Genomic DNA, 72,089 nt, shown 5'->3' on the forward strand with positions numbered 1-72,089 from the left:
TGTAGAGAACTGTCTTCTCTTTCTTGATAGTGCTCTTTGCCTCCCTCAAAATATTGAGGAGCTTCGGGAGAGTCACCTTAAGCTTGTTTATATTAAAATTTATTATGAATTACGAAAAGGAATCTGGTAGGGACTGAAGCATAAGATCCACACACAGGTTATCCTCTAGGATCATTCCTAGACTTATGAGTTTCTCTATCCACTCAATCATCTTTAGGACATGGTTCTGAACTAGTGTCCCCTTAGTCATCCTAGTGCAGAAGAGGCTCTTGGAAATCTTATATCGTTGAATCCTTCCCTGTTCCTCAAATAGTTTATGGACATATAGGAGAATAGATCTGGCATCTATCTTTTCATGTTGTCTCTATAACTCAGGAGTCATGGAGCCCAAAATGTAACAATAAGTAAGAGTAGAGTCATCAATGTACTTCATGTAGCGACCGATCTGTTAGAACCCTTGCAGATTCTAAACTTGGGGTTGATCTCTTGAGGGGATCGGCCTCCTTGGAACTTTATAGGGGTTCCTCCCTCCAAGTTGCTGCTCAAAGGCTGTAGAAAAGATTCATCTATTTCTTATGAAAAGAGGAGGAATACATGGCTATTTATAGGGCTTCTAAACCCTAACTCCTAATAGGACTCCTACTCAGGACTCCTACTTCTAACTAACTCCTAATAGGACTCCTACTCAAGACTCCTATTCTTTTACAACTCCTAATTTTTCTCTAAGAAACAACCTCCTAACCCTAGCTGGCCTCTTCACCTCTTTAATAGGGGTTGGCTTAAGTAGGTTTTACATGAATGTCCCTCTCAATTAGGACTCTCCTAGCTAGAGTCCTAACAGACCCGCCCTCTTCAAATCAGCCTTGTCCTCGAGACTGACGATTCATGAATTCTTAGAATTTGATCTTCAAGTCGTCATAGTTCTCCCAAGTGGCATCTTCAGTTGGTAGGTTTGCTCACTATATTAGCACTTCAGTAGTGGGTCGTCGTCGTCGAGTCATAATCTGTCGATCAATAATGGCACTTGGCTAGGTCTGGAGTTCTCCTTGGGTAGTCATATTTTGTGGGTGGCTTTAGGCTATCTCTAAGCACGAATTTATAACTTTTGTCTGGCCATCGATTTGTGGGTGATATGCTATACTCCTTTTTAATTTAGTACCCTATATATGGAAAAATTTGTCTAAAATCTACTTATGAAGATGCAAGTAGAATTTGTCACAAGCATAATACGTCCCTTATAGTGTAATTCTTTTGATTTCTAATTGTAATGAACCACGGAGCTTGATACTTCCTCTAATTTTTTTATGATCTTACTAGTCTCCAAGTCTTCCTGCCATTCCCTCTTTATATCCTTAAGGAAGTCACTAGTCGAAATTGAAATGGCCAAAAATTTAGCTTGCTTAGATAGCCATGAAAGCGCATCTGCAACAACATTCTCTTTCCACTTTTTATAAGTTATTTCATAATCATATCTAAGAAGATTTGTTATCCATTTTTGCTGCTGGGGGGAAGATATCTTCTGCTTCAAGAAATATTTTAGGCTTTTATGGTCGGTCTTGATTTGAAAGCATCGCCCGATCAAGTACGATCTCCACCTCGTTGCTGCATGCACAATGGCAAGCATCTACTTATCATATGTTGACATGTTTTGATGGGAGGGAGACAATGCCTTGCTAGTGTATGTGAGTGGTCGATCATCTTGCATGAGAACGTCTCTAATTCTGACTCCAGATGTATTGGCCTCAATGATAAAGGGTCGGTTGGAATCTGGTAGCACTGGCACCGGCATTGTCGTCATGGCTGCCTTAAGTTTGTCGAAGGCAGCAAAGGCTTTGTCCAACCATTGGAAGGTATCATTTTTTAGTAGAAAAGTGAGTGGTGCACTGATCTTTCCATAGTTTTTCATGAACTTGCGGTTGTAGCCTATTAAACCGAGAAAGCTACGTAGCAATTTTATGTTCTTCGGGGTTAGCTAGTTCTTCATTACTTCTATTTTGGAGGGGTCCACCGTTACACCTTCCTTTGATATGATATGCTCAAGACATTCCACCTTTTGTTGAAGAAAGCAAAAATTCATAGTGGTCGTTGTGTGTTCGAAAGATGGTTTTCGGTATGTCTTCTTCGCACACTCGTATTTGATGATACCCGGCTCGAAAATCAGCTTTATGAAGATTTGTGCTTCCTTTTATCTAGCAATTCATCTACTACTGGAATAGGGTATTTATCCTTGATGGTTATGCCATTGAGACTTGGTAATCAACATATATTTGCCATGTTCCGTCCTTCTTATGTACAAGTAGCACCGGTGAAGAGTAGAGGCGCTGCAACTTGGCCGAATAACTCCTGTTTCGAGCATCTCTTTTATAATCCTTTATATTTCATCCTTCTAGAGATGTAGATACTGATATGGCTGAGTATTTACAAGAGGTTTGCCTGGAAGAATCATTATATAATGATCATGCCGATGGGTAATAGGTAGATTATACGATTCATCAAATATATCTGAAAATTCAGCAAGCAAAGGAAGTAGGTTTGGATCTTCAAATTCTATTGGCTCTCTCTTAGTTTGCTGCTCAAGTTGTACTAAAAAGCCGCTATATACTTTATGCAAAACCTTCTCCATTTGTTGTGTGTAAATCGTCATTACGTCGCCCCCACGTTTCCCGTGTAGTATCACTTGTTTCTCCTTATTATAAAATTTCATAATTAGTTTAATAAAATTCTAAGAAACATCACCTAATGTCATCAACCATTTAATTTTGAGCATGGCCTCATGATCATCAAGAGGGAGGAGGAAGAAATATGCAATTATCTCGTGGTCCTGCAGTAATAGTTTCACTCGCGGGTGCCTACGATTATACTTCAAAATCCATCTGTTGGTGACCTTAATGTCAAACCTACTACAATTCTTGATAGGTAAGGCCATCCGTATAGCAACCTTATTGTTTAGGAAGTTATTAGTGCTGCCTATGTCGATAAGAATAGTGATTGGTTGTTGTTTGAGAAGGCCTCCAACTTTCATCGTTTGCAGGTTTGAGTAGCCGACTAGTGCATGTACCATAACTTCGGTTGGTTGTGGCTCTTCTTCTGCATCTTCTTCTTCATGTTCAAGGCTCTTTTTTGGATATTCAATGACCACTTCTTCTACTAGTTTAATCATAAGAAGTCTCCCTTTACTACGGCGATGCTCACGGCTCCACGGCTCGTCGCAATGCCAACATAACCCCTTCGTAGATCGCTCCCGAAGTTCTTCTCTTTTCAAACTTTTTTGTGTAGGAACTCGGATCATAGTAGGGGGGCTGAGGGCTTCAGTATTACTGGTTGGGGAGCAACCCTAGTCCTTCAGGCTTCATGGTTCAATCGCTCCTCTTGAAATCGTGCGAAAGAGATGGCTATCATAAGCGTGTACGGTTGTCGCGCTTTAACTTCTCCCCGGATCTCCAGCTTCATGCCCTCAATGAAGTTCCCCAATTGCTATTTTTGAGACCAATCATATGTTTGATTAGATAACATTTTAAACCTGGTTTGGAACTCTTGAATGGTGGTGGTTTGTCGGATCTTTTCTAGTTGTCCATTAATATTCTCGTAATCGGTTGGTCTGAAGCGGATCAGTAGTCATTCTTTGAATTATCACCATGAGAGGACTCTATGAGTATATTCAAACTAGTCAAACCACTATATGGCATCCCCTTCAAGATGTATAACTGTAATTTTTACCATAGATGCGTCCGCGGTTTTGTGGTACCGAAAATATCGCTCTGCGTGTGAGATCCAACCAATCGGGTCTCCTTCTTCCCATCTAGGGAAGTCCACCCTCATGCGTGGATAGTTGGGGTCAGTCATAGAGCCTCCCCTTCCCTAGAAGTCATCTCTTCAGGCTTGGTGTGATTGGTTAGAGCTCTCTCCTTGATATGATTTCTTCGGGGTTAGTGGTCGGCCAAAATTGAGTTCGGTTAAGAGAGTCTGAATCTTATCCTCTATTCATGCCTCTAAGGCTTTGAATTTAGCATTGATTGCCTACTTAGATGTCATAGTATATGTCTCCAAATCTGTGATGTTAAGATCCCTCTTTTGTTATTGAGTTAAAGGCATGTATAGGTTGAGAGAAGTGATGGTCGTAAGGGTTGGCAGATTTGTGGATTTAGGTTGCTGTTTAGGCTTGTTTTGTTGCTATTTTGGGTGTAGTTTGAGAGTGTGGTTTAGTAGAGTTTTAGGGCTATGGATGAAAGTTTTAGATCTATGGTAGATGGCAGCAAAGGTTTGATAGAAATAAGTGGAAGTTTGCTGCAGAATTGTGTTGTCTTGTAAGAGCAGAATTGTCATCGAAGAAACAGTGATTTCTCGATGAAATTTCCACCAAAAATTTGAGAGATTTGAGCAGGGAATTTATAGCAATATCTTAGTTTATATGACAGTAAGGATATCCAATTTAATCAAGAAAATTTTAGTAGTAATAGCAAGAAAATTGGTGCAAGTTGTGATAGCAGAATTCTCGTTGAAAAAATTTAGCAGTTTACGACGAAAATTTGCAACAACACAAAATCATTTTTAGAGATGAATTCCTTAATAGATCAACCTTAGATGGAAGCTAAGATAATCTATGAAGTGTATAAGAAATTTCATTTAAAAGAGATTGCAATAGATGGGTTAAGGCAACAATATGCGGCCATAATTTTCTGCAGCATAGATTTTCAACTATGGCAGATTGGACGTAAAAGATCATTTATTTATATAAAGAATTTTTTGATGAAGCCAAAGGGAAATCCACTGTTAGGAAGTGTCAAAGCTATCATAAAAAATTCATAGAGATTTGGATAGAAAAAACGTTGTATCAAGATAAAAAAAATAGTGCTATGCGGTTGAAATTTTACAATGTAGATTTTCAAGTATAGTAGATTATATGTAAAAGATCAATAGTTTATATTGAGAATTTTTTGACAAAACTAAAGGGAAATCTGCTATTAGGAAGTGTCAAAGATGTCATAAATATTTCATAGAAATTTGGATAGAAAAAATACAATAGCAAGATCAAACAGATAGTGCTATGCGTTTGGAATTCTGCAATGTATCTTTCATCATAGAGATGAAAACTTTGTAACGAAAAGTTTATGCAGTAATATAGGAATAATTTTTTTTTGGATTTTAGAATAACGATAACTAAATTTGCAGTAGCAGTAAGATAGGAAACCAGAACCTGTTGTAATTCACGGGGAGATCGAAGGATGACCCACGGTGGTGGAGATGATGGCGGAATTTGGCGATGATCTTTTAAGCAATTGTGGGAATTGCTTTGAGCAGCTATGGAGGGCTGATGGATGGCTATAGAAGGGCAGCGAGATGCCAAGAATGTGCTCTGATACCAGGTGTTAGAACCCTTGCAGATTCTAAACTTGGGATTGATCTCTTTAGGGGATCAACCTCCTTTTATCTTGGACACCACATGATGGTTAGTATCTTGAAAATAAAGATACAACATAAATAAATAACATTGTAGATTTTATAATAAATTACAATTAAGATATTGACTTCTATCTTAATATGCTCCCACTATTTTACTAGCAAGTCACGCGACACCCTCAATACATGAAACGGAAGTCTCCGACAGACTTCTAGTGGGGATCGGGATCAAATCAGCAACTTAGTGTAACCTCGAGGGACTCGACCAATCACACTAAGCTTGAAAGGTAGGCAATTCTTGCCGATTACAACTCCTTTTGATTTCCGTCCTATTCAACCTCTGAATTACCATAGTCTAGAGGGACTCGACCAACTATGATGTTCGGTTAAGTCAACACCATCGTTACAAGATGAGTTTGATTTGATGATATACCCTCGAGAGACTCGGCCAAGCATACCATGTCCTCAGGTCACTAGTGACATCTCTATGTCGTAGACAAGATAGCGAATCATAATATAGGTGAGTCTTGAGGGACTCAACCAACTCAACCTACATCGAGAATCGATCCCTACTTATAACGATGGAATGCCACATGAGTTAACCTAATTGTCTTACGTTTACCGACTTAATATTGTTGAGAGAGGGGTTTCTTTGATTTGGTCTCCTAATATAACATGTCACACACATACAAATTTATTATATATTTACATTGCAAGTATATATATATATATATATATATATATATACATATCTAGTAGGTGTATAAACAATCTCACATCACATGAGCAATTACACCAGATGATCATGGACCATAGTCTAATATGATCATGCCCAAGCTAGTGGGCCTAATCACTCACATCAAGATCTATGGGTGCAGCGGTGCATCTTCATACCCTATGATCGTTTATCTCATCCTCATCGGTTCCGTTGACATCTCGATGCATCTCCATGTATCTCGATCGTTTGTCTTATAGGTCCCACTATCGCTTCCACATTCCCACTGCATCTCCTTATATGATTACAACTTAATCATAGGCACGCAGGCCCGACAATAAATACGAACGGTCCATGATCATCTATCCACATATCATACATCACATATATAAATCATCATCATGTAGGGCTACTAGATAATAATAAAAAATAATAATCAATTAAACCTTTTAATTAATTAATATTTTTATGAAATCAGGGACATATAGGAAATTTTTTAAATTTCAAGGGGCAAAACTATCTTTTTCCTAGCAAACCCTAAGCCCCTTTCTCCCTCTACCCTGATGCGGCCATCGCCACCTTGCCGACGATGACCTGTGTGGTGGGGGGGCACGGGGGAGCTGCCCCTGCCTGCGCGTGGCACTGCCCTCGTAGGTGGGCACCCCTACGGATGTCGCCACCTCTGCGGGCGTTTCTAATTGTGGGGCACCGCCCGTAGGCGGTGCTGCCCCGCCGGGAGGATCTGTCCGCGGGCGCAGCGCCCATAGGCATCATTGCCCTGTGATGCCTCACCTTGCGAGCACAACGACCGTTGGCGTCGCTGCCCCATGGCGCTGCTACATGTGGGTGCAGCAGCCATAAGCTCTACTGCCCTACGACACTGCTGCATGCGGGCGTAGCGGCCACAAGTGCTGCTGCACACGGGCGTAGCGTCCACAAGCGCCGCTACACACAGGCGCAATGGCCACAAGCACCATTGCACTTGGGCGCAATGGCCGCAAGCGCCACTGCCCCACGCCACCTCTGCACATAGGCTGCCAATGGCAGCGCCAGTGGCTACAGGCTGCTACAGCAGGCTACCGACCCTCGTAGGCTGCTGGCCGCTGGCAACAAGCTTGCTGCGTGTAAATGGTAGCGAGGGTAGCAATAGTTGCTGCCCTTTCTCACTTTTGTATTAATTATTTTGACGTCAAAAGCTTCTCCAAAACATAACACACATAATTCAAAACCAATTTTCACATGAACAACCTGGCTCTGATACCACTGTTGAGAAATCTTGGTGTGACATCACATGCATAGCAGAAGAACAGAAAACAAAGTCCCTAATTCCCAAAGATATTTTCGTTGTCATGCGAAGATTGGTGTGCAAAAAATCACGTGATAGAAAATCACGTGTGAGATAGATTGTGTTGCCTAGGGAGATCGTATATCCCTAAATCCCTACATATCTCTAGGAGAGGATAAAGGAGGTCAAGCGCCCTCCTCTCTAGTGGTGATCCACATAGTAGGGCTGCAATGACGCTCCTTAAAACTCTATGCCTACTCTGAGGTGGAGAGGGAGAGGAGAATTAGAGAGGAAGCAAAAAGCGCTAGCCTATAAACTATTGAAACCCTCCATTTATAGAGGTCCCCTATCAACTTAACCCTAATGAATCCTCCCCTATTGGGTATTGGATCTTCATCCAACTACCCAAGCCTATTAGATTAGTGGATCTCTATCCAATAATCTCTCATGAGCTCTTATTGGATATCCAGTAAGATAGGGGCTCTGACAAATATCTCAAATTCAAACCTCTACTCATCGCAATGCCTACCATATGTGTGTGACCCTCTAGACCCAATATCAAGTTGGTCATGAGTCATACTTGTCAGAACTCCTTCTGGCTCAGTGAATTATTATCTCCATAATAATTAACTCGACTCATCGACTACGGATGTACTAGGCCATTATGCCATAGTCCCCAGATGATACAGAGGAATCCAATCCATTGGACCTGTTTATCCTCAGTTACCATATACCTATAGTCCCTTATCCATCTAATATCCTAGAGACCGTATACCGGGTATGGTGTTGTCAGACCCATACGGTTTCTACTCGAGTCTCGCTCTAATCGGATTCTCCTAGAGAAATCTCTCTCAATCCGAATTACCTTGGCTAGTGATTTGTCTGAGCAAGAACATATGGGACATTCCTCTCATGACACCGAGAGTGGATGATCCTCTATCGACACTCAATAGCCCTCATAAGGTTGACTACCACTCCCGATGATCGATTGTGTTAGATCTGGGATATCCAAACCTTTAAGTTCATTGTCAAAGAGTGGAGCACTCATACAGGATATCCTTGGTGTCTTAAGTCTAAGGACCCTATACACCACTAGGACTACAGAATCGCTGTTTAACAATAAGATATCATCAACCATTCAGCATTCCGTAAGCAGATCAATCAGTGAACTTATTCTCTAATGAGCACATGTATTGTATCCCTAGTGTCCTCACACGAGCAACTATGAGACTAACTACATCCATCATATGGATATGTATATAACATACTAGTTTGTCTGGTTATCTCGATGTCCTTTTCAAGTAACCTATGACCAAGATTATTTAGCATTTGTGTTTAAAGGCGAATCGGTCTCATTATCGTGATCTCATCACGATCTGATTCCCATTGCACAGGTCCAAGGACATCACAATATATATATATATATATATATATATATATATATATATATATATATATTTATTTATTTATATATATATAATATAATATAAAGTGATAAATGCTAAAATATAATATGTAAAAAGATTGCGTGTCAAGTCATATGTGTCATCACTCACGTGATTGGCTTGCAAGGCACATATGACTAGCACATAAGAGAGATGACTTTTGTTGACAATCATGATGGTTATTCTATCACACGTCCTCCCATGTTCAATGGAATGAATTACACTTATTAGAAAACTAGAATGAGGATTTTCTTGATTTCTATGGATTTCGAGTTATGGAATATCGTCGAAAACAGATTTCAAAAATCTTCTCTTCCAATGAACGATTGGAATGATTTGGAGAAGAAAACTTTCTTTTTGAATGCCAAAGCTATGATTACTTTGTTTTGTGCATTAGATAAAAATAAATTTAATTGAGTTTCTATTTGCGAAATGGCTTATGACATTTGTCATATACTTGAAATCACACACGAAGGCATGAGTAGAGTTAAGGAGTTAAAAATCAATCTTTTAATTCATAGTTATGAATTGTTTCGCATGAAACTAAGTAAGACCATTGGAGACATGTAAACCTGGTTTATAGATGTCATCAATGGTCTAAAAGCACTTGGTAAAAGTTTTTCTAACTTTAAATTTGTTAACAATATATTAAGATAATTTTCAAAGAGTTAGGATCCTAAAGTAACCGCTATTCAAGAAGCCAAGGACTTAAACAACTTTCCACTCGAAGAACTTATCTAGTCTTTGATGACCTATGAAATGACGTGCAATGCATATGAAGAACTTGAGAACAACCTTCCAAAGAATAAGAAAGATTTGTCACTTAGAACTCAAGAAGACCACTTGAAAAAAAACTTAAATGATGATGATGATGATGATGATGACTTGGGCACTTCTATAAGAAAATTTAAAAAATTTATAAAAGGAACAAAACTAAACATGACATTAAAAATAAAAATAAACTTAAAAAGGACCAAATAATTTGCTACGAATGCAAGAAGCCAGGACACTTCAAAAGTGAATGTCCCCAAGTGAAGAAGAAGCAATCGAAGAAGAAGAAAGTACTAAAAGCAACTTGGGATGATTCGAGCGCATCCAAAGACGAGGAGCCAACCAACAAAGAAGTCGCAAATTATGCTCTAATGACACTCAATGATGAGGTCAGTGACCTAAATGAATCTCATTTATCTTATGATGAATTATGTAATGCTTTTAATGATTTATTTGATAAATATAAATTACATAGTAAAAAATATAAATTATTAAAAAATGAGCATGCTTCTCTTGTTAGTAAATTAAATAGATTGAACATTAAGCATGATAATGTAATATTGTCTCCTTGTACAAAATGTGAAGAATTAGAGATGCTTAAAAATGAGAATTTGCTACTATATGAAACTTAAAAAAAAATTGAAATAGGAAACAAATCCTTAAACATGATCCTTGCAAAAAGGGATTATATTTATAGAAGAGATGAAATTGGCTTTGTGAGTAACACTCCCCAAATGCCAACCAGTTTTGTTAAAGGCCCAACTTTGTATATTTCACCTAGAAACAAATGTAACTTTTATTATAAATTTGGATATTATACTCATAAATATTCATTTAAGAGGTATGGTTCACATAAGTTAATTTGAGTCCCTAAAGGAACATTAAATGACTCAATGTAAAATGATAAGTCAGGTAAATCTATTTATGAGGAACCTAAGGTAAAGTGGGTACCTAAAAGAAAACCCTCTTTCTTGCAGATATGTCTACAATCAAAAGCTAGGAGCAAGAATGATATTTTGATAGTGGATGCTCAAGGCTTATGACCGGAGATCCAAAATACTTCATAAAGCTCTCTGGCCAAAACAATAAAGGAAAGAATATTAGAATTAGAACTATTGGTAATAAAATTGAAGATGCTTTATATTCAATGTAATCATGCATGATGATTTAATGATGCAATGATTATTTAAAATCTTATGTTTTGGAATTACGTGTTACATATTTGATCTTGATGATTTTTGTAAAATCTTGATTTTTGATTTTAAATGATGATGCATGTTTTTATTTGGCATAAAAGATAAAGACATGCTTGTATAAAATAAATCACATAAATTGAAACAAATTAAAAAAAAGGGAATGTATTATTCTTACAAATGTCTCTATCCCTAAAATCTCATTGAGTTTTTAAATAAGAGATTAATGAGTCTAATTATGTCACTTTGAATCTCTTGAAAGTGATTTTGATGATTTGATAATTTGATTTTAAGTAAATTTGTATCCTAATTATGATCTAGATTTCTTGACATTTGAAACTTGAGAATTCTTATGCATGAGTTCCTCTCTTATAGTTTCTGGAATTCTCGACCTTTTGAGTCTTCTTTTTCTAGATTGTTTGCTTTTATTCCTTCTCTTTGCAATTCACAAAAGAAGAGATCTGAATCGTAGATCATTGGTATGTTTGATATTTTATGAACTGATCAATTTTATAAGAATCCTTCCTTTTTCTATTTACGAAAGTAGAACCTTGTTTAATTAAATGACTTGATATGATATTTATGCAAATGAGTGCTTGCACCACATAATTATAATTTTGCTTATCTCAAAAGAAAAGAAGGCAAGAGTACTTGCTTGCTGCATCTCAAAAGAAAGGCTATAATGCTAGACAAAGAAAACAAACAATGATAACTTGAGCAAAACAATGTATCGGTGGTGGCAACGTTGGACTAGTGGAAGCACCGCCAGTACACACTAGTTGTAGGTGATAGCACCGCCCATTTGGTGGTACCACTGTCCGCAACCCTCCCCTATAATATCCCTTTTAGGGTCGGTGGTAGAATCGCCCCCAACACTCACTACACCCCTCTAAACTGCTTCACAACCCCTCATTTCTCATACTCTTCCTCTAGAAACTCAAGAAAACCCTCATCCTTTGTAAATCTAAGGATCAATCTCAACTTTCCAAGAGATCACTACAAGGGTAATCCTTAAAACCTTTCTCTCAATTTATTGATAGATCTTGATTCTTATATGTTGTTCTCTCATGGATAATATGCATAGTTTCATGACATCTAGAAAATTCTCAAGGGACAAAGGAAAGAGGAGATTAGATGAAACCTATGATACTATACTCTTTGATTCCCCTCAATATACCCTTAAATTCTCAACCTTTGAGTCTAGAAGTGTTCATAAAGGAAAATATGTAGATCTAGAAGAATTGAGTAATTTAGAACAAATTTAATGGTTTGCTAACTTAGAAGTCCTTCCAATTCTTCAAATAAGTAAACCCATTTATCCTAGACTTGTTCGCTTGTTTTAAAACAACTTGTATGTGGAAAAAAATGATAGGGTATCCACTTATCTCTTACGACATCACATGCCCATTATGGATAGTGTAATTTACAATCTTATAGGAATTCTCGAAAAAAAAGAGGTTGCTACTTTGGAGGACAATGAGACATTGAATCAGTTAGGGTTACATATTTTGAGGCGTTAGGCATTATCTTTGGTAACCCAAATTGTCAATCGTTCTAAAATTTGTAAACATTTGCTACCCTTCATCACAAAATTGCTTCATCACATTATGATATCCTACTTCCAAAACAATACCATTATAATAAAGTTAGTCAAATAGAATTAGGAATAATGTATTAGATTATGGTAGAATACGACAACTGTTTTGGATATCTGATACAATAAAACATGATTGAATTCTCAACAACAGATATGATGCTTTCCTATGATGGTTTAATTACTAGACTAATATGTGCACATGACATAGTTATTCCACCTGATGAAGAAACCTTAAAACTAGATCGATTCAATGTCATCAATAGAAACCTATTAAGGAGATTAAGATGCATAGTAAAAAATAGAATTTGGACTAGATTACCCAAGAGAACTAAACCTCCCTCACCTGAACCAAAACTAGAAACACCTATATATAGGGAAAGTCAATCTCCTCCTACAAGTACTTTTGAGGCAGCACCTCCAACAAAGCTAGCACCCTCCTCATCTACCGATTCCATAGTAAATCGACTAGATTGAATTGAACTATGTCAAGATCAAATCTTAACAAGGATGCAACAAATTCATCAACAACTTGACACTCTATTTAAACATTTAAATTTACCACCACAGGAATAGTTTGTATATTTCTCCTTTCTTCTTGTTGGTGAAGGAGAAAACTCAATAGTACCCTGATAATGTTGTACTCTTACATGTACCTTTCAACGTTAAGTACTTTTCAATATTATGATGCACTTCTTGATGATATTATAATGCATACAATTCTCTAAGAATTAGGCATGTAAAATCTTCTAAATGCATGAATACCTTTTTCGGATTTCTTGGTTCTTCATAACTTGAATTTTCTTTATAAATCGAGATTATCTTTCTATTTGCAAAAGAAGAGCCTTGATTCATGGATTTTTTATTAATAACTTGATCTTTTATCAATTCCTATGAATTCTTCTTCCTTCTATTTATAAGAAAAGGGATTTGATTTATGAAGTTTTATTCATGGATTTTTGATCTGATGCTTCTTTCTTGTGAATTCTCTTTCACTCTTCCCATGAAAGAAGAATTTTTATTCATGGACTTTTAGTATATGATGATCATTTGCAGAAAAGGAATTTGATTTATAAAGTTTTATTCATGGATTTTTGATCCTTTATTTGATGCTCCTTTCCCATGAATTCTTCCTCACTCTTCTTACGAAAGAAGAATTTTATTTATGGACTTTTAGTATGTGATGATCATTTGCAAGAATAGGGATTTGATTTTGTATGGACATCTTGATCCTTTTAATTCATCCTTTCTCTTTGCTAAAATAGAAGCTTGATTCAATGAAACTCATTTATTATGGATTTGACTTGGTTCAAATCCTTTCATGAATTTGGTTCTTGATTTTTTTTTAGGAGAATGAATTACCCCCTTACTCTTCTTCCTCTTTTTCCTCTTTTTCTTATCTTTTTATGACAAAGAAAGAAAGAAACTTGCACATCTTAAGAAGAACCAAAAAGCTCCTAAGCAAAAATGCTAGCTTCTCATTTTTCATGCAAAATTTTTACTTAACTTCTCATTTTTGCTAGCTTCGATAAATTGGTGTAAAACTTACTTGACATGCTTTTAAACACTTGCATTGTTGAATGATTCTCTTTTTTGTTGATGACAAAGGAGGAGAAATGGTATTAGAGCAAAATGATGAATGTTTAGTATCATGATAAAAATGTTGATTTAATACATGAAGTGATAAATGCTTAAAAATTTTAATGTCTTAGCATCATGAATCTTATACCCAAAATGATGTATGCTTGAGTATCATGTATGGTATGCCCATAGTGATGATTGATTTATTTTTGGAATCATGCATGAAGTAAGGATGAAATGTGAGGTTTTAAAATTGTGCATGTTTTAATTTGAAACTATAATGATAAACAAACATATTGAAATAATATTGATACTTTACCTTTATCATGATTTAAAAATTTATGTTAAGGGAAAAGAATTACAATGTTGTATTCTTCCCTTCTATTTGAAAATGACAAAGGGGGAGCAAAACTTGCTAGCTTGCTCATCTCAAAAGAGAAGAAAGAAGTGCTATCTTGCAAATATCAAGAGAAGCAATATTTGCTAAGTTACACATTTCAAGAAGATGCAAAAATAGGCTATCTTGCACATCTCAAGAGAAGCAATGTTTGCTAAGTTTCACATTTCAAGAAGATGCAAAAATTGGCTATCTTGCACATCTCAAAAAATGTAAAATTTTGCTAACTTTCATATGTGTAAAATTTGCTATCTTGCATGCTCTAAAATGATATAAAATTTGCTAGCTTGTATGTTCTAAAATGATGTAAAATTTTGCTAGCTTGCGCTTTACAAAAGAAACAAAAATTGCTAGCTCAAACATTGCAAAGGAAGCAAAAAATTGCTAGCTTGGACTTCTCAAACGAGAAGAAAGAACTCACTAGCTTATATATTCTAAAGTGATGAAAAATTTGTTAAATAGCTAAACTTTTATATTTTTAAAACTTGATAGTTGCACTTCTCCTTTTTGTTGATGACAAAGGGGGAGAGGATATGATGATATGATAATCATACATGGTAGGATGTAATATACTTTGATATTTTGATACCATGATGATTTGAATGATGCATGCAGTACTTAAACTTATGATAATGATGATGCAATGACAAAATATTCATGATGAAATATTGCTTTGACATGAATTCAACATGAATTCAAGGTTTTATCAATATGACATATTGATAGGGGGAGTTAAGGTTAACTCCGTTGTCAATTGGTTATCATCATAAAAAAGGGGGAGATTGTCGAATCTCAAATTTTGATGATGAAACCAATTGATAGTGTTTATGATCTAATATGTATTTTGAGTGACATAGGAAGCTTCGACTAGGGAGAGTCAATTAAAAGCAGAAAGAATCATGTTGGGCCGGAGTGGAACATGTCAGAAGATTGGACGTCGAGCCGGAGGATTGGTCAACATATCGGTAGAAGACTTCGGGCCATGGGTTCGGGCATCAGGCTAAGAAGAGTGAAAATTATGCCAAGGAAATTGGAGTTGCGGATGTCAACTGGCTGATTGGGTAATAGGCCGCAAGAGAGGACGATGCGCTGAAGAATCAGACGAGGCATCAATGAACCAATGACATGCCAAACAACATTTGATTAGTTTTGTAATAATTGTCTAGATCGAAGTAGGTTTTAGGTATAATTGGGTTAGAATTGGACCTGTTAGGATCAAGAGCGGCACTAAGAGGGGGGGTGAATTAGTGCAGCGGAAAACTTTTACGATTTCAGAAAATATTTCGTACATTCGAAGAAAATTGATTTGGAAAGATAGTAACTTTAAAACATAAGAGAGCGTAAGTGTAGTGATAGCAAGATAAGGAGAAGAAGTACTTTGCTATGAAATGATTTGCAATTAAAGAAAATTGCTCAAAATGAAACACAAACCAGATTTATAGTGGTTCGGTCAACGTGACCTACATCCACTTTCAGATTCCTCCTCCGACGAGGTCTCCGGCGTACACTAAAGGCCTTCCTTCAATAGGTGAAGACTAAACACCTATTTACAGCAATTTCTCCTATTCTCGGGTTTTGGAGATGAACCCTTACAAGTCTCACTCCTCTTTCTTAGATGGTTACAAGGCTAAGAGATGAAGGAGGAGAACTCTAACTTTTACAACACTTTAAGACTCAAGAACTCAAGATTATGTTTATAGATTTTGTGCCCTTTTATGTAGAAAAGGGTGGGGTTTTTATAGGCCCCAATGACTTCAAAAATAGAGCCAAAAAGTGTCTAATCTTGAATTTCCAAGGTCCTAGCAATACCACCGCCATTACTGGGTGGTACCACCGCCTGACACCTAACACTAGCTAGTACTACCGCTTAGTCTGGGCTATACTACCGCTCAGTCTAGGTAGTACCACCGCTTGACAGGGGTGGTACCACCGCTGACAGCAATAACTACCGATGGTGCCACTGCCTGACAGGGGCAGTACCACTACCCAAAATTCTTAGGAGACCGAGTTTCCCAAGCGGTGCCACCATCGGCTAGGAATTTAGAGTCCTTGTTGGGCCTTGAATCTAGCCTAAACCAGCCCAACTTAGGGCCGAGTTGGCCCCTAATTAAGTTAGTGGGATTACCTCCCAATTCTAACTTAATTTACGCTCTAACTATGATAATTAAGGCATGATTACTGCACTTCATGTTCCGGTGCTTCAATTGCTCTTCCGACGAGCTTCCGACGTACTTCCGGCGAATATCCGATGAACTCTCAGTAATGCTCCGGCGGACTCCTAGCAAGCTCCTGGACTTTGCGACGATCTTCTTGGCGAGTTCCAATGAGCTTCTATGGCAAGCTCCTAGACTTCTTGATTGGTTCCCGTAGAAATTTCGACGAACGTCCAAACTTCCGTCGAACTCTTGAACTCCCAATGAGATCTCAATCTTGACTCCGGCACAACACCTGCTTTATGTCTTAATGCCATTATAATTAATCCTGCACACTTTTCTCAACATATAGATTAGATGAAACAAATTATAATTGACTTCATCATCAAAATCAGAGATTTAACAATCTCCCCCTTTTTGATGATGACAATCAATTGATGACGGAGTTAACTTTAACTCCCCCTATCTATATGCCATACTTGAGAAAAGACATTCTTGAATTCAAGACCTTTGAATTCAAGAGACATATTGATAAGTTAAGTTCATTTAAACTTATCAATACACACATCTTGATTCCTATCATGATCTAACATTCTCAAAATGATGTTGAGGCATGACATCCATTTTCAAGTATAATATTTCAAATATGAAAGATGACAAAAATAGCAATTCGTCATTCTATGGCAAGATATCAATTTGTAAAATTACAAGTTAAGTTTTAGATATCTTATCATAATGAAGAAAATTTATCAAGCAAACATTTCAAGTATATATGATGAAATACATTGCATACATTTGTTATCAATTTATCATTTTTGGTATTATTTCTCCCCCTTTGTCATCAACAAAAAGGGAAACAGTTCAATAATGTAAGTGTGGTAAAAATTCATGTCATATTTCAAATTGTAAAAAAATTCATACCAATCATACTTTAAGTATTCATGATATGGTATCATTCAAAAGTTCTTAATATTAAAATTTATAATTATTAAAGAGATAGCTTCCATCAACTTCTCCCCCTTTTTTCATCAAAACTTTGCATGAAGAAGGAAAGGAGGAAATCCATTAAGAACCAACTTTGTGAAATGATTTGAATCAAGTAAAAAATGATAAAATAGTTTCATTAAATCATGCTTCAATTTTTATAACTATCAAGATATTCATGTGAAATTAAATCCTCACACATGTAAGTGTTCATCTCATAAAAAAGAATCATAAAAATTCTTCTTTCATTAAGAAAGAATTCATGTGAAAGAATCATCATATGAAGGATAAAAAAAATTTCATGAATCAGCATTCATAATGAGAGGATCATCACATCAAATCCATTTCTCAATAAAAATTCACAGGAGATAAATCCGAGAGATGCATTTGTCAATGCAATCCATGAAATGATTGAGTGTATAAAAAATGATGGAGCAGGGGTATGAGGTAAACTTGATATGGCATAAACTAATGAAAGCTCCATTCAAGAAATACATTAAGTCTAGAAGAGAAATACAATAAATTCATGCATTCGGACAAATTAACATTCCTGACTCCGCAAATGAGCATCAAATAATACATCAAGTCATAGATACCAATAGTTAAATATATCAAGGAATTTATCCATTCAAAAGATATATCAAGTCTAATTCTTAGAGTGATATATTCATTAAAGTAAGCTTAGAATTTAACCATCAAGGTAATTAGCTCAGAATTTTACTATCAAAGTAAGTAGCATAAAAGCACAGCATTGCGATCATCAAAGTGAGTAGCATTTTAAGTTTACAAGATTAAGGTAAACAACATAGGATTACAATATAACAAAGAGGAATTGTGTCCACTTTTCCTAAATATATACACAGCTTGTTCAGGTGGTCGAAAGTTAAAATGTCCAAATAAGGTATTAAACTATCGGTGAATCTACTGCAACTCAGTTAAGATTTAATCTTGGTATTATTCAAGTCGATCTTGTCGTTGTTCAAAATAATCCATCCGAATCCCTATGTCTTCGATAGATGAAGGAGGTGCTTGCTCTATTGGAGGTGATTCATCAAAGGGACCAGTTGGAGGAGATAGATTACCCATAAAAATTGGTATTTCCGATTTTGGATATGGTTGGAGGGGATCAGTCCTTCTAGGTAGTCTAGTCCATATATCATTTCTGAATGTACATCTCATCCGTCGAAGTAGATTTTTATTTATGATACTAAATCTATCTAGTTGTATAACTTCTTCGTCGGGTGGAATGGCAATATCATAAGCATGGAGTATTCTTGTGATTAAGCTACCATATGGAAGCATCATGTCCTTTTTTGATATTTCAATCATGTTTTGTTGGATTAGGCAACGAAAACAATTATTATGTCCATTCATAATCCAATACATGGTACCTAGTCCCATTTGGCTTACTTTATCATGATGATATTGCTTTGGAAGAATGATACTTATCAGGATGTGATGAAGTATTTTGGTGCTTAAGGGTAGTAAATGTTCATTTGGAAGAATCATTAAGTTAGTATTGCCAAAAATTATTCCTAAGGCATCAACATAAGTAGTCCCAATTGTTTCATCAACCCATTGTCCTTTAAAATAACACCCTCTTTCTTTTACCAGAATTCCTATGATGTTGCAAATTAATCTATCCATAATGGGTATTGGATATCCTAATAGATAGGTAGATACCCTTTCTTCTTCATCTACATTGAAATTATTGTAAAATAGCCTAACAAGTCTAGGGTAAATAGGTTCACTAATTTGAAGAATTGGGAGAATGTCTAGATTAGCAAACCATTGAATAGGTTCCAAATCAATTAATTCATCTAAATCAACATATTTATCCTTATGAATATGTCTAAACTCTATGGAAGAAAATTTTAGGGCATGTTGATTAGAATCGAAAAGTAGGGAGTCATAATTTTCATCTAATCTCCTCTTCCCTTTGTCCCTAGAGAATTTTCTAGAAGCCATTGAGACTATAATAATGAAGGCAAATAAGGAGCAAGAACAAGTAATACAAAGGAGAATAAGTTTGGTTTAGAGATTACCTTAGTAGTTCTCCTTTCTAGTGATCTTTCAAAGAATGTCGGAGATTGATCCTTGATCTAGTGGGAAGTGGGGATTTTTGAGTTGCTAGAGGGAAAGCAATCAGTTTGGAGTTGTTTGGAGGAGTGCAGAATGTGTTGGGGTTGGTTCTACCATCGGCCCTAACTTAAGTTTATAAGGGGGCAAGTTGTGGGCGGTGGCACCGCTAGCTTGGTGGTGCTATCACCTGCCACCCGTGACATCTAGCGGTGCTACCGCCAGCTAGGTAGTGCCATCGCCTACAAGCAGTGAGCACTACTCACATAGTTGTGTGGGGGTGTCATGGGTGATTTCAACTTGAAAGAATTTTTTGTTTGTGAAGCACACAACCTTATTTACATCATCATGTAAAAATTCACATCATAAGAGGAGAAGATTCGTACGTTCATGATTGATCATATAAAATGCATACCATACTAACATTATATAGAACTTGTATGTTTACAATAAGTTCATGATTCATCATATAAAATTTATACGCAAGCATCGTAAAAACTTGTATGGAAAAATGTGAGTGATCCAAAGAAGATTCGAACACAGATTCATGATCTTGTTAGATAGAATTCAATCCAAAAAAGAATTTAGGAGGGAATATATCCTGGAAATTTAGGAATCCGGAAGAAGTTAGAAAGGAAACTTTTGTGCATAAGAGTTTTTATGTTTGAGAGATCAAGATCAAGTGTTTAACACACAAGGTTTCAAATAATTATTACATCATGATCTTATAAGTATCATTTTGTAACTAATAGTTTTAATTCTTATGATCTCCTTTTTATTATTTTGGCTAGAGAGCTTTATGAGTTATTTTTGGATCTTTGGTCATATGCCTTGAGTATCCAAAATCAAAGTATCATCTTTTGCTCCTAGCTTATGATGGTACATTTTTCTACAAAAAAAAGATGATTTTTAGGTACCAATTTCACATTGGGTGCCTCAAAAATTGATCTACATAGCTTATCATTTTGCATCGAGTTATTTGAGGTTGTTTTAGAAACCCAAATCAATTTATGTAGACTATATTTCTTGAATGGACATATGTATGCAACATGTCCAGGTTTGCAACAAAAGTTGCATTTGGTGTGAGGTGATACATGCAAGGTAGGGCCTTTAATAAAGGTGGTTGGATTTTGACGAGAGCTACTCACAAATCTGATTCTGCCTTTCCTATGAACGTGACCCTTGTTGGCAAGGATCATGTTCAAAGCATTGCTACCAACCTCAAATTTCTTCAAGGTATCTTTGAGTATCAAGTTTTTCTTTTGAAGTATTTCTAAATCATGACATTTTGTATAGGGAGATAAGCTATTTTTATGCTCAATCTTTACTCTATCAAAATTGCTAATAAGAGAAGCATGTTCCTTTTTTAAAGAATTATTCTTTTTACTCAAAATTCTACTTTCATCAAATAATTCATGAAAAGTACTTGAAAGCTCATCGAAAGTTAAATTTGCGTCTAATGAACTTGTTATCTTATCTCCAAGAGCCATTAGCACATAGTGAGTAACTTGCTCGGTATTGGTTGGCTCCTCTTCTTCGGAAACACTTGAGTCATCCCATGTAGCTTTGAGCGCCTTCTTCTTTGGTTGCCTCCTCTTTGCTTGGGGACATTCATTGTTAAAGTGTCCCAGCTTCTTGCATTCATAGTATATCACTTGTTCTTTCTTTGGTTCAAATTTATTTTTAGTATCATTTTTGAATTTATTTCTTTTTATAATTTTTTTAAATTTTTTTGTTAATAGTGCCAAGTCTTCATCAAAGTCCTTATCACTTGAGTTTTCTTTCAAGTGGTCTTCTTATGTTCTCAGTGCTATATCCTTCTTAGTCTTTGGAAGGGTGTCCTCAAGCTCTTCATGAGCTTTGCATGTCATTTCATAGGTTATTATTAACCCAATTAGTTCTTTAAGAGGAAAATTATTTAGATCTTTGGCCTCTCGAATGACCGTTACTTTAGGGTCCCAACTCTTTGGAAGGGATCTTAAAATTTTCTTAACAAGTTCAAAATCCGAGAAACCTTTACCAAGTCCTTTTAGACCATTGATGACATCCGTAAATCGAGTGTACATGTCTCCAATGGTCTCACCCGGTTTCATTCGAAACAACTCATGAGAATGCATTAAAAGATTAATTTTTGACTCTTTCACTCTACTAGTGCCTTCATGAGTCACTTCAAGTGTGTGCCAAATGTCAAAAGCTATTTTACAAATCGATACTCGATTAAACTCATTTTTATCTAATGCACAAAACAAGGCAATTATAGCCTTTACGTTTAAAGCAAAACTCTTCTTCTCCAACTCATTCCAATCATTCATTGGAAGAAAAGACTTTTAAAATCCATTTTCTACAATATTCCATAGTTCAATTCCATTAAAATTAGGAAGATCCTTATTCTAGTCTTCCAATATATGTAATCCATCCCATTAAACATGGGCAGACGTGTAATTGAATGACCCTCTAGGTTGCCTGCAAATGCCATCTCTCTTAGGTTTAAAACGAAATGAGGGTGAACCTTGCTCTGATACTAGTTGTTAGGATCAAGAGCGGCACTAAGGGGGGGGTGAATTAGTGCAGCAGAAAACTTTTGTGATTTCAGAAAATATTTCGTACGTTCGAAGGAAATCGATTCGGAAAGATAATAACTTTAAAATGTAGGAGAGCGTAAGTGTAGTGAAAGCAAGATGAGGAGAAGAAGCACTTTGCTATGAAATGATTTGCAGTTAAAGAAAATTGCTCAAAATGAAATGCAAACAAGATTTAGAGTGGTTCGGTCAATGTGACCTACATCCACTTTCGGATTCCTCCTTCGATGAGGTCTCTGGCATCCACTAAAGGCATTCCTTTAATAGGTGAAGACCGAACATCTCTTTACAGCACTTTCTCCTTTTCCCGGGTTTAGGAGATGAACCCTTACAAGTCTCACTCCTCTTTCTTGGATGGTTACAAGGCTAAGAGATGAAGGAGGAGAACTCTAACTTTTACAATACTTTAAGACTCAAGAACTCAAGATTATGCGAATAGGTTTCGTGCCCTTTCATGTAGAAAAGGGTAGGGTTTTTATAGGCCCCAATAGCTTCAAAAATGGAGTCAAAAAGTATCTAATCTTGGATTTCTAGGGTCCTGGCGGTACCACCATAATTACTGGGCAGTACCACCACCTGACACTAGGTGGTACTACCGCTCAGTCTGGGCGGTACCTCCGCTTGACAGAGCTTGAAGACCGAGCTTTGGTGGTACCACCGCCTGATAGGGGCGGTACCACCGTTGGCAATAATAACTGTCGATAGTGCCACCGCTTGATAGGGGCTTACCACCGCCTAGAATTCTTGGGAGTCCGAGTCTCTCAAGTCGTGCCACCGCTGGCCGGGAATTCAGGGTCCTGGTTAGGCCTTGAATCTAGCCCAAACCAGCCCAACTAGGGCCCAATTGGCCCCTAATTAAGCTAGTGAGATTACCTCCCAATTTTAACTTAATTTATACTCTAACTATGATAATTAAGACATGATTACTGCACTTCATGATCCGGTGCATCAATTGCTCTTCCGGCAAGCTTCTATCGTACTTTCGACGAACATCCGACGAACTCTCGGCAATGCTTCAGCGGACTCCCGGCGAGCTCCTGGACTTTGTGATGATCTTCTTGGCGAGTTCCGATGATCTTCTATGGCAAACTCCTGGACTTCTCAGTTGGTTCCCGCAGAACTTCCGACGAACATCCAGACTTCCGTCGAACTCTCAAACACCTAATGGGATCTCGATCTTGACTCCGGCACAACACCTACTTTATGTCTTACTATCATCGTAGTTAATCCTGCACACTTTTCTCACTATATAGATTGGATCAAACAAATTACAATTGACTTCATCTTCAAAATTCGAGATTCAACAGGGCCAACTCAATTAGGGGCCAGTTGGGCCTAAGTTTAGGTTGTATTGGGTCAAGTGAAAGGCCCAAATAGTAACCCAAACTAGTAGAACCATCGATGGCATAGTCTCCAAGACTATCAGGAGGTGTTACCACTAGATTGGGCAGTGGTACCACCCAGACACAATCTCCCAAGCGAGGGTACTACCCAGTGTCAGTGCTGCAAGCGGTGGTACCGCCACCATAGGTAGTGGTACTGCCTAGCATAGGTGGTGGTACCACTAGTATCCCGAAAACTAGGGATGAGAAACTTTTAGGTTTCAAGTTTGAATCCACTTGAGGCCTATAAATACCCCTATCATCCTTGGTTAACATACTAAAGCAAAAATAACTTAAAAGTGGGAAAACACTGTAGCAGTCACTTGAGAAATCCCCTCCTTTAGCTCTAAGTTTAGAATTCTGTTTAGGGAGGAGTGAGTGCTTGTAAAAAGTTATCTCCGAAACTTGGGAAAAGGAGAAGAGAGGTGTATAAGGGTAGTTGATCTTCGCCCATTGAAAGTGTCAGGATCGAGAGTCGGCACTAAGAGGGGGGCTGAATTAGTGTAGCGAAAAAATCACGTCTTCAAAAACTTTCATACGATAAAATTTGTTTACGTTAAAAACAATTTTGGAAACTTAACTTGAAAGCGTATGGAAGCGTAGTGACTAAGTAAAGTAGTTTACAGTATGTAAATGGCAACAATAAAAATGCAAACCATATTTTAGAGTGGTTCGGTCAATGTGACTTACATCCACTTTCGACTTCCTCCTCCGACAAGGTCACCAGCATCCATTAGAGGCCTTCCTTCAATAGGCGAAGGCCAACCACCTTTTACAGCTTTTTTTCTTTTGTTGGGTTTAGAAGACAACCCTTAGAAGTACTCACACTCCTCTTACAGAATTCTAAACTTAGAGTGGAGGAGGGAATTTCTAAAGAGATTGCGGTAGCGTTTTCTCACTTTTGAATACTCTGTGCTTGTGTCTTTTAACCAGGGATGAGAAGGGTATTTATAGGCTTCAAATTGATTCAAACTTGAAGCCTAAAAACATCTCATCCCAGGTTTCTCGGGCATGGGCAGTACCACCGCCAGTATTAGTCTGACACTAGGCGGTGCCACCGTCTAGCCTGGGCGGTACCATCGCCTGGGAGGATGTGCTGGGTGGTACCACTACCCAGACTGGTGATACCACCACCTGGCACCCTGCCAAGGGCGGTACAACTACCCAGACTAGCAGTACCACCGCTTGACATAGTCTTGGAGATTGTGCTATGATGGTGTCACCTCTTGGGGCACTGTTTGGGCCTCTCATTAGGCCCAACACAGTCCTTACATGGGCCTAGCTGGCCCCTAATTAGGTTGGCCCAAATCCAAACCCAATTACGTGCTAACTATGATTCCTAAGAAATTTGCTAAGCTAAACAAGTCCCTATGTCTGGTTTTCTTCCGGCGAGCTTCCGGCGATCTTCTGATGAACTTTCGATGATCTCTCGGCAATGTTCCAGCGGACTCCTGATAAGCTCCTGGACTTCACGACGATCTTCTTAGCGAGTTCTGATGAGCTTCTCTAACAAGCTTCGAGACTTCTCGGCTGGTTCCGCAAGAACTTTTGACGAATGTCCGGACTTCCAACGAACTCTCAAACTCCCAACGAAATCACGTCCTTAACTCTGTGACTTCATTTTGCTTCATATCTTGCTGTCTAGTTAATCCTATACATATAAAAATATACTCCGATCTAGACAATTAATAATAAGTATTAATCATGTTGTCCACATGTCATTGGTCTCTCGACGCCTCATCCAATTCTTCGGCGCATCGTCCTCTCTTGCGGCCTATTGCCCAATCGGCCAGTTGACTCCGCAACTCCAATATCCTTGGCACAATATTTGCTGTTCTTGGCCCGATGCCTGAATCCATGGCTTGAAGCTTTCTATCGATACGTCGACCGATCCTCCGACCTGAAGTCCAATCTTCTGACATGTTTGCCTCTAGCACAACATGATTCTTCCTACTTTAATTATCTCATCCTGATCGAAGTATCCTGCATCACTAAAAATACAGATTAAATCATAAACACTTATCAATTGGTTTTATCATCAAAATCCTAGATTCAACAATCTCTCCCTTTTTTATGATGACAACTAATTGATGACGGAGTTAGAACAAACTCCCCCTATCAATATGCCATATTGATAGAACCTTCAATTCAAGCTGAATTCAAGTCATTACAAATTTCATCATGAATATTTGCAATACATCATCATGCATAATATGATCATACTTCTCCCCCTTTGTCATCAACAAAAAGGAGAAGTCCAATTCTCATGTGTTTAGAAGTACAAGTTCAAATCATTGCATATTAAACATAATTTCCAATTTGTTCATTATGCAAGCTAGCAAAAAATTTTGAGATGTTCAAGAAAGTATCCCTTGCTTCTTGAAATATGCAAGTTTGTAAATTTTGCTAGGTGTGCAAGTTTAGCATGTTTTGCTTCATGAGATAAGCAAGATAGCAATGTTGCATCTCTTAAGATTGGAAGCTAGCAAGTTTAGGTGATGTTCAAGATAGCAAGTTTTACATCATGCAAGCTAGCAAAAATTTAGCAAGTGCTATATCATGTTAGAATATGCAAGCTATCAAGTTTTAGATATGTAAGTTTTATAACATACAAGCTAGCAAATTTAAAGATGTGCAAGTTGGCATATTTGCTTTTCTTTACGATGTTCAAACAAGTTTTTTAAATGTACAAGATAGCATCATTTTTGCATTTTCTTGAAATGTGTAACTTAGCAAAATTCACAAGATAGTATCATTCTTTCTTCTCTTTTGAGAAGTGCAAGCTAGCAATTTTCTCTTTAGAGATATGCATACTAGCAATTCTTTCTCCATGCAATTTGTAAGCTAGCAAACTTGGTAAGTATTACATAATTTTGGAACATGCAAGCTAGTAAATTTTATACATATGAAAATTGGTAAAATTTTTGCGTCTTTTGAGATGAGTAAGCCTTTTGCTTCTTCTTGAAGTATGCAAGCTAGCTAGCAAGCTAGCAAAATTTGCTCCCCCTATATCATTGTCAAAAAGATGGGAAGAGTACAATTTTGTATCTCTTTTTTTCTTTACAATAATTTTCAAATTATGACAAAGAAAAATAGCATAGATGAAAATTAAAGTCATGAATGTCAAAACAATTATTTTATCATGAATATTTCATCATTGCATGCATCATTATCACAAGTTAAAGTATTACATGCATAATACCAAATCATCATGTATATAAAATATAAAATCATCATTACATGCATGATTCCAAATCATCATTCTAGAGTATTATTTCATAAAATGATAATTATTGATTTTCACATTATTTCAAAAAATCATAGTGTTGCATGCATTTTTATCTAAGGAAAAAATCATGGTGTTACATGTATCATTCCAAAACATTTCAAGCCATACAAGCCATAAATACAAAGAAATCATGTCATGAACGATAAGACCAATTAAATATCAAAAGATATGATTCATATAGTAAATCTCTTCTTTAAATAAAATACCAAGAAAAAATATAGGAGTACAAAGAAGAGATCTTGAAAAAATATCTCAAGTAATTCCAAGATATTAAGATCATGATTTGAATAAAAACTCATTTAAATTCAAATCGTCAAATCAAAATTATTTTCTAGAGATTCATAAAAAGATGATCAAATAGATTCATCAAAGTCAATAAGATAGAGAAAAAAATTTTCAAGAAAAATGCTTTTCTCTTTTTAGTCAATTCATGTGATTTATTTCATAGAAACATGCCTTTTTCATTTATGTCAAATAAAAAAATGCATCAACATTGAAAACCGAAAAAGCCACTTTCATTACCGTAAAAATTGATAATCCATCAATCACAAGAATCATCATGCATAATTTTGAAATATAAATTTATTAAGCATGATCATAAATTATATTATTTCATCAAGCATGATTTCATATTTTCAATCAGAATCATTTTGTTTGTTTATCATAGAATATACAATTTTCTTTTTAGGTGAATCTAACTTTTCAAGCTTAGTTTTCGATACAAAATCAATGCATCATCATTAAGCATGATATCAAACTTCTTAATATTTTTATTAAGACATTATGCATGGTTTCAATGAAAATTGGAAATCATCAAGATACACATTATTTCTTCTTGAAAAACATTCATAGGATCATCATTAGATTTAAATCTAACATTTTATTCCATTAACATAAAACATATAATTTTTATTATCATTTTTAAAATTATTCTAAACTAAATTAAAAAAAAAAGTAAATGCATCATGAAAAGTATCATGTAATTTCAAAATAAATTAAGTGGGTTTCAATTACCTCATCGTCGAAAGCCGTTAAGGCATAGTTTGCCACCTCGCCTTTGTTGATTTTCTCCTCATCTTCGAAGGAGCTCGATTAATCCCAATTTGTGTTCTTCTTCTTGCATTCAAAGCAAGTAGTTACGTTCTTTTTGTTCTTTAATTTTTGTCTCATGAACATTTTAAATTTCTTAGTGAGTAGTTCATATTCACCATCACTTGAGCTTATGCTCGAGTAGTCTACAAATGTTCTAAGTTCGAAATCCTTCCTGTTCTTTGGAAGGTGGTTCTCAAGTTCTTTATGTGCATTGCACGTCATTACATAGGTCATCAAAGACCCTATTAGTTCTTCGAGAGGGAAATAGTGCCACCGCCGTCCCTGGCGATGCTATCGCCAGTCGTGACTTCAAGTGCTGAATGGGTTGTTTAATCTAGCCCAATTCAGTCCTATTAAGGGTCTAGTTGGCCACTAACTGAGTTAGTGGGATTACCTCCCAATCCTAAGTCAACTTAAAGTCTAACTACAATAATTAAGACATTTAACAAAGCATTCTTGTTCCTATTCGTCAATTGTTCTTCCGACGAGCTTCCGACATTCTTTAGGCAAACTTCTGACAATCTCTTGGCAATGTTCTAGCGGACTTTCGGCAAGCTCTTGGACTTCATGACGATCTTCATAGTAAGTTCTGACGAGCTTCTTTGGCAAGCTCCTAGACTTCTCAATTAATACCGATGGAACTTCCGACAAACTCTCGAACTCCCAACGAAATCTCGATCTTGACTCCGGCACAACATTTGACTTTTGTCTTACCACTATCGTAGTTAATCTTACACACTTTTCTCAATATATAGATTAGATCAAACAATTTACCAATTGATTTTATCATCAAAATCTGAGATTCAACACTCTCATCTTTAGGAATATGAACAGATGCTTTACATCCAAAGACTCTTAAGTGATCAAAAGATACATCTTTTCCTTTACATACTCTCTTTGGAACATCATCACCTTTCAGAGGAACTAATGGAAAAAGGTTTATCAAGTCAACTATAGTTCTCAGAGCCTCTGCCCAAAATGACTTAGGTAACTTGGTGTGGGAAAGCATACACCTAATCATTTCTTCAATGGTTCTGTTCATCCTTTTGTTAGAATCAAGAGCATCACTAAGAGGGGGGATGAATTAGCGTAGTGCAAAATTATTTGATTTTTATATAAAATATTTCGTATGTTCGATGAAAACCGAATCAGAAGATAACAACTTGAAACGTATGAGAGCATAAGAAAGATGAGGAGGAGAAGCTATTTGCTATGAAATGATTTGTAGTTAAAGTAAATTGCACTTATGAAAAGCAAACCAGAATTTAGAGTGGTTCGGTCAACGTAACCTACATCCACTTTCGGATTCCTCCTCTGACGAGGTCTTTGGCGTCCATTAAAAGCCTTCCTTCAATAGGTGAAGACCGAACACCTCTTTACAATACTTTCTCCTTTTCCCGGGGTTAGGAGATGAACCCTTACAAGTCTCACTCCTCTTTCTTGGATGGTTACAAGGCTAAGAGATGAAGGAGGAGAACTCTAACTTTTACAACACTTTAAGACTCAAGAAATCAAGATTAAGCCAATACATTCATGTCCTTTCATGCAGAAAATGGTCGGATTTTTATAGGCCCCAATTGCTTCAAAAATGGAGCTAAAAAGTGTCAAATCCTAAATTTCCAAGGACCTGGCAGTACCAACGCCATTACTGGGAGGTACCACTGCTTGACACCTAACACTAGGTGGTACTACCGCTCAGTCTGGGTAGTACCACCGCTTGATAGAGCTCAGAGATCGAGCTCTAGCAGTACCACCGCCTGATAAGGGCGGAACCACCGCTGACAGCAATAACTACTAGTGGTACCACCTCCCATTCTGGGCAGTACCACCACCAAGATTTCCTAAGGCACTGCTTGCCAAGCAGTGCCACCGTCGACCAAGAATTCAGGGGCTGATTGGGTTGTTCAATCTGGCCCAAATCAACCCTGTTAAGGGCCCAGTTGGCCCCTAATTAAGTTAGTGTGATTACCTCCCAATCCTAACTAAATTTACGCTCTAACTATAATAATTAAGACATGATTACTGCACTTCTTGTTTCGGTGCGTCAATTGCTCTTCTGGCGAGCTTCTAGCGTACATCCGGCGAACATCTGACAAACTCTCGGCAATGCTCCGGTGGACTCCCGGCAAGCTCCTGGACTTTACGATGATCTTCTTGGAGAGTTCTGATGAGCTTCTATGACAAAATCGTGGACTTCTCGGTTGGTTCCCGCAGAACTTCCGATGAACTCTCGAACCCCCAACTTGATCTCGATCTTGACACCGGCACAATACCTACTTTATGTCGTACTGCCAGCATAGTTAATCCTACACACTTTTCTCAACATATAGATTAGATCAAACAAATTACAATTGACTTCATCATCAAAATCCGAGATTCAACAATCTCCCCCTTTTTGATAATGATAATCAATTGATAACGGAGTTAGCCTTAACTTCCCCTATCTATATGCAATACTTGAGAAAAGTCATTCCTGAATTCAAGAGACAAATTGATAAGTTAAGATTATTTAATCTTATTAATATATATATCATGATTCCTATCATGATCTAACATTATCAAAATGATGTCAAGGCATGACATCCATTTTCAAGTCCAATATTTCAAATATGAAAGATAACACAGATAGCAATTCCTCATTCTATGGCAAGATATCAATTTGTAAAATTACAAGTTAAGCTCTCGATATCTTATCATAATGAAGAAAGTTTATTAAGCAAACATTTCAAGTATATATGATGAAATACATTGCATACATTTGTCATTAATTTATCACATTTTAGTGTTATTTCTCCCCCTTTGTCATCAACAAAAAGGAGAACAATTCAACAATGCAAGCGTGGTAAAAATTCATGTCACATTTCAAATTGTAAAGAAATTCATACCAATCATATTTCAAGCATTCATGACATGGTATCGTTCAAAAGTTCTCAAATTAAAAGTTATAAATATTTAAATAGATGATTTTCATCAACTTCTCCCTTTTTATTTTTCATAAAATATTCGCATGAAGAAGGAGAGTAAGGAGGAAAATCATTGAGAACCAACTTTGTGAAATGATTTGAATGAAGTTAAAAACAATAAAAGAGCTTCATTAAATCATGCTTCAATTTTCACAAGGATCAAGATATTAATGTCAAATGAAATCCTCACTCTTGCAACTATTCATCTCGAAAAAAAAATCTTCCTTCATTAAGAAAGAATTTATGTGAAAGAGTCATTATATGAAGGATAAAAGAAATTCCAATAAAAGAAATTTTGTGAATAATCACATCAAATTCATTTCTCATTAAAAATTTTCAAGTGATAAATTCGAGAGAGATGCATTTGTCAATGACTTCTATGTATCAAAAATCATTAAGTGATGGAGCATGGATATGAAATAAACTTGATATGCCATAGACTCATGAAAGCTTCATTCAAGAAATCCATTAAGTGAAAGATAATCCGGAAAAGATATACATTCAATTCATGCATTCGTAAAATGTTTTATCACAGCTTTTTACTTGCATGAGGCAAAATCATTAGTGCTTTATAGTACTCAAAGATTAAGAATTTGATGTATGATTAAAACTTCTAAATATTCAATAGAAATCATAATCATCAAAGTAAACTTCATGCTATTGCATCATTGTATGATAACACGCTCATAATCATAGAAACTTTTAGCATCAAAGCATAAAATTTCCAACTTCAAAGTAAACATGTTATTGAGGCACATAGCCTTATCATCATGTAAAATTTGCATCATAAAATTATCAGTATAGAATTTAAGTGAGTGACCATAAGAATCAAGAAAGTCCTAAAATAAAATATAACAAATTCAGGCAATCGGACATATTAACATACCTAACTCCACAAATGCTCATCAAATAATACATCAAGCCATAGATATCAACAGTTAAATATATCAAGGACTTTATCTATTCAAAAGATATATCAAGTCTAATACTTAGAGTTATATAATCATTAAAGTAAGCTTAGAATTTAACTATCAAGGTAGTTACAATAGAATTTTACTATCAAAGTAAGTAGCAAAGCATTGCGATCATCAAAGTGAGTGACATTTTAGTTTTACAACATTAAGGTAAATAACATAGTATTACAACATAACAAAGAGGAATTATGTCCACTTTTCCCAAATATATACACAGCTTATTCAGGTGGTGGAAAGTTAAAATGTCTAAACAAGGTATCAAACTATTAGTGAATCTGCTGTAACTTAGTTAAGATTTGATCTTGGCGTTGTTCAAGTCGATCTTGTCATTGTTCAAAACAATCCATCTGAACCAACTTCATTAAATCATGCTTCAATTTTCACAAGGATCAAGATATTAATGTGAAATGAAATCCTCACTCTTGCAAGTGTTCATCTCAAAAAAAAATTCTTCCTTCATTAAGAAAGAATTCATGTGAAAGAGTCATCATATGAAGGATAAAAGAATTTCCAATAAAAGAAATTTCATGAATGATCACATCAAATCCATTTCTCATTAAAAATTTTCAAGTGATAAATTCGAGAGAGATGCATTTGTCAATGACTTCTATGTATCAAAAATCATTAAGTGGTGGAGCATGGATATGAAATAAACTTGATATGCCGTAGACTCATGAAAACTCCATTCAAGAAATCCATTAAGTAAAAGATAATCCGGAAAAGATATACATTCAATTCATGCATTCGTAAAATGTTTTATCATAGCTTTTTACTTGCATGAGGCAAAATCATTAGTGCTTTGTAGTACTCAAAGATTAAAAATCCGATGTATGATTAAAACTTATCAATATTCAATAGAAATCATAATCATTAAAGTAAACTTCATGCAATTGCATCATTGTATGATAACATGATCATAATCATAGAAACTTTTAGCATCAAAGCATAAAATTTCCAACTTCAAAGTAAGCATGTTATTGAGACACAACCTTATCATCATGTAAAATTTGCATCATAAAATTATCAGCATAGAATTTAAGTGAGTGATCAAAGAATCAAGAAAGTCCGAAAATGAAATTTAACAAATTCATGCATTCGGACATATTAACATACCTAACTCCGCAAATGCTCATCAAATAATACATCAAGTCGTAGATACCAACAGTTAAATATATCAAGGACTTTATCCATTCAAAAGATATATCAAGTCTAATACTTAGAGTGATATAATCATTAAAGTAAGCTTAGAATTTAACCATCAAGGTAGTTAGCGCAGAATTTTACTATCAAAGTAAATAGCAAAGCATTGCGATCATCAAAGTGAGTAGCATTTTAATTTTATAACATTAAGGTAAACAACATAGTATTACAACATAACAAAGAGGAATTGTGTCCACTTTTTCCAAATACATACACAGCTTATTCAGGTGGTGAAAAGTTAAAATGTCTAAACAAGGTATCAAACTCTCGGTGAATCTGCTGCAACTCAGTTAAGATTTGATCTTGGCGTTGTTCAAGTCGATCTTGTCATTGTTCAAAACAATCCATCTGAATCCCTATGTTTTCAATAGATGAAGGAGTTGCTTGCCCTACTAGAGGTGATTCCTCAAAGGGAACAGTTGGAGGAGATTGATTACCCCTAAATATTGGTGTTTCCGGTTCTGGTTCAGGTTGAAGGGGATCGGTCCTTCTAGGCGGTCTAATCCACATACCATTTCGGAATGTACATCTCATCCGTCGAAGTAGATTTTTATTTATGATACTAAATCTATCTAGTTTTATAACTTCTTCGTTAGGTGGAATGACAATATCGTAAGCATGGAGTATTCTTGTAATTAAGCCACCATTTGGAAGCATCATGTCCTTTTTTGATATTTCAATCATGTTTTGTTGGATTATGTAACCAAAATAATTGTTATATCCCTTCATGATCCAATACATGATACTTAATTCTATTTGGGTTCATCATGAAGATATTGCTTTGGGAGAATGATACTAATCAAGATATGATGAAGAATTTTGGTGCTTAATGGTAGTAAATTTTCATAGCTTTTTGGAAGTATCATTAAGTTAGGATTGCCAAAAATTATTCCTAAGGCATCAACGTAAGTGGTCCTTTCATCATCTCATTATCCTCTAAAATAACAATATCTTTCTTTTACCAGAATTCCTATGATTTCATAAATTGATCTATCCGTAATGGATATATGACGTCCTAATAGATAGTTAGATACCCTTTCTTCTTCATCTACATGTGGATTGTTGTAAAATAACCTAACAAGTCTAGGGTAGATTGGTTCACTTATTTAAAGAATTGGGAGAATGTCTAGATTTGCAAACCATTGAATAGGTTCCAAATCACTTAGTTCATCTAAATTAACATATTTTCCCTAATGAACATGTCTAGATTCTATGGATGCAAATTTTAGGGCATGTTGATTAGAATCGAAAAGTAGGGAGCCATAATTTTTTTCTAATCTCTTCTTCCTTTTGTCCCAAGAGGATCTTCTAGAACCCATAAATACTGCTATAATGAAGATAAATAATGAGCAAGAGTAGATAATACAAAAGAGAAATCAATGCCTTTTAGAGAATACCTTAGTTGTGATCTTCAAGACGATGTAGGATTGATCCTTGATCTAGCAGGAAATAGGGATTTTTGGGCAGCTAGAGGGAGAGAATGGTGTTCAAAGGGGGTTTGGAGCTGTTTGGGGGAGTGGAAAATGAATTGGGGTCAGTTCTACTATCATCCCTAGCTTAGATTTATAAGGGGGCAGGTTGCGGGCGGTGGCATCACTGGCTGGGTGGTGCTACCGCTTACCACCCGTGATAGCTGGCGGTGCTACCGCCAGCTAGGCGGTGCCACCGCCTACTGGCAGTGAGCACTGCTCACAAGGTTGTGTGGGGCTGATGTGGGTGATTTCAATTTGAAGGAAGTTATTTTTTGTGAAGCACACAACCTTATTTAAATCGTCATGTAAAAATTCACATCATAAGAGGAGAAGATTCGTATGTTCATGATTGATCACATAAAATGCATGCCATACCCAAACATTATATAGAACTCATATGTTTACACTAAGTTCATGATTCATCGTATCAAATTTATATGCTAGCATCATAAAACTTGTATGGAAAAATGCATATGGCTTATTGCACACACTATAAGATCATGATTCATTTGAGTGATCCAAAGAATGTCCAAACATAGATTCATGATCTTGTTAGATAGAATTCAATCCGAAAAAAAAGATTAAGGAAGGAATGTACCCGATAAATTTAGAAATCTGGAAGATGTGAGAAGGGGAATTCATGCATAAGAGTTCATAAGTTTCAAAATTTGAGAGATCAATGTTAAGTGTTTATCACACAAGATTGCATTATGAACTTATAATTCTAATAATCCCTTTTTTGTTATTTTAGTTAGAGAGCTTTATGAGTTATTTTGGATCTCTGGTCTTAAACCTTGAGCACCCAAAAATAAAATACCATCTGTTGCTCCTTGCTTGTGATGGTATACGTTTTTACAAAAGAGGATGATTTTTAGGTACCCATTCGACATTGGGTGACTCAAAAACCGATTGGCTTAACTTATCATTTTGCATGGAGTTCTTTACAGTTCCTTAAGGAACCCAAATCAATTTGTGTGGACTACACTTTTTAAATGGATAATGATAAGCTATATGTCCAAGTTTGCAACAAAAGTTGCATTTGTTTTGGGGTAAAATATGCAAGATAGGACCTTTAACTAAGGTGGTTGGATTTTGATGAGAGCTACTACAAATCCGATTCCACTTCTTTTATGAACGTGACCCTTATTGGCAAGGATCATGTTTAAGGACTTACTACCAACCTCAAATTTTTCTAAGGTATCTTTGAGTAGCAAGTTTTCCTTTCTAAGTGTTTCTACTTCATGGCATTTCGTATATGGTGCTAAACTATCATTATGCTTAATTTTTAATTTATTGAAATCATAAATAAGTGAATAATGCTCCTTTTTTAACAATTTATATTTTTTACTAATTATTTTACATTCATCAAATAAATCATGAAAAGCATTTAATAGTTCATCAAATGATAAATTTGCGTCTAATGAACTTGTTACCTCATCTCCAATGGCCATTAGCGCATAGTGAGCAACTTGCTCGATGTTAGTTGGCTCCTCTTCTTTAGATGCACTTGAGTCATCCCATGTTGCTTTGAACGCCTTCTTTTTTGGTATCCTCTTCTTGGCTTGGGGACATTCACTCTTGTAGTGTCCCGGTTTCTTGCATTCGTTACAAATTACTTGATCTTTCTTGGTTTCAAATTTATTTTTGGTGGCATTTTTAAATTTATTCCTTTTAACAAATTTTTTGAATTTCCTTGTTAAAAGTGCCAAGTCATCATCAAAGTCCTCATCACTCGAGTTTTCTTTCAAGTGGTCTTCTTGTGTTCTCAGTGCTATATCCTTCCTGTTCTTTGAAGGGTGTCCTCAAGCTCTTCATAAGCTTTGCATGTCATTTCATAGGTCATTAGTGACCCAATTAGTTCTTCAAGAGGAAAATTATTTAAATCTTTATCCTTTTGAATGGTCGTGACTTTAGGGCCCTAACTTTTTGGAAGGGATCTTAAAACTTTATTAACGAGCTCAAAATTTGAGAAACCTTTACTAAGTCATTTTAGACCATTGATGACATCTATAAATCGGGTGTGCAGGTCTCCAATGGTCTCACTCGGTTTCTTTCGAAATAACTCATAAGAATGTACTAAAAGATTAATTTTTGACTCCTTCACTCTACTAGTGCCTTCATGAGTCACTTCGAGTGTATGCCAAATATCAAAAGTCGTTTCACAAATCGACACTCGATTAAACTCATTTTTATCTAATGCGCAAAACAAGACATTCATAGCCTTGGTATTTAAAGTGAAAGTCTTCTTCTCCAACTCATTCCAATCGTTCATTGGAAGAGAAGACTTTTGAAAATCGTTTTCGACAACATTCCAAAGCTCAAAATCCATTGAAATTAGGAAGATCCTTATTCTAGTCTTCCAATATGTGTAATCCATCCTATTGAACATGGGCGGACATGTAATTGAATGACCCTCTTGGTTGTTAACAAATGCCATCTCTTTTGAATATTAAACTAAACGAGAGTGAACCTTGCTCTGATACCAATTGTTAGGATCAAGAGTGGTACTAAGAGGGGAGGTGAATTAGTGCAGCGGAAAACTTTTTTGATTTCAGAAAATCTTTCATACGTTCAAAGGAAATCGATTCGAAAAGATAGTAACTTTAAAATGTAAGAGAGCGTGAAAGTAAGATGAGGAGAAGAAGCACTTTGCTATGAAATGATTTGCAATTGAAGAATATTGCTCAAAACGAAATGCAAACCATATTTAGAGTAGTTCGGTCAATGTGACCTACATCCACTTTCGGATTCCTCCTCCTGCGAGGTCTCTGACATCCACTAAAGGCCTTCCTTCAATAGGTGAAGACCAACCACCTCTTTTACAACACTTTCTCCTTTTCATGGGTTTAGGAAAGAACCCTTACAAGTCTCACTTCCTCTCTTAAATGAACTCAACACTTAGAAAAGGAGGAGGAGAACTCTAGCACTTTTACAACTCTTTAATAATTCAAAAACTCAAGAATATATCAAGTTTTCATTGCCCATTTATGTAGAATAGGGTGGGGTATTTATAGACCCCAATGACTCTAAAAAATGGGGCCAAGAAGTGTCTTATCCCATATTTTCGGGATACTGGTGGTACCACCGCCATTACTGGGTAGAACTACCGCCTGACACCTGACATTGGGTGGTTCTACCGCTCAGTCTGGGTGGTACCACCGCCTAATAGAGCTCGAAGACTGAGCTTTGGTGGTACCACCACTTAACAAGGGTGGTACCGTCTTTGTCATCAATAACTACCGGTGGTACTACCGCCTGATAGGGGCGGTACCACCGCCCAAAATTCCTCGGAGACAAGTCTTCCAAGTGGTGCCACCGCCAGCCAAGAATTCAGGGGCTGAATGGGCTGCTCCATTCGACCCAATTCAGCCCTAACAAGGGGGCCCAATTGGCCTCTAATTAAGTTAGTGGGATTATCTCCCAATCTTAACTTAATTTACACTCTAACTATAATAATTAAGACATGTTTACTGCACTTCTTATTCCGTTGCGTCAATTGCTCTTCCAGTGAGCTTCGGGCATACTTACGGCGAACATCCGACGAACTCTCGGCAATGCTCCGACGGACTCCCAGCAATCTCCTAGACTTTGCGACGATCTTCTTGGCAAGTTCCGATGAGCTTCTATGGCAAGCTCTTGGACTTCTCGGTTGGTTCCTGTAGAAATTCCGACGAACGTCTGGACTTTCGACGAACTCTCAATCTCCCAACTTGATCTCGATTTGACTTTTGTACAACATCTGCTTTATGTCTTACTTCCATCATTGTTAATCCTGTGCACTTTTTGTACATATAGATTAGATCAAAAAAATTATAATTGACTTCATCATCAAAATCTGAGATTCAACAAAATAATCATTGCATCATCAAGTCATCAAAAATGATCTTATAGAATATAAGTATCATTTTATAACTGATAGTTTTAATTCTAATGATATTTTCTTTGTTATTTTGGCTAGAGAGCTTTATGAGTTATTTTGGATCTCCGATCATAAGCCTTGAGAATCCACTATCAAACTATCATTTTGCTCCTAGCTTATTATGGTAAACATTTCTACAAAAGAGGGTGATTTTTAGGTAGCTATTTGACCTTGGGTACCTCAAAAATCGATCTACTCAAATTAGTGTTTTGCATAGAGTTCTTTATGGTTCCTTTAGGAACCCAAATTAATTTGTGTGGACTATATATTTTAAGTGAACATTTATAGGCAACATGTTCAAGTTTGCAACAAAAGTTGCATTTGGTTTGGGGTGATACATACAAGGTAGGGCCTTTAACAAAGGTGGTTAGATTTTGGTGAGAGCTACTCAGAAATCCGATTTCACATCTTCTATGAACTTGACCCTTATTGGTATGTACCATGTTCAAGGACTTGCTACCAACCATAAACTTTTCTAAGGTTTCTCTGAGTAGCAAGTTTTCCTTCTTATGTACCTCTAAGTGTTTACACTTAGTACATCGAGGCAAAGAAGGATTATCATGCTTAAGTTTTTCAAATTCAACATTTAAAATGGCATGATCATTTTTCAAAAAGCTATACTTTTTACTCAAAGATCTACATTCATCAAACAATTCATAAAAAGCACTTAAAAGCTCGTTGAAAGATAAATTTGCATTTAATGAACTACATACCTCATATCCGATAGTCATTAGTGCGTTGTGAGAAACTTGCTCTGTGTTGGTTGGCTCCTCTTCTTCTGATTCACTTGAGTCATCCTAAGTTACTTTAAGAGCATTCTTCTTCTTTGGTTGCTTCTTCTTTGCTTTGGGATATTCGCTTTTGAAATGTCCCGGCTTCTTGCATTTATAGCATATAACTTGTTCTTTCTTGAGTTCAAATTTACTTTTAGTATCATTTTTAAATTTATTCTTTTTTATAAATTTTTTGAACTTTCTTGGCAAGCGTGCCAAGTCATCATCATAGTCCTCATCATTTGAATTTTCTTTCAAGTGGTCTTCTTGAGTTCTTAGTGTCATATCCTTCTTATTCTTTAGAAGGTTATTCTCAAGCTCTTCATGAGCATTGCAAGTCATCTCATAGGTCATTAGTGATCTGATAAGTTCTTTGAGAGGAAAGTTGATTAAATCCTTAGCCTCTTGAATGGCCGTTACTTTAGGGTCCCAACTCTTTGGAAGGGATCTCAATATTTTATTAACAAGTTCAAAGTTTGAAAAATATTTGCCAAGAGCTTTTAAACTATTGACGACATTTGTAAAATGGGTGAACATATTGACAATAGTCTCGCTTGGCTTTATTCGAAATAATTCATAAGTATGAACTAAAAGATTTATCTTTAACTCCTTTACTCTGCTAGTGACTTCGTGGGTGATTTCGAGTGTGTGCCCAATATCAAAAGTCATTTCACAAATAGACACTCGATTGAACTTGTTTTTATCTAAAGCGTAAAATAAGACATTTATAGCCTTGGCATTTAAAGTGAAAGTCTTCTTCTCAAACTCATTCCAATCGCTCATTGGAAGAGAAGACTTTTGAAAGCAATTTTCTACAAGGTTCCATAACTCAAACTCCGTTTAAATTAGAAAATTTCATATTCTAGTATTCCAATATGTGTAATCCGTCCCATTGAACATGAGTGGACATATAATTGAATGACCCTCTTAGTTGTTGGCAAATGTCATCTCTCTTGGGTTTCAAAACCAAACGAGAGTGACCATACTCTGATAACAATTGTTAGGATCAAGAGTGGCATTAAGGGGGGGGGGGGGGGGGGTGACTTAGTGCAGTAGAAAAATTATATCGATTCGAGAAACTTCGTACGATAAAAACTGGTTTCAACTTAAATCATTTGTTTCACTTTGAATAAGTAGAGAAGAAAATGTTGGGCTGTTGGTAATGTAGTAAAGTTGAATGAAGTAATGAGAATTTGCAAAAAGAAGAGAACACACCAAAATTTATAGTGGTTCGGTCGTTGTGACCTACATCCACTTCTTATTCCTTTTCTATCAAGGTCATCGACGTCTACTAATGGTCCTCCTTTAATAGGCGAAGACCAACCACCTCTTTCTAGTGCTTTCTCATTTTCATGGGTTTAGGAGATAACCTTTACAAGCCTCACACCTCTCTTGAATGATCTCAACTATTAGAAAGGGGGGAGGACTCTTGCAATTTTACAATACTTTAACACCCCAAGAATTCAAGATTATGTTAACACTTTCGTGCCCTTTCATGCAAAAAAGGGTGGGGTATTTATAGGCCCTAATGGCATCAGAATTGGAGCAAAAAAGTTTCATATTCTTGGATTTTGGGTACTAGCAGTACCACCACCATTATTGAACTATATTACCGCCTACAGATTGACCTTGGGTGGTACCACCACCCAGTCTGACCGGTACGATTGCTTGATAGAGCTTGGAGACCGACCTTAGTGGTAACACCGCTTGATAGGGGTGGTACCACTGCCTAGCAGTATTAACTGTCGGTGGTACCATTACCTAGACCACCTAGGGTATTGAGTCACATGGCGATGCCACCGCCGTCCTTGGCGGTGCTACCGTCAGTTATGACTTCAAGTGTTGAATGGGCTATTCAATCTGGCCCAATTTACTCCTGTTAAGGGCCTAGTTGGCCCCAAACTGAATTAATGGGATTACCTCCCTATCCTAACTCAACTTAAAGTCTAACTACAATAATTAAGACATTTAACAAAGCATTCTTGTTCCAATTCATCAATTGTTCTTCCGACGAGCCTCTAACGATCTTTAGGCGAACTGTTGGGAAATCATGGGGGGCGACATCATATGCGCAGCGGAAGAACAAGAAAACAAAAATCCCCGATTCCCAAAAAGATGTTCGTCGTCGTGCGAAGATTGGTGCGCAAAATCCGCAAAACACAAAACTGCGTATAGAGATTGTGTTACCTAGGGAGATCGTATATCCCTGTTTCCTTGCAGATCCTCAGGAGAGGGTGAAGGAGGTCAAGCGTCCTCCTCTCTAGCGGTGATCCACACAGCAGGGTTGCGACGACGCTCCTCAAAACTCCAGGCCTACTCTGAGGTGGAGAGGGAGAGGAGAATAGGAAGGGCAAGCAAAGACTCTAGCCTATGAGGCTGTGAATCCCTCCTATTTATAGAGATCCCGTGTCAAAACCCTAATGGGTCCTTTCCCTAGTGGGTATTGGATCTGCATCCAATAAGACAAGGGCTCCGTCGGATATCTCATATCCGAACCTCTACTCATCGCAATGCCTACCATATGTGTGTGACCCTCTAGGCCCAATATCGAGCTGGCCGTGAGTCATACCTGTCAGAACTCCTTCTAACTAAGTGAATTATTATCTCTGTAATAATTCACTCGACTCATCGACTACGGAAGTACTAGGCCACTACGCCGTAGTCCCCAGACGATACAGGGGAATCCAATCCATTGGACCTGTCTGTCCTCAGTTACCATGTACCTATAGTCCCTCATCCATCTAATATCCCAGAGACCGTATATCGAGCATGGTGCTGTCAGACCCATACGGTTTCTACTTGAGTCTCGCTCTAATCGGATTCTCCCGGAGAACTCTTTCTCTCTCAACCCGAATGACCCTGGCCAGGGATTTGTCTGAGCAAGAACACATGGGATATTCCTCTCATGATACCGAGAGTGGATGATCCTCTATCGACACTCAATAGCCCTCGTAAGGTCGACTACCACTCCCAATGACCAGCTGTACTAGATCTGGGAACAGCCAAACCTATAAGTCTGGTATCAAAGAGTGGAGCACTCATACAGGACATCCTTGGTGTCTCAAGTCTAAGAACCAGATACACCACTAGGACTACGGAATCGTTGTCTGACAATAAGGCATCATCAACCATCCAGCATTCCGTAAGCGGATCAATCAGTGAACTCATTCTCCAATGAGCACCTGTACTGTATCCCTAGTGTCCCTACACGAGCAGCTATGAGACCAGCTGCATCCATCATATGGATGGGTATACAGCACACCAGTCTATCCGGTTATCACGATGTCCCTCTCGAGTAACCTATGACCAGGATTATTTAGGATATGTGTTTAAAGGTGAATCGATCTCATTATCGTGATCTCATCACGATCCGATTCCCATTGCACAAATCCAAGGACATCACAATATATATATGCATTTATGCAATAGTTATAAAGTGATATACGCCAAAATATAATAAGCAAAAAGATTCTTTATCAAGTCACACGTGCCATCACTCACGTGATTGGCTTGTTGGGCACCTATGACTAGCAATCTCCCACTTGACCTAAAGCCAATCACCTATGTGTCTGATCCCCATCAGACCCCTGTGACGCTCAAAGACAATCTGAGACAACGACTTTGTCAGTGGATCTGCAATGTTATCTTCGGATGGAACTCTTTCCACTACTACATCTCCTCGGGTTACGATCTCTCTGATAAGTTGGAACCTCCTCAGAACACTTCTGATGAGACCCGGGTTCCCTTATTTGAGTAATCGCCCCGTAGTTGTCGCAATATAAGGAAGTCGGCTCCTCGTTACTAGGCACGACTCCCAAATCTGTGATGAACTTCTTCATCCAGACTCCCTCCTTTGCTGCATCTAATGCAGCAATGTACTCCGCCTCTGTGGTCAAGTCAGCAGTGATATCTTGCTTGGAACTCTTCCAGCACACTACTCCTCCATTCAAGGTGTACACATACCCTGAATTCGACTTGCTATCATCGACATCAGACTGAAAACTTGAGTCAGTGAAGCCTTCAATCTTAAGGCTATTACCTCCATATACTAGTAAAAGATCCTTAGTCCTTCTCAAGTACTTAAGGATACACTTTACTGCTTTCCAGTGCTCCAAGCCTGGATCCGCCTGATACCTGCTCATGACACTCAGAGCATGCGCTATATCAGGCCTAGTACATAGCATGGCATACATGATAGACCCTATTGCTGAGGCATAAGGTATCATATTCATGTTTGCCCTTTGGAATTTTCCATGCCAAACCTTTTGACAATGGTTTCTATGTACCTTGACTGGGACAAGCCAAGCATCCTCTTAGATCTATCTCTATAGATTCTAATCCCCAAGATATAGGATGCTTCCCCTAAGTCCTTTATGGAGAAGTGTCTAGATAACCAAGTCTTTATAGTGGATAGCATTCCTACGTCATTCCCAATGATGAGGATATCATCCACATATAACACCAAAAAGGTGATAGCGCTCCCACTTACCTTTCTGTATACACAAGGCTCATCTTCGTTCTTAACGAAGTCATAAGATCTGATTGCCTCATCAAATCTTATGTTCCAACTTCGGGAAGCTTGCTTTAGTCCATAAATAGATCTAAGCAACCTACACACCTTATCTGGGCAGTTCTTGGACACGAATCCCTCAGGTTGCATCATATACACCTCCTCATCGAGGTTCCCGTTGAGGAATACGGTTTTCACATCCATCTGCCAGATCTCATAATCATAGTGTGCTGCAATAGCCAATAGAATTCTGATGGATTTTAGCATTGCTACGGGTGAGAAGGTTTCGTCGTAGTCAACACCTTGCCTTTGACGATACCCTTTAGCCACTAGCCTTGCTTTATAGGTCTCTACCTTTCCATCTACTCCGATCTTTTTCTTAAAGATCCATTTGCAACCGATGGGTACAATACCTTCGGGCGCATCAACTAGGTTCCAAACCTTATTGGAGTACATAGAATCCATCTCAGAATTCATTGCTTCTTGCCACTTCCCGGAGTCTATACTCATAATAGCCTCCTCGTAGGTCTGAGGATCAATATCCTCAGCATCCTCTCCTCTAATATGTCCAACATATCTCTCAGGAGGATGAGATACTCTATCAGACCTGCGTAAAGTTGAAACTTGTGTATTAGATACCTGAACAGACTCGGGCTGTAGAGTGGTGCTTGAGCTTGGTTCTCCAACCTCGCTCAATTCTATCATTCTCCCACTGTCTCCGTCAAGAATGTGTTCCTTCTCAAGGAACACTGCTCTCTTAGCTACAAAGACCTTTTGGTCCTCGAGATGATAGAAGTAATACCCACAAGTTTCCTTGGGGTATCCCACAAATTTACATCGCCCTGTCCTTGATTCTAACTTATCGGGGTTGTGTCTTTTAACATGGGCAGAGCAGCCCCAAATCTTAACTACTTTAAGATCAGGCTTCTTCCCTTTCCATATCTCATATGGTGTAGACACCACCGACTTAGTTGGAACTCTGTTCAGAAGGTAAGCTGCGGTTTCTAGGGCATATCCCCAGAATGAGATGGGTAGGTCAGCGAAACTCATCATGGACCGTACCATATCTAATAATGTACGATTTCTCCTTTCAGAGACACCATTGAGCTGAGGTGTATAAGGAGGTGTCCATTGGGATAATATCCCATGGTCCTTGAGGAAGTGAGTAAACTCTGTACTTAAGTACTCACCTCCTCGATCTAATCGAAGAGTTTTGATACTCTTTCCAGTCTGGTTTTCCACCTCATTCTTATACTCTCTGAATTTCTCAAAGGCCTCGGACTTGTACTTCATTAAGTACACATATCCATACCTTGAGAAATCATCAGTAAATGTAATGAAGTAGGAGTAACCTCCAATGGCATGAGTTGACATGGGTCCACATACATCACTATGTATGAGTTCCAACAACTCAGTGGCTCTCTCTCCAGTTCCACTAAATGGAGAGTTGGTCAATTTTCCACGAATGCAAGGCTCACAAGTTGCATATGACAAATAGTCGAATGGATCTAGATATCCATCATTTAGCAACTTTTGAATCCTTCTTTCATGGATGTGACCTAGCCTACAATGCCACAGGTATGCACTGTTCAACTCATCTCGTTTCCTTTTGGACATATTTATATTCATGATATGTGGAGTGGTGTCTAACATAAATAAACCATTATGCAATGTTCCTTTCGTGATGATCTTATCATCTAATAATATCGAACAACCATTGTTCTCAAAAACAAATTTATATCCACTAACTGTTAAACATGAAATGGAGATAATGTTTTTGATAATAGAAGGAACAAAATAACATGCATCTAATGCAATAAAAGCTCCACTAGGCAGATGTAGGGCGACCTCGCCAACAGCTAAAATAGCAACTTTTGCTCCATTACCCATCTTGAGGTCCATCTCGCCTCTCTCTAGTCTCCTAGGCCTTGCCAGAACCTGCAACGAATTGCATATATGATAAGCACTACCGGTATCCTATACCTATGTGTTATCATAAGATTCTGACAAATGGAGACTGATTATGAATGTACCTGAAACTTCATCAAGCTTTTGTTTCGCCCTTTCTGCAAGGTACTCTTTGCAGTTTCTCTTCCAGTGCCCATCTTTACCACAGTGGAAGCACTGGCCTTTGTCCTTTGTTGGGTCTTTCTTAGCAACCTTTGCTTTACCTTGTTTGCCCTTGCCCTTTCCCTTCTTAAGGGACCTTTCTGCTTTCCTTTTCTTTCTGGTCTCACCAGTGTAGAGAACTGGCTTCTCTTTCTTAATAGTACTCTCTGCCTCCCTCAACATATTGAGGAGCTCTGGGAGAGTCACCTCAAGCTTGTTCATATTAAAGTTCATTATGAACTGTGAAAAGGAATCTGGTAGGGACTGAAGCACAATGTCCACACACAAGTTATCCTCTAGGACCATTCCTAGACCTGTGAGTTTCTCTATCCACTCAATCATCTTTAGGACATGGTTCTGAACCGGTGTCCCCTCAGTCATCCTAGCGCGGAAAAGGCTCTTGGATATCTCATATCGTTGAGTCCTTCCCTGTTCCTCAAACAATTTACGGACATGTAGGAGAATGGATCTGGCATCCATCTTTTCATGTTGTCTCTGTAACTCTGGAGTCATAGAGCCCAACATATAGCACTGAGCAAGAGTGGAGTCATCAATGTACTTCACGTAGCGAGCGATCTCATCCTCGCTTGCCCCTTCTTCGGGCGTAGGCATCACTGTATCAAGGACGTACACGATTTTCTCCGCTGTGAGAACAATTCTCAAGTTACGGAGCCAATCCGTATAATTTGGACCAGTGAGGCGGTTGACATCAAGTATGCCACGTAAGGGATTTGAAAGCGACATTTTCTGAAAATAAAGATGTAGCAAAAATGAATAACATGCAGATTTTGCAAGAAATAAACTATCAAGATATGGACTTCTATCTTAATATGCTCCCACTATTTTACTAACGAGTCACGCGACACCCTCAGCACGTGAAACGGAAGTCTCCGGCAGACTTCTAGTGGGGATCAGGATCCAATCAGCGTCTTAGTGTAACCTCGAGGGACTCGACCAATCACACTAAGCCTAAAAGGTAGGCAACTCTTGCCGATCACAACTCCTTGTGATTCCCGTCCTGTTCGGCCTCCGAATCACCATGGCCTCGAGGGACTCGACCAACCATGATGCTCGGTTAAGTCAACACCTTCGTTACAAGATGAGTCTGATTTGATGATATACCCTCGAGGGACTCGACCAAGCATACCATGCCCTCAGGTCACCGGTGACATCTCTATGTCGTAAGCAAGATAGCGAATCGCGATATAGGTGAGTCTCGAGGGACTCGACCAACTCAACCTACACCGGGATTCGGTTCCTACTCATAACGATGGAAGGCCACGTGGGTCAATCTAATTGCCTCACGTTTACCGACTTAATATTATCGAGAGATGTTTCTATGATTTGGTCTCCTATTATGACATGTCACACATGTACATATTTAATATATATCTACATCGCATGCAAATATATATACATATCTAGTATGTGTATAAGCAATCACACCAGATGATCATGGACCACAACCTAATATGATTAGGCCCGAGCCAGTAGGCCTAATCACTCACATCAAGATCTATGTGTGCAACGGTGCATCTCCATGCCTTGTGATCGTCCATCTCGTCCTCGTTGGTTCCGTCGACATCTTGATGCATTTTCATGCATCACGATCGTCCGTCTCGTGGGTCCCGCTATGGCTTCCACGCTCCCGCTGCGCCTCCTCATGTGATTACAACTTAATCATGGGCACACAGGCCCGACAATAAACGAGAAATATAATGGAGGTTCGCAGACCTCAATAATAATAATCACAAGTACACACATCACACGGTCCATGATCATCCGTCCACTCATCATACATCACATGTATAAATAATCGTCATTATGTAGGACTACTAGATAATAAAAATAATAATCAACTAAACCTTTTAATTAATTAATATTTTCTGAAATCAGGGATATATAGGGAATTTCTCAATTCCTAAGGGTATTTTCGTAATTTGGACAAAAGACAGAAACTGGAATTTCTCAAATTCCGAGGGGCAAAATTGTCTTTTTCCCAGAAAACCCTAATTCCCTCTTTCTGCTGCCGTTGCCGCCGCCGCCACCCTGCTGGCGGCGGCCTGTGTGGCGAGGCGAGGGCGCTGCCCTCGCCTGCAGGCGGCACGCTCGCTGGCGGCGCTGCCGCTGCAGGTGGGCTCTCCCTTCGGGCGTCGCTGCCTCCGCAGGCGGTGCTGCCCCGCCGGGCGGCCGCCCCTGTGGGGGGGGTTTCACCCGCGGGAGCAACGGCGGCAGGCGTCGCGCGTCGCTGCCCTGCGGCGGCAGGCGCCGCTGCCCTGCGGCGCCTCTGCCCGTGGGTTGCCTGCCCCGCCAGCAGCAAGTCTGCTGCAAGCAGACCGCCGGCCGGCTGCTGCAGGCACATCGCTTGCGCATGCGCCGGCGCTGTGCTGCCTGGCTGCGGCTGCCGCTGCAGGTGGCTGCAGGCATGTAGATCGAGGGCAGCAACTGTTGCTGCCCTTGCTTTTGCGTCAACGATTTTGACGTCAATATTCTTCCTAAACACAACACACGCAGTTCAAAAACCAATCATTCGCACGAACAACCTGGCTTTGATACCACTGTTGGGAAATCATGGGGGGCGACATCATATGCGCAGCGGAAGAACAAGAAAACAAAAATCCCCGATTCCCAAAAAGATGTTCGTCGTCGTGCGAAGATTGGTGCGCAAAATCCGCAAAACACAAAACTGCGTATAGAGATTGTGTTACCTAGGGAGATCGTATATCCCTGTTTCCTTGCAGATCCTCAGGAGAGGGTGAAGGAGGTCAAGCGTCCTCCTCTCTAGCGGTGATCCACACAGTAGGGTTGCGACGACGCTCCTCAAAACTCCAGGCCTACTCTGAGGTGGAGAGGGAGAGGAGAATAGGAAGGGCAAGCAAAGACTCTAGCCTATGAGGCTGTGAATCCCTCCTATTTATAGAGATCCCGTGTCAAAACCCTAATGGGTCCTTTCCCTAGTGGGTATTGTATCTGCATCCAATAAGACAAGGGCTCCGTCGGATATCTCATATCCGAACCTCTACTCATCGCAATGCCTACCATATGTGTGTGACCCTCTAGGCCCAATATCGAGCTGGCCGTGAGTCATACCTATCAGAACTCCTTCTAACTAAGTGAATTATTATCTCTGTAATAATTCACTCGACTCATCGACTACGGAAGTACTAGGCCACTACGCCGTAGTCCCCAGACGATACAGGGGAATCCAATCCATTGGACCTGTCTGTCCTCAGTTACCATGTACCTATAGTCCCTCATCCATCTAATATCCCAGAGACCGTATATCGAGCATGGTGCTGTCAGACCCATACGGTTTCTACTTGAGTCTCGCTCTAATCGGATTCTCCCGGAGAACTCTTTCTCTCTCAACCCGAATGACCCTGGCCAGGGATTTGTCTGAGCAAGAACACATGGGATATTCCTCTCATGATACCGAGAGTGGATGATCCTCTATCGACACTCAATAGCCCTCGTAAGGTCGACTACCACTCCCAATGACCAACTGTACTAGATCTGGGAACAGCCAAACCTATAAGTCTGGTATCAAAGAGTGGAGCACTCATACAGGACATCCTTGGTGTCTCAAGTCTAAGAACCAGATACACCACTAGGACTACGGAATCGTTGTCTGACAATAAGGCATCATCAACCATCCAGCATTCCGTAAGCGGATCAATCAGTGAACTCATTCTCCAATGAGCACCTGTACTGTATCCCTAGTGTCCCTACACGAGCAGCTATGAGACCAGCTGCATCCATCATATGGACGGGTATACAGCACACCAGTCTATCCGGTTATCACGATGTCCCTCTCGAGTAACCTATGACCGGGATTATTTAGGATATGTGTTTAAAGGTGAATCGATCTCATTATCGTGATCTTATCACGATCCGATTCCCATTGCACAAATCCAAGGACATCACAATATATATATGCATTTATGCAATAGTTATAAAGTGATATACGCCAAAATATAATAAGCAAAAAGATTCTTTATCAAGTCACACGTGCCATCACTCACGTGATTGGCTTGTTGGGCACCTATGACTAGCACGAACTTCTAACGATCTCTTGGCAATGTTCCAATAGACTTCCGGTAAGCTCTTGGGCTTCATGACGATCTTCTTAGCGAGTTCTGATGAGCTTCGTTGGCAAGCTCCTGGACTTCTTAGTTAATTCCGTTGGACCTTCCGACGAACGTCAGGACTTCCGATGAACTCTCGAACTCCCAATGAAATCTCGATCTTGACTCTGGCACAACATTTGATTTTTGTCTTACCATTATCTTAGTTAATCCTACACACTTTTCTCAACATATAGATTAGATCAAACAATTTACAAATTGATTTCATCATCAAAATCCAAGATTCAACACTCTCATCATTAGGAATATGAACAAATGCTTTGCATCCAAAGACTCTCAAGTAGTCATAAGATATATCTTTTCCTTTTCATACTCTCTTTGGAACATCATCACCTTTCAGAGGAACTGATGGAAAAAGGTTTATCAAGTCAACTATAGTTCTCAGAGCCTCCGCCCAAAATGACTTAGGTAACTTGGTATGGGAAAGCATACACCTAATCATTTCTTCAATGGTTCTATTCATCCTTTTGTTATGATCAAGAGCAGCACTAAGAGGGGGGGTGAATTAGCGCAGTGAAAAATTATTTGATTTTTATGTAAAATATTTTGTATGTTTGATGAAAACCAAATCGGAAGATAGCAACTTGGAATGTATGAGAGCATAAGCAAGATGAGGAGGAGAAGGAGTTTGCTATGAAATGATTTGCAATTAAAGTAATTACGCGTATGAAAAGAAAACCAGAATTTAGAGTAGTTCGGTCAACGTGACCTACATCCACTTTCGGATTCCTCCTTCGATGAGGTCTCCGGCGTCCACTAAATGCCTTCCTTCAATAGGTGAAGACCGAACTCCTCTTTACAACACTTTTGCCTTTTCTCGGGTTTCATAGATAAACCCTTATAAGTCTCACTTCTCTTTCTTTGATGGTTATAAGGCTAAGAGATGAAGGAGGAGAACTATAAGTTTTACAACACTTTTAGGCTCAAGAACTCAAGATTAAGCTAATATTTCGTGTCCTTTCTTGCAGAAAAGGGTGGGATTTTTATAGCCCCAATGGCTTCAAAACTCGAGCAAAAAATTATCTAATCCCAAATTTTCGAGGTCCTAGTGGTACCACTGCCATTACTGGGTGGTACCACCGCCTGACACCTAACACTGGGTGGTACTACCGCTTAGTCTGGAAGGTACCGCCGCCTGATAGAGCTTGGAGATTGATGTCTGGCGGTACCACCGCCTGACAGGGGCGGTACCACCGTTGGCAGCAATGACTATCGGTGGTACCACCACCCAGTTTGGGCAGTACCAACTACCAGATTTCCTAGGGCACTACTTTCCAAGCAGTGACACCACCGTCCAAGAATTCAGGGGCTGATTAGGCTGCTTAATCTGGCCTAAATCAATCCTATAAATGGTCAAGTTGGCCCCTAATTAAGTTAATTGGATTACCTCCCAATCCTAACTTAATTTACACTCTAACTACGATAATTAAGATATGTTTACTACACTTTTTGTTTCGGTGCATCAATTGCTCTTCCGATGAGCTTCCGGCATACTTCCAATGAACATCCGACAAACTCTCGGCAATGCTTCGGTGGACACTCGGCAAGCTCCTGGACTTTGCGATGATCTTCTTGGCGAGTTCCAATGAGCTTCTATAGCAAGCTCCTAGACTTCTCGGTTAGTTCTCACAGAACTTTCGATGAACGTCCAGATTTCTGACGAACTCTCGAACCCCCAACTTGATCTCGATCTTGACATCGGCACAATACCTGCTTTATATATTAATGCCATCATAGTTAATCATGTACACTTTTCTCAACATATAGATTAGATCAAACAAATTACAATTAACTTCATCATCAAAATCTGAGATTCAACAATCTCCCCCTTTTTGATGATGATAATCAATTGATAACGGAGTTAACCTTAACTCCCCCTATCTATATGCAATACTTGAGAAAAGTCATTCTTGAATTCAAGGCCTTTAAATGCAAGAGACATATTGATAAGTTAAGTTTATTTAATCTTATTAATACACATATCATAATTCCTATCATGATCTAACATTCTCAAAATGATATCAAGGCATGACATCCATTTTCAAGTCTGATATTTCAAATATAAAAGATGACAAAGATAAAAATTCATCATTCTATGGTAAGATATCATTTATAAAATTTCAAGTTAAGCTCTCAATATCTTATCATAATGAAGAACGTTTATTAAGTAAACATTTCAAGTATATATGATGAAATACATTGTATGCATTTGACATCAATTTACCACATTTTAGTGTTATTTCTCCCCCTTTGTCATCAATAAAAAGGAGAACAATTCAATAATGCAAGTGTGGTAAAAATTCATGTCACATTTCAAATTATAAAGAAATTCATACCAATCATATTTCAAGTATTCATGACATGGTGTCATTCAAAAGTTCTCATATTAAAAGTTATAAATATTTAAAGAGACGGTTTTCATCAACTTCTCACTTTTTATTTTTCATAACACTTCGCATAAAGAAGGAGAGTAAGGTGGAAAATCCATTGAGAATCAACTTTGTGAAATGATTTGAATGAAGTTAAAAACAATAAAAGAGCTTCATTAAATCATGCTTCAATTTTCACAAGGATCAAGATATTAATGTCAAATGAAATCCTCACTCTTGCAACTATTCATCTCGAAAAAAAAATCTTCCTTCATTAAGAAAGAATTTATGTGAAAGAGTCATTATATGAAGGATAAAAGAAATTCCAATAAAAGAAATTTCATGAATAATCACATCAAATTCATTTCTCATTAAAAATTTTCAAGTGATAAATTCGAGAGAGATGCATTTGTCAATGACTTCTATGTATCAAAAATCATTAAGTGATAGAGCATGGATATGAAATAAACTTGATATGCCATAGACTCATGAAAGCTTCATTCAAGAAATCTATTAAGTGAATGATAATCCGGAAAAGATATACATTCAATTCATGCATTCGTAAAATGTTTTATCACAGCTTTTTACTTGCATGAGGCAAAATCATTAGTGCTTTATAGTACTCAAAGATTAAGAATTTGATGTATGATTAAAACTTCTAAATATTCAATAGAAATCATAATCATCAAAGTAAACTTCATGCTATTGCATCATTGTATGATAACACGCTCATAATCATAGAAACTTTTAGCATCAAAGCATAAAATTTCCAACTTCAAAGTAAACATGTTATTGAGGCACATAGCCTTATTATCATGTAAAATTTGCATCATAAAATTATCAGTATAGAATTTAAGTGAGTGACCATAAGAATCAAGAAAGTCCTAAAATAAAATATAACAAATTCAGGCAATCGGACATATTAACATACCTAACTCCACAAATGCTCATCAAATAATACATCAAGCCATAGATATCAACAGTTAAATATATCAAGGACTTTATCTATTCAAAAGATATATCAAGTCTAATACTTAGAGTTATATAATCATTAAAGTAAGCTTAGAATTTAACCATCAAGGTAGTTAGCATAGAATTTTACTATCAAAGTAAGTAGCAAAGCATTGCGATCATCAAAGTGAGTGACATTTTAGTTTTACAACATTAAGGTAAATAACATAGTATTACAACATAACAAAGAGGAATTATGTCCACTTTTCCCAAATATATACACAGCTTATTCAGGTGGTGGAAAGTTAAAATGTCTAAACAAGGTATCAAACTATTAGTGAATCTGTTGTAACTTAGTTAAGATTTGATCTTGGCGTTGTTCAAGTCGATCTTGTCATTGTTCAAAATGATCCATCCGAATCCCTGTGTCTTCGATAGATGAAGGAGGTGCTTGCTATTGGAGGTGATTCCTTAAAGGGACCAGTTGGAGGAGATTAATTACCCCTAAATATTGGTGTTTCCGATTCTGGTTCAGGTTGAAGGAGATCGGTCCTTCTAGGCAGTCTAATCCACATACCATTTATGAATGTACATCTCATCCGCCGAAGTAGATTTTTATTTATGATACTATATCTATATAGTTTTATAACTTCTTCGTCGGGTGGAATGACAGTATCATAGTCATAGAGTATTCTTGTGATTAAGCCACCATATGGAAGCATCATATCCTTTTTTGATATTTCAATCTTGTTTTGTTGGATTAGGTGACCAAAACAATTGTTATATCCCTTCATGATCCAATACATGGCACTTTGTTCCATTTGGCTTACTTCATCATGATGATATTGCTTTGGGAGAATGATACTAATCAAGATATGATGAAGTATTTTGGTGCTTAATGGTATTAAATGTTCACAGCTTTTTGGAAGTATCATTAAGTTAGGATTGCCAAAAATTGTTCCTAAGGCATCAACGTAAATGGTCCCAACTATTTCATCATCCCATTGTCCTCTAAAATAACAATCTCTTGTATTTACTAGGATTCCTATGAAGTCTCAAATTGATCTATCCATAATGGATATATGACATCCTAATAAATGTTGGGATCAAAAGCACTAAGAGGGGGGGGGGGGGGGGTGAATTAGTGCAGCGAAAAACTTTCGTCGATTAAAACGATGTTCGTACGATGAAATCATTTTCGATGAAAACTGTTTTGGAAAGTTCTTCAACTTAAGAGTAAACGAAAGCATAGTTGACATAAAGCAACAGAGGTAGTTTGTAATTAAAATAAGGAGCAGAATGTAAATTTAAACCGAGATTTAGAGTGCTTCAATCAATCTTGACCTACATCCACTTTTGGCTTCCTCCTTCAATGAGGTCACCGACGTCGACTAGAGGTCTTCTTTTAATAGATGAAGGCCAACCACCCTTTTACAGCTTTACTCCTTTTGACGAGCTTAGGAGACAACCCTTATAGATTTCCACTCTTCTCTTGAATGATCAAAACTTAGAAGAAAAGAGGGAGAAGAACTTCTAGCTTTTTACAACACTTTTAAACTCTCAAATTTTCAGAATAAATACAAGCTTTCAATGCCCTTTCATGCATGAAAGGGTGGGGTTTATATAGGCCCTAACTGGTTTGAATTTGGAGCTCAAAAGTGTCATCTCCCGGATTTCCAGGGTCTCGGCGGTACCACCGCTAGAACTAGGTGGTACTACCACCTAACATTGCTCGGAGACTGAGCTTAGGCGGTACCACCGCCTGATTGGGGCGGCACCACCGCCTGACTGGGGCGGCACCACCGCCTAACTTTGCTTAGAGACCCAACTCAGGTGGTACCACCGCCTAACAAGGGTGGTACCGCTGCCTGACTTCGCTCGGAGACCAAGCTCAGGTGGTACCACCACCTTACAGGGGCGGTACCATCACCTGACTTCGCTCAGAGACTGAGCTTCTGGGCGGTGCCACCGTCGGCCAGGAAATCTTGGTCCGAATGGACTGATTTCAATTTGTGTCTGTTAAGGGCCCAATTGGCCCCAGATTAAGTTAATGGGATTACCTCCCATTCCTTAATCTTCATGCTAACTATGACATTTAAGACATTAATACTGCAACTCATGTTTCGGTGCGTCAATCGCTTCTTCTGGCGAGCTTCTGATGAACTTCCGGCGAATATCCGACGAACCCTTGGTGATGCTCCGGCGGACTTCCGGCAAACTCCTGGACTTGCAATGATCCTCTTGGTGAGTTCCAACGAGCTTCTTTGGCAAGCTCCTGGACTTCTCGGATTTGTTCCCGCAGAACCTCCGACGACCGTCCGAATTTCCGTCGAACTCTCAAACCCCTAATGTGATCTTGGTCTTGACTTCGGCGCAACACTTGCTGCATGTCTTACTGCCATCGTAGTTAATCTGGCACACTTATCTTAATATATGGATTAGATAACCAAATGACAATTGACTTCATCATCAAAATCCAAGATTCAACAATCTCCTCCTTTTTTATGATGATAATCAATTGATGACAGAGTTAACATTAACTCCCCCTATCTATATGCCATACTTGAGATAAGTCATTCTTGAATTCAAAGCCTTTGAATTCAAGAGACATATTGATAAGTTAAGTTCATTTAACCTTATCAATACTCGCATCATGATTCCTATCATGAAGTATCTCTCTGAAAATGATGTCAAGGCTTGACATCCATTTTCACGTCTTACATTTCAAATATGAAAGATAGCAATCGTAGCAATTCATCATATGGTAAAATATCAACATGTAAAATTACGATGTAAGCTCTTGATATCTTAACATAATGCAAACATTTCAAGTGTATAGCAATCATAGCATTTCATCACATGGTAAGATATCAACATTGTAAAATTGCAATGTAAGCTCTAGATATCTTTTCATTAATGCAAACATTTCAAGTGTATAGCAGTCATAGTATTTCATCACATGGCAAGATATCAACATTGTAAAATTACAATGTAAGCTCTAGATATCTTTTCATTAATGTAAACATTTCGCGTGTATAGCAATTATATCGTTAAGTTACCATATATTTTAAGATATCAATATCGTAAAATTATGATGCAAGCTTTTGATATCTTAACATAATGCAAATATGGCAATCATAGGAATTATAGCAATTCTATCATCAATTTATCACATATTTCTCTGATATCTTAACATAATGTAAATATGGCAATTATAGCAATTCTATCATCAATTTACCATATATTTCTCCCCCTTTGTCATCAACAAAAACGAGAACGATTTAAGAAAATTTTAAGCATAAGTATGGTAATGATTCATGTCATAAAAAGGTTCATGTCATTTTTCAATAATAAGTGATAGGATACCAATTATATAAATTTTTCAAACAAATATGACATGAAGATAGTTTTCATTACTTCTTCCCTTTTATTTGTCATTAACGTTTTGCATGAAGGAGAAAAGCCATTGTGAACTTACTTGAATGAAGTTAAAATGATAAGAGATTAAATCATACTTCATTTTTAAAATCTTTCTTCATCAAGAAGGAATTTATAAGAAGGAATCATTTCATCAAATCCATTTCTCGAAAAAATATTTTTCACAAGGTAAATCTATGAGAGATGCATTTGTTAATTAATTCCATATGTCAAAAATCAATGATATGAAACAAACTTGATATGACATAGGCTTATGAAAGCTACATTAAATCCGGAAGAGAAATACTAAATCATGTATTGTTAGGATCAAGAAAGTCCGAAAGTGAAATTTAACACATTCATTCATTCAGACAAGGTTTTGCTATGGATTTTTAAACACAATCATGAAGGAAAAACATGCTCATCATCCTAGAAGTTTTGCATCCAAAACACATAATTTCCAACATGTTATTAAGGCATGTAATCGTGTAAAATTCTCATCATAGCAATTAAGTGATTGATCATTGAATCAAGAAAGTCCAAAAAATAAATTTAATAAGTTCATGCATTCGAACACATCAACATTCCTAATTCTCTTCTAATGAAATCAAATTGTTCTTCACTTAAAGGCTTTGTAAAAATATCAGCTAGTTGATGTTTAGTATTAATAAACTTTATAATTACATCATGATTGGAGACATGATCTCATATAAAGTGATGTCTAATATTAATATATTTTGTTCTTGAGTATTGAATGAGATTCTTTGTTAAACATATTGCACTTATGTTATCACATTTAATGGGAATATTTTTAAGATGAACTTTATAATTTTCTAAGGTGTTTTTCATCCACACAACTTGTGCACAGCATGCACTAGCTGCAATATACTCAGCTTCGGTTGTTGATAGTGTAACCGAGTTTTGTTTCTTAGATGACTAGGAAACAAGGGCATGTCCTAAGAATTGACATGTTCCTGATGTGCTTTTTCTATCTAGTCTACACCCAGCAAATTCCGCATCAGCATAAGCAATTAACTCAAAATTCTTGGTTTCTAGATACCATAATCCTAGATTTGTGATACCTTTAAGATATCTAAGTATTCTTTTAACTGCTTTGATATGAGATATCTTAGGGTTCGATTGAAACCTAGCACAAAGTCCTACACTGAACTTGATATCTGATCTAGTTGTAGTGAGGTAAAGTAAACTTCTTATTATACCCTATAAGTTTTTTGATCGAAGCTTTCTCCACTTTCATCAATTTCTAACTTAGTGGAGGTGCTCATAGGAGTGTTGATAGCCTTTGAGATATCCATATTAAATCTTTTTAGCAAATCTAAAACATATTTAGTTTGACTAATAAAGATGTCATTGCTTAGTTGTTTAATTTGTTAGCCTAAGAAGAAGTTTAATTCTCCCATTAAACTCATTTCAAATTCAAGACTCATAGTTTTAGCAAAAGATTCATAAAGAGATTCATTCGTAAAACAGAAGATAATATCATCAACATAAATCTGAACAATGAGAAAATTATTTTTAAATTTTTTGATAAATAATGTAGTATCGACCTTGCCTTTTGAGAAATTATTTTTAATAAGAAAAGAACTAAGTCTCTCATATCAAGCCATTGGGGCTTGTTTTAAACCATAGAGAGCTTTAGTTAATTTAAACACATGATTAGGGAGGCTATTATTTTCAAATCCAAGAGGTTGTTCAACATAAACTTCTTCAGAAATAAAGCCATTAAGAAAAGTGCTTTTAACATCCATTTGAAATAACTTCAAATTATTATTACTAGCATAGGCAATGAGCATCCTTATGGCTTCTAATCGAGCCACAAGAGCGAAGGTTTCTTTGTAATCGATACCTTCTTCTTCGTTGAAACCTTTGGCCACTAATCTAGCCTTGTTTCTAACTACGATACTATATTCATCTTGCTTGTTTCTAAAAACACATTTAGTACCAATAACTAAATGGTCATTTGGCCTAGGAACAAGCTTTCACACCTCATTTCTCTTAAATTGATTTAACTCATATTGCATTATGATAATCCATGAATCATCTTTCATGATTTGTTAATACATTTAGGTTAAATTTGGGAGAGAAAAGCAGCGTTGGCACAAAAATTTTTAAGAGAAGAACGTGTTTGAACCCCCTTAGATATGTCTCCTAAGATTAGCTCCTTAGGATGAGCATCTACATACTTCCAATCCTTGGGTAAGGATGTTTCGAAAGTGGATGCATCCAAGTTGCTAGTTGGAGAAGGGGTTTCATTTAAATTCAAAGAATCGAAATTAACATCATCATCAAAATTATTTTTCTTAATTTCAAAAATCTCATTGAAAACAATATGAATGGATTCTTCTATAATTAAAGTTCTTTTATTGAGGATACAAAAAGCTTTAGAAACCGAAGAATAACCAAGAAAAATTCCTTCATCGGATTTAGCATCAAATTTTCCTAAGGTATCTTTTTCATTCAAGATAAAACACTTACACCTAAAAACTTTAAAATATGAAACATTGGGTTTTTTATTGTTCCACAACTCATAGGGAGTTTTGGTGAGTAAGGGTCTTGCTAGAACTCTATTCAGAATATAGCATGCAGTGTTTACAGCTTCGGCCCAAAAATATTTGGATAGGCTATATTCATTCAACATGGTTCTTGTCATTTCTTGTAAATTTCTATTTTTCTTTCTACAACTCCATTTTGTGAAGGATTTCCTGGAGTATATAAGTTGTGATTGTATCCATTAAATTCATAAGATTCTTTGAAATCACAGTTTTGAAATTCACCACCGTGATCACTTCTAATTGATGAAATCATAGAACCCTTTTTATTTTGAACAAGTTTACAAAACTTGGTAAAATATCTAAAGCATTCATTTTTATGTTTCAAGAAATAAGTCCATGTGTATCTACTATAATCATCTACAATAACAAATGCGTATTTGCTACCTCCTAGGCTTGATATAGAGATTAGTCCGAATAAGTCCATATAGATCAATTGCAAGAGTCTAGAGGTGCTTATTTGGTTCTTAGATTTGAAGCTACCCTTAATTTATTTTTCTAATTGACAAGCATCACACACATTATCTTTGATGAACTTGATATGAGGAATTCATCTTACAAGTTCTTTGGATGAAATTTGAGTGATTAGTTTCATGCTAGCATGACCTAATCTTCTATACTAAAGTCAAACATCATCATTCAAAACCGAGAAATGCATTTCATTACAAAGATCATTGATGTCAATGGTGTATATGTTATTTTGTTTTAATGCAATCATAGATGTGTTTTTATGTGGTTTTTCAATGATGCAAGCATTAGATTCGAATTTGACAATATATCCTTTATCACATAGTTGACTAATGCTCAAGAGGTTATGTTTTAAACCATCAACTAACAAAACATCTTCAATAAAGAAGTTGGATTTGTTACCTATGGTTCCTTTGCCAATGATTTTACCCTTGTTGTTGTCTCCGAAGGTGACATAGCCTTCGTCTATGCTAGTAAACTTAGAGAATTGAGATGGATCTCTGGTCATATGCCTTGAGCATCCACTATTAAGGTACCATCTCTTGCTTCTAGCTTGTGATAGTATATGTTTCTACAAGAAATGATGATTTTTAGGTACCCATTTAATTTTGGGTGCCTCAAAAACTGATCTAAATTGTTTATCATGTTGCATGGAATTTATCATGGTTCCTTTAGGAACCCAAATCAATTTGTTTGGACTAACTTTCTTGAATGGACAATAATAAGTTATATGTCCATGTTTACAACAAAAGTTACATTTGTTTTGGTGTGATACATGCAAGATAAGGCCTTTAAAGAAGGTGGTTGGATTTTGGTGAGAACTTCTCACAAATACAATTCCACTTTTTTTAGGAACATAACCCTTATTTGTAAGTATCATATTCAAAGACTTGCTACCAACCTCGAATTTCTTCAAGGTGTCCTTAAGTGGCAAGTTCTCCTTTTAGAGAGTTTCTAGATCATAAGCATTTCATACATGGAGCTAAACTATCATTATGTTCAGTTTTTAATTTATCAAAATTTTTAATAAGAATATCATTCTCCTTTTTTAACAATTTATATTTTCTACTAATTATTTGCATTCATCAAACAAGTCATGGAAAGCATTTAACAATTTATCAAGTGATAAATCTGCATCAATTAAATTCGTTATCTCCTCTCTGATGGCCATTAGGGCGTAATGAGCAACTTGCTCGGTATTGGACTCCTCTTCTTCGGATACGCTTGAGTCATTCCACGTTGCTTTGAGCACCTTCTTTTTTGGTGTTCTCTTCTTGGCTGAGGGACAATCACTTTTGTAGTGTTCCGGCTTCTTGCATTCGTAGCAAATAACTTGGTCCTTTTTGGGTTCAAGTTTATTTTAAGTGTCATTTTAAAATTTGTTTCTTTTAATGAATTTTTTAAATTTCTTTGTTAGAAGTGCCAAGTCATCATCAAAGTCCTCATCACTTGAGTTTTCTCTCAAGTGATCTTTTAGAGATCTAAGTGTCATATCCTTTCTATTCTTTGGAAGGATGTCTTCTTGCTCTTCATGAGCTTTGCAAGTCATTTCATAGGTCATTACTGACTCGATTAATTCTTCAAGAGGAAAGTTTAAATCTTTAGCCTCTTGAATAGTAGTGACTTTAGGGTCCCATCTATTTGTAAGGGATCTTAGAATTTTATTGACGAGCTTAAAATCTAAAAAACTTTTATCAAGTCCTTTTAGACCATTGACGACATCCGTAAAACGGGTGTACATGTCGCCTATGGTCTCACTCGGTTTCATTCGAAAAAGTTTATAAGAATGTACTAAAAGATTGATTTTTGACTCTTTCACTCTACTTATGCCTTCGTGAGTCACTTTGAGTGTATGCTAAATATCAAATGCAGTTTCACAAATCAAAACACGATTGAACTCATTTTTATCAAGCGCACAAAATAAGGCATTCATAACCTTTGCATTAAGAGCGAAAGTCTTCTTCTCCAATTCATTCCAATCAATCATTGGAAGAGAAGACTTTGAAAATCCATTTTCAACAATATTCTAAAGTTCAAAATCCATGGAAATAAGGAAAATCCTCATTCGGGTCTTCCAATAGGTGTAGTCCGTCCCGTTGAACATGGGCGGACGTGTAATAGAGTGAGCCTCTTAGTTTCCAGCGTATGCCATCTCCCTTGGGTTTTAATCCGATTGAGAGTGAACCCCGCTCTGATACTAATTGTTGGGATCAAAAGCACTAGGGGTGGGGGGGGGGGGGTGTGTGAATTAGTGCAGCGAAAAACTTTCGTCGATTAAAACGACGTTTGTATGATAAAATCATTTTAGATCAAGACCATTTTGGAAAGTTCTTCAACTTAAGAGTAAACGAAAGTATCATTGATGTACAGCAATGGAGGCAGTTTGCAGTTAAGATAAGGAGCAAAATGTAAATGCAAACTGAGATTTAAAGTAGTTCGGTCAATCTTGACCTACATTCACTTTTGGCTTCCTCCTCTAATGAGGTCGCCGACATCCACTAGAGGCCTTCCTTTAATTGGCAAAGGCCAACCACCCTTTTACAGCTTTACTCCTTTTGATTGGCTTAGGAGACAACCCTTATAGATTTCCACTCCTCTCTTGAATGACCAAAACTTAGAAGAAAAGAGGGAGAAGAACTTCTAGCCTTTTACAACACTTTTAAGCTCTCAAATTCTCAGAATAAATGCAAGCTTTCGGTGCCCTTTCTGTTAGGATCAAGAGCACTAAGAGAGGGGGGGGGGGGTGAATTAGTGCAGTGGAAAACTTTCGACGATTAAAACTGCGTTCGTACGATAAAAATGATTTCGGTAAGAAAACCGATTCGGAAATTACTTCAACTTAAGATTAGGTGAAGTGCAGTTAAAGTAAAACTATGGAGGCAGTTTGTAGTTAAGATAGAGAATAGAATGTAAGTGCAAACCGAGACTTAGAGTGGTTCTGTCAATCTTGACCTACATCCACTTATGGCTTCCTCCTCCGATGAGGTCACCGACGTCTACTAGAGGCCTTCCTTCAATAGACGAAGGCCAACCACCCTTTTATAGCTTTACTCCTTTTGATGGGCTTAGGAGACAACCCTTATAGATTTTCCACTCCTCTCTTGAATGATCAAAACTTAGACGAAAAGAGGGAGAAGAACTTATGACCTTTACAACACATTTGAGCTCTAAAATTCTCACAATAAGATCAAGATTTCAATGCCCATTCATGCAGGAAAGGGTGGGGTTTATATAGGCCCCAAACTGGTTTGAATTTGGAGCTCAAAAATATCATTTCCCAGATTTCCAGGGTCTTGGCAGTACTACCGCCATAACTAGGTGATACTACCGCTCGGAGATCGAGCTCAGGGGGTACCATCGCTTGATAGGGGCAGTACCACCACCTAGTCTCGCTCGGAGACTAAGCCCAAGTGGTACCACTAACTGACCTGGATGGTTGCACCACCAGCTTTCCTAAGCTCCTGAGCGGTGTCATCGCCGACCCAGGCAGTGCCACCACTGGCCAGGAAATCTGGGTCTGAATGGGGTGATCCATTCGGCCCAATTTGGGTCTATCAAGGGCCCAATTGCCCCCAGATTAAGTTAATAGGATCCCTCCTATTCCCAACTTAATCTACATGCTAACTATGATATTTCTTAAGACATTTACTATAACTTGCTCCATTGCGTCAATCGCTTCTTCCGGCGAACTTCCGGCGAACATCTGACCAACCATCGGCGATGCTCCTGCAGACTTCCGACAAACTCCTAGAATTGCAACGATCTACTTGGCGAGTTCCGATGAGCTTCTTTGGCAAGCTCTTAGACTTCTCGGATTTGTTCCCGTAGAACCTCCGACGACCGTCCGGACTTCCGTCAAACTCTCGAACCCCCAACGTGATCTTGGTCTTGACTCTGGCATAACTCCTGTGGCATGTCTTACTTCCATCGTAGTTAATCCTACACATATAAAACAAACTTTGATCTTGACAATTAATAGTAAGCATTAATCAAGTTGTCCAGCATGTCATTGGTCCCTTGACGCTTCGTCCGATTCTTCGGCGCATCGTCCTCTCCTACGACCTATTGCCCAATCGGTCAGTTGACTCTGCAACTCTGATATCCTTGGCGCAATACTCGCTCTTCTTGGCCCGATGCCCGAATCCATGGCCCGAAGCCTTCTGTTGATACGTCGACCAATCCACCGACCCGACGTCTAATCTTCTAACATGTTCCTCCGGCCCAACAGGAATTTTCCTACTTTAATTGTCTAATCCTAATCAAAGCATCCTGCGTCATTCAAAATATAGATTAAAACATAAACACAATTATCAATTGGTGTCATCATCAAAATATGAGATTTGACACTTTCATGCAAGAAAGGGTGGGGTTTATATAGGCCCCAACTAGTTTGAATTTGGAGCTCAAAAGTGTCATCTCCTAGATTTCTGGGGTCCTAGCGGTACCATCACCAGAACTGGGTGATACTACTGCCTGACACTACTTGGAGACTGAGCTCAGACTGTACCATCGCTTGACTTCACTCGGAGACTGAGCTTCTGGGTGGTGTCACCACTGGCCAAGAAATCTGGGTCCGAATGGGCTGATACATTCAGCCCAATTTGGGTACTGTCAAGGGCCCAATTGGCCCCAGATTAAGTTAATGGGATCACCTCCCATTCCTAACTTAATCTTCATGCTAACAATGATATTTAAGACATTAATATTGTAACTCGTGTTCCGGTGCGTTAATCGCTTCTTCAGGCGAGCTTCCGATGAACTTTTGGCGAACATCCGACGAACCCTCGGCGATGCTCCGGTGGACTTCCAGCAAACTCCTGGACTTGCGATGATCCTCTTGGCGAGTCCCGACAAGCTTCTTTGGCAAGCTCCTAGACTTCTCAGATTTGTTCCCGTAGAACCTCTGACGATCGTACGGACTTCCGTCGAACTCTCGAACCCCCAACGTGATCTTGTTCTTGATTTTGGCGCAACACCTGCTGCATATCTTACTACCATCGTAGTTAATCCTGCACACTTATCTCAACATATAGATTAGATAACCAATTGACAATTGACTTCATCATCAAAATCCGAGATTCAACAATAGATAGGTAGATACCCTTTCTTCTTCATCTACATGTAGATTGTTGTAAAATAACTTAACAAGTCTAGGGTAGATAGGTTCACTTATTTGAAGAATTGGGAGAATATCTAGATTTGTAAACCATTGAATAGGTTCCAAATCACTTAGTTCATCTAAATCAACATATTTTCCCTTATGAACATGTCTAGATTCTATGGATGCAAATTTTAGGGCATTTTGATTAGAATCGAAAAGTAGGGAGTCATAATTTTCTTCTAATCTCCTCTTCCCTTTGTCCCTAGAGGATCTTCTAGAACCCATAAATACTACTATTATGAAGATATATAATGAGCAAGAGTAGATAATACAAAAGATAAATCAATGCCTTTTAGAGAATACCTTAGTTGCGATCTTTATGAAGATGTAGGATTGATCCTTGATCTAGTAGGAAATAGGGATTTTTGGGCAGCTAGAGGGAGCGAATGGTGTTCAAAGGGGGTTTGGAGCTATTTGGGGGAGTGGAAAATGAGTTGGGGTCAGTTCTACTGCCGGCCCTAGCTTAGATTTATAAGGGGGCAGGTTGCGGGCGATGGCACCACTGGCTGGGTGGTGCTACCGCCTACCACCCATGACAGTTGGGCGGTGCTACCGCCAGCTGGGCGGTGCCACCGCCTACAGGCAGTGAGCACTGCTCACAAGGTTGTATAGGGCTGATGTGGGTGATTTCAATTTGAAGGAATTTTTTTTTGTGAAGCACACAACCTTATTTACATCGTCTTGTAAAAATTCACATCATAAGAGGAGAAGATTCGTACATTCATGATTGATCATATAAAATGCAAGCCATACCCAAATATTATATAGAACTCATATGTTTACAATAAGTTCATGATTCATCATATCAAATTCATACGCTAGCATCATAAAACTCGTATGGAAAAATGCATATGACTTATTGCGCACACTATAAGATCATGATTCATTTGAGTGATCCAAAGAATGTCCAAACACAAATTCATGATCTTGTTAGATAGAATTCAATCTAGAAAAAATGATTAAGGAAGGAATGTATCTGATAAATTTAGAAATCTGGAATATGTGAGAAGGGGAATTCAAGCATAAGAGTTCACAAGTTTCAAAATTTGAGAGATCAATGTTAAGTGTTTATCACACAAGATTGCATTATGAACATATAAGTATCATTTTGTAATTAATAGTTTTAATTCTAATAATCATCTTTTTTGTTATTTTAGCTAGAGAGCTTTATGAGTTATTTTGGATCTCTGGTCATAAACTTTGAGCACCCAAAAATAAGATAACATCTATTGCTCCTAGCTTGTGATGGTATACTTTTTTACAAAAGAGGATAATTTTTAGGTACCCATTTGATCTTGGGTGCCTCAAAAACCGATCGGCTTAACTTATCATTTTGCATGGTGTTCTTTATGGTTCCTTTAGGAACCCAAATCAATTTGTGTGGACTACACTTTTTAAGCAGTGAAGGAGAGGGTGAAGGAGGTCAAACGTCCTCCTCTCTAGCGGTGATCCACACAGCAGGGTTGCTACGACGCTCCTCAAAACTCTAGGCCTGCTCTGAGGTGGAGAGGGAGAGGAGAATAGGAAAGGAGGCAAGCAAAGGCTCTAGCCTATGAGGCTTTGAATCCCTCCTATTTATAGAGGTCCCCTGTCAAACCCTAATGGGTCCTCCCCTAGTGGGTATTGGATCTGCATCCAATAAGACAAGGGCTCCGTCGGATATCTCATATCCGAACCTCTACTCATCGCAATGCCTACCATATGTGTGTGACCCTCTAAGCCCAATATCGAGCTGGCCGTGAGTCATACCTGTCAGAACTCCTTCTAACTCAGTGAATTATTATCTCTATAATAATTCACTCGACTCATCGACTACGGACGTACTGGGCCACTACGCCGTAGTCCCCAAACGATACAGGGGAATCCAATCCATTGGACCTGTCTATCCTCAGTTACCATGTACCTATAGTCCCTCATCCATCTAATATCCCAGAGACCGTATATCGAGCATGGTGCTGTCAGACCCATACGGTTTCTACTCGAGTCTCGCTCTAATCGGATTCTCCTAGAGAACTCTTTCTCTCTCAACCCAAATGACCCTGGCCAGGAATTTGTCTGAGCAAGAACACATAGGATATTCCTCTCATGACGCCGAGAGTGGATGATCCTCTATCGACACTCAATAGCCCTCGTAAGGTTGACTACCACTCCCAATGGCTAACTGTACTAGATCTGGGACAGCCAAACCTATAAGTCTAGTATCAAAGAGTGAAGCACTCATACAGGAAATCCTTGGTGTCTCAAGTCTAAGGACCAGATATACCACTAGGACTACGGAATCACTGTCTGACAATAAGGCATCATCAACCATCCAGCATTCCATAAGCGGATCAATCAGTGAACTCATTCTCCAATGAGCACCTGTACTGTATCCCTAGTGTCCCTACACGAGAAGCTATGAGACCAGCTGCATCCATCATATGGACGTGTATACAGCACACCATTCTGTCCGGTTATCACGATGTCCCTCTCGAGTAACCTATGACCGGGATTATTTAGGATATGTGTTTAAAGTTGAATCGATCTCATTATCGTGATCTCATCACGATCTGATTCCCATTGCATAAATCCAAGGACATCACAATATATATATGCATTTATGCAATATTTATAAAGTGATATACGCCAAAATATAATAAGCAAAAAGATTCTGTATCAAGTCACACGTGCCATCACTCACGTGATTGGCTTGCTGGGCACCTATGACTAGCAAATCGTTGTTATGTCGCTCCTACATTTCCCGTGTAATGTCACCTGTTTCTCCTTACTGTACAATTTCATAATTAGTTTCATAAAATTCCAAGAAATATCACCTAATTTCATCAACCATTTAATTCTGAGCATGGCCTCATGATTGTTAAGAGGGAGAAGGAAGAAATCTGCAATTATCTCTTGGTCCTGCAGCAATAGTTTCTCCTGCGGGCACCTACGATCAAAATTCAAATTCCGTCCGTCGGTGACCTTAACATCAAACCTGCAGTGATTCTCGATAGGTAATGATATTGAACAACAAGCTTACTATTTAGGAAGTTAGTAGTACTGCCCGTGTCGATGAGAATAGTGATTGGTTGTTGTTTGAGAAGGCCTCCAACTTTCATCGTTTGCGGGTTTGAGTAGCCGGCTAGTGCGTGTACTGTAATGTCAGTCGGTTGTGGCTCTTCTTCCACATCTTCTTTATGTTCAAGGTTCTCTTCTGAATGTTCAATGACCTCTTCTTCTATTGGTTCAATCATAAGAAGTCTCCCTTTTCTACAGTAATGCTTGTAACTCCATGGCTCGTCGCAATGCCAATATAACCTCTTCACAGATTGCTCCCGAAGCTCTTCTCTTGTCAACTTCTTTGGTGCAGGGACTCGATCGATAGTAGGGGGTGCTAAGGGCTTCAGTATTTCTGGTTGAGGAGCAACTCTAGGCCTCCAAGCTTCATGATTCAATCGCTCCTCTTGATGTCGTGCGAAAGAGATGGCTGCCATAAGCGTATATGGTTGTCGCGCTTTAACTTCTCCTCGGATCTCTGGCTTCAAGCCCTCAATGAAGGTCCTCAATAGCTATTTTTGAGACCAATCATGAGTTTGATTAGATAACCTTTCAAACCTGGTTTGATATTCCTGAATGGTAGAGGTTTGTCGGATCTTTGCTAGCTGTCCGTCAATATTCTCGTAATCGGTTGGTTTGAAGCGGATCAGTAGTCCTTTTTTGAATTGTCGCCATGAAAGGACTCCATAAGTATTTTCAAACTAGTCAAACCACTGTATAGCATCCCCTTCAAGATGTATAGTTGTAATTTTCACCATAGGTGCATCCGCAGTTTTATGGTACCGAAAATATCGCTCCGCATGCGAGATCCAACCAATCGGGTCTCCTTCTTCCAATCTAGGGAAGTCCACTCTCATGCATGGATAGTTGGGGTTGGTCATAGAGCTTCCCCTCTCTTGGAAGTCATATCTTTGGGCTTGGTGCGATTGGGCAAAGCTCTCTCCTTGATGTGATTTCTTCGGGCTTAGTGGTCGGCCCAATCTGAGTTTGGTAAAGAGCGTCCGAATCTTATCCTCCATTCGCGCCTCGAAGGCTTCGAATTTAGCATTGATTACCTCCTAAGATGCCATAGTATATGCCATCAAATCTGTGATGTTAAGATCTCTCTTTTGTTGTCGGGTTAAAGGCATGTATTGGTTGAGAGAGGTGATGGTCGAAAGGGTTGGTAGATTGGTGAATTTAAGCTACGGTTTAGGCTTGTTTTGTGGCTATTTTGGGTGCAGTTTGAGGGTGTGGTTTGGTGGAGTTTTAGGACTATAGATGAAAGTTTTAGATCTGTGGTAGATGGTAGTAAAGGTTTGATAGAAATAAGTGGAAGTTGCAGCAAGTATGTGCTGTCTTGTAAGAGTAGAATTGTCATCGAAGAAACAACGGTTTCTCGACGTAATTTCCACCAAAAACTTGAGAGAATTGAGGAGAGAATCGATAGCAAAATCACAGTTTATATGACAGCAAGGATATCTAATTTAATCAAGAAAATTTCGGCAGTATAACAGCAAGGATATCTAATTTAATCAAGAAAATTTTGGCAGTATAACAGCAAGGAAATTGGTGCAAGTTGCGATTGCAGAATTCTCGTCGAGAAATTTCAGCAGGATACGATGAAAATTTACAACAACACAAAATCATTTTTAGAGATGAATTTCTTAATAGATCAATTTTAGATGGAAGACAAGATGATCTATAAAGTGTATAAGAAATTTCATTCAAAAAAGATTGCAAATAGATGGGTTAAGGCAACAATATGCGGCTGAAATTTTCTGCAGCACAGATTTTTAAGTCTAGCAGATTAGACGTAAAAGATCAGTGGTTTATATTAAGAATTTTTTGATGAAACCAAAGGGAATTCTACTGTTAGGAAGTGTCAAAGCTATCATAAAAATTTTGTAGAGATTTGGATAGAAACAATGTAGTATCAAGATCAAATAAACAGTATTATGCGACTGAAATTTTACAGTGCAGATTTTCAAGTATAGCAGATTAGACGTAAAATATCAATGGTTTATATTGAGAATTTTTTGACAAAACCAAAGAGAAATCTGATGTTAGGAAGTGTCAAAGATGTCATAAAAATTTCGTAGAGATTTGGATAGAAAAAACACAATAGCAAGATCAAATAGACGGTGCTATACGGTTGGAATTCTACAATGTATCTTTCGTCGTAGAGATGAAAACTTTATAACGAAAAGTTTATGCAGCAATATAGGAATAATTTTTTTGGGATTTTCAAATAAGGATAACTAAATTGCAGCAGCAGTAAGGTAGAAAACCAGAACTTATTGCAATTCATGAGGAGATCAAAGGATGATCCGTGGTGGTGGAGATGACGGCGGAATTTAGTGACGATCTTTTAAGCAATTGTGGGAATTGCTTTGGGTGGTTATGGAGGGTTGATGGATGACTGTGGAAGGGCAGCGAGATGCCAAGAATGCTGCTATGATACCAGGTGTTAGAACCCTTGCAGATTCTAAACTTGGGGTTGATCTCTTTAGGGGATCGGCCTCCTTGGAACTCTATAGGGGTTCCTCCCTCCAAGTTGCTGCTCAAAGGCTGCAGAAAAGATTCATCTATTGCTTATCAAAAGAGGAGGAATACATGGCTATTTATAGGGTTTCTAAACCCTAACTCCTAATAAGACTCCTACTCAAGACTCCTACTTCTAACCAACTCCTAATAGGACTTCTACTCATGACTCCTATTCCTTTACAAATCCTAATTCATCTCTAAGAAACAACCTCCTAACCTTAGCCGGCCTCTTCACCTCTTTAATAGGGGTCGGCTTAGGTAGGTTTTACATAAATGTCCCTCTCAATTAGGACTCTCCTAGCTAGAGTCCTAACAGGGAGCTACTACGTGACAGACTGTCTTAGAGTGGTGCTTCATCTAGGTGTGACCCAAGAGTGGGTGGATAAAGGTCAATTGCCAAAGGAGCGAATAAAATCGAAGGCGGAAGAGACCCTGCGATGTATTAGCAGAGGCCACACATGGAGGGATCACAATTCGAGTTCATCCCACAATGATCAGAATACAATGGAGATGTCACCAAGAGGCGACATGGTGTAGTGGATTGTGGTGGAACAGTTCGTGACAATGCACTACACACGAATGAGTCCCGTGAGAGACTAGATCATATAGTGGTATGATCGAGAGCTATTGGAAGCTCTACTTTGGTGAATAACACAATGGCAAGGACTATCGATTCAAGGAGTGAAGGCCATGGTGTACCGTAGAGGTGGGGCTTCCGTGCATGCATCAAATTTTGCATCAGATGAAAGCCTTGGTCATCAGCATATGGGGACTGTGTTCCACCAAGGGAAAAGTTCGAATGCAAGTACCAGTGGGTCCCATGAGAGGGACTTGATCATATAGAAGTATAATTGAAGCAGCTAGAGAGTTGGATTGCTCCAAAGCCCATATTCGCTTAAGGGAGCCCAACAAGTTAGAGGACAAGGTCGAGTAAGCGAACGTTGCTACCAAGGAAGCTAAAGAGAACAGAATCGGTGCAAACCCTACAACATGATGGTAGAGGTCATACATGGGAGTTGTAGTCTGTCTTTCCAACAACCAAAGGGAGCTGCTTGGAGAACGCAGAGGTGTTGAAGCAAGGGGTCAAAAGGGGCAAGGAAGCAATGATGAGTCCAGAGGGACTTAGCTACCCAAAATCAAGCATCAGTTAGAATGGAGGTGGACTCGGAGGAGTGCCACAGAGACATATCTACTGATCGTGAAGAAAAAGGATGTAGATGCGAGGCGATAGATAGTAGGGCCATAGGAATGGCAACGCCAAGGTACTGTAGAGGCGGGACTTTCGTGAAGTCATTGATCCCTTGCTCTCATGGACGGAGAGCACTTGGTCATGAAAGGGGCCGAGGAGGCGGAGCATGCGGAGGCAAATTCCAAGTACCAAGATAAGGTTGAAGGGCAGAGGCCAAGGAACTTCGTAAGACCGGTGTCAATTAGCTTCTCATCAAGATAGCCGAAAGTGAAGGACTTCGGGTCATGCAAAAGTGCACGACCAAGGAATGAAGTAGGCAATATGCGGTGTTATACCTTTGCTACTCAGTGGAGTAGGCGGTCGGGTTGATGGAGAAGACGGTACAATCCCAAAGGCGACCA

The sequence above is a fragment of the Musa acuminata genome, chromosome BXJ3-10 (genome assembly GCF_036884655.1).
Source record: "Musa acuminata AAA Group cultivar baxijiao chromosome BXJ3-10, Cavendish_Baxijiao_AAA, whole genome shotgun sequence".
Taxonomy (NCBI): domain Eukaryota; kingdom Viridiplantae; phylum Streptophyta; class Magnoliopsida; order Zingiberales; family Musaceae; genus Musa; species Musa acuminata.